The 60948-nt window shown below is 40.6% G+C and overlaps 2 protein-coding genes across 3 annotated transcripts; one reads left to right on the forward strand and one right to left on the reverse strand.

Annotated features, from left to right (window-relative positions):
* Nucleotides 1–15750: 15750 nt before the first annotated feature.
* Nucleotides 15751–22568, forward strand: LOC143124842 (sulfotransferase 6B1-like). Its single transcript, XM_076286531.1, has 7 exons — nt 15751–16152; nt 17344–17456; nt 18053–18142; nt 19013–19139; nt 19627–19721; nt 19818–19974; nt 22097–22568. Exons 1-7 carry the CDS (start codon nt 15963–15965, stop codon nt 22225–22227), a joined length of 903 nt encoding a protein of 300 aa, XP_076142646.1. The 5' UTR covers nt 15751–15962; the 3' UTR covers nt 22228–22568.
* Nucleotides 22569–24067: 1499 nt separating this feature from the next.
* On the reverse strand, nt 24068–59996 carry LOC143124126 (NACHT, LRR and PYD domains-containing protein 3-like). 2 transcript variants are annotated; one of them, XM_076285445.1, is made up of 9 exons: nt 59835–59996; nt 59481–59670; nt 39467–39624; nt 39270–39318; nt 28371–30168; nt 27944–28282; nt 27277–27456; nt 25755–25801; nt 24068–25667 (listed from the first exon to the last, which is right to left on the reverse strand). In XM_076285445.1, the coding sequence occupies exons 2-9, from the start codon at nt 59632–59634 to the stop codon at nt 25126–25128; spliced, it is 3267 nt and encodes a 1088-aa protein (XP_076141560.1). In that variant the 5' UTR covers nt 59635–59670; nt 59835–59996; the 3' UTR covers nt 24068–25125. The 2 variants fall into 2 exon arrangements, with proteins under 2 accessions (XP_076141560.1, XP_076141559.1); XM_076285444.1 differs by having other exon boundaries at nt 59481–59996.
* Between the last annotated feature and the right edge of the window lie 952 nt (nt 59997–60948).

Here is a 60948-nt window from a genome sequence, read left to right on the forward strand (position 1 = left end):
AGGGAAAAAAAACATTGTCCTATATTACGATCGGCCAATATATATAAATATATACATGTAATAAATAAATAAATAAATAAATAATAATAAAAAAAAAAGGGTAACAAATACAAAACAGACAACAGGAGAATGTGACGGAGAACCAAATATGAAGGGAGAGATTTGTGCAGACGGTGTAGGAGAGAAGTTGGAGGGGCAGTGGCAAAAGCAACATAGGGAGGATGTGAAGTGTGCTGGTGGTGATTGGTGACACTGTGACTGTGGGGAAAGGAGCAACCCAAAACATTAAAAAAAGTCCTGGATCACATCACGGCGGGCCTCAAAACCAGCCATGTAGTGCTGAGGCTGGTCGTCCGGATCACGGCCCCCCTCATCAGCCTCAGCCTCCACCTCCTCGTCTGGCCCATCCGGCTGAAGCCCTGCCCGCACTGCAATGTTGTGCAACATTGCAGTGACACAGATCACCGCGCAGGCCTTCGCCGGACTGAAGAGGAGTCCCCCGGCCGATTTGTGGACGCACCGGAAGCGCAACTTCCACCGCCCGATGGTGCGCTCTACCACACTTCTGGCCAGACGATGGGCCTCATTATAGGCACGTTGATGCTCGTCCTCAGGGTTGGCCACAGGTGTAAAGAGGTATGGCCGGAGGGGGTACCCACTGTCGCCGAGAAGTCGCCACTCACCCCTCGACGCAGTTGCCTCCCGACCAACAGCAGACTCCCTGAAAACAAACGAGTCGTGCGTGCTGCCCGGCCATCTCGCCACGACGTCGAGGATGATGCCCCGGTGGTCACACACCAGCTGGCAATTGATGGCCGCGTACCCCTTCCTGCAGATATAGATGTGACCATCATCGTGGGGTGTCAGTATGGGCACTAACGTGCCATCCACCACTCCGGCCACCTGAGGAATCTGATGCTCCCGGATGGTGGGGAAGCCGACGTGTAGAGGCACCAGTCGCAGCAGGCAGTCCGTCACTGCCTGCACAGCCCGTGATACAGACGTCCTGGATAGGCCATGGCCATCGCCGACGACCTGCAGGAAGCTCCCTGTTGCATAGAACCTGAGGGCGGCCAGGAGTTGCGTTTGCGCTGTGAGCGCAAAGTTCCTCCTGGTTGCGCGCCTCAGGTCCTCGCTGGTGGCGTCAAGGAGCTGCTGGATGACCTCCCTTGGCAGCCTGTACCTCTCAATGATCGCCCGATCATTGTACACCTCGAGGGGATCATGATTTACTCGAAGTGCGGCGTTAAGTCGCACAAGGCCACTCCGGGGACGCCTCTGCCTCTGCCTCTGCCTCTGCCTCTGCCTCTGCCTCTGCCTCTGCCTCTGCCTCTGCCTCTGCCTCTGCCTCTGCCTCTGCCTCTGCCTCTGCCTCTGCCTCTGCCTCTGCCTCTGCCTCTCTCTCTCTCTCTCTCTCTCTCTCTCTCTCTCTCTCTCTCTCTCTCTCTCTCTCTCTCTCTCTCTCTCTCTCTCTCTCTCTCTCTCTCTCTCTCTCTCTCTCTCTCTCTCTCTCTCTCTCTCTCTCTCTCTCTCTCTCTCTCTCTCTTGCGCACGGAGCGCGAGCACTCGCTGTCTTCCAGCCATGGTTTGCTCTGCAAGCCTACATTGACTCTAAGTATATATAGGTCCATATAGTAATCTGCAAAACATGTGGCTGATTAACGATGATTGGTGTTGAGGCTGTGATGCATCATGTGGATGTCATCAGATACACGACAATTAGGAGTAATCACACACACTGGCTTATATGTGAGGGTTCATGTCTACAGCAGGTCAAGCACCAGTGCACAGGTGACTGTGATGAGCCATTAGGCTTGTGTGTGGTTCACATCAAGGCACTTCATGATGATTGTATGCAAAGGACTGATTTGCTTAATTCCTCTGGCCACTGGAACATGCCAGGCAATATAATGGATATGTAAGTAGTAAAGGTTGTGTGTTGCATGCAGTGTTTGGCCATGTTCTTTATGCCCTCAGACACATGCAACAAAGAAGACTTCATTAAATGATTACTGGAACTGTATATCGGAAATGTATGCTTTGAGGACTGATGGTTCACATGTGACACAGTGGAAATGGGCAAGCATTTAGCACCCTTTAAGCATTTAGACATTTCAATGTGATTTGCTCATAACATTCCACACTGATGTCCTTACACCTTGTAGGCTCTTAACAACTAGGTAATATTCTGGAATATGGAATGATGACATGGAAGGCACAGCGTGTGGTGCAAGACACAATTTAATAGTGGGGCTCACTGGGACCACCTGGAAAGAGATGAAGAGTATGCATGTGAAATTACATTCACAAAGTAAACACCAATCACTCCAAACAGTTTGCTCATGTCTGATGTGTCCTTCACACATTCCCAATACATTACATAATTACGTATCACCTTGCTGCTCAGGGAGGATGATAGGCACAGAGATAGTGGGCCGAGCCAACTTCTCCTCCTCCAGCGCCACCTGTCGAGCCAGCAGGTCCAACTTGGCCTTCTTTATGTACAGGACCTGCTGCTGGTACTCAGCATCCCTTTTGGATGCCTCCCTGGTCAGGCCACACAGCTCCCTCAGCAGGCCCAGCTTCTCCCTCTCCAGCTGCACCAGGTCGTGGCTGCACTGGCAGCTGGTAGCAGCAGGGGCAGCAGCAGCATCAGGAGCAGCAGCAGGGGCAGGAGCAGGAGCAGCAGCAACAGGAGGAGCAGCAGCAGGAGTGAGGGGGCTCCTGGGTTCCTGGGATGGGGGTGGTGGCTCCGTCGAGGTCCCTGGCTGTGGATGTATGCCCCCCATCACATCGACCCCCCCAGGGATGCCCGACGACGCAGTTGTCCCCAGGATACCCAGGGCCATCTCCTCCTCGGGGGTAAGGGGAGGTGCAGAGCTGCTGCCTCCACCTGTTGCTGCTATTTGTTGCCTATTTGCAGCTGCCTTTTTCTTGGCAAGACTGGCAAAGTCCTGCCACTTTTTGCGGAGATCCGCTCCAGATCTCCTGGTCCCCGACACAGCGGCCATCTTCTCCGCTATTTCTGCCCACACCTTCTGCTTTTGCAGGTTGGTGTGGGCACCTTTGAAGCGGTCAAATATAACACCTTTGTGCGCCTCTATTTCCTCTATTAGGAGGCGCACCTCATCGGGCCTGAAGCTCTGCTTTCGTCTTCTATCCATTTTTCTTATCTCCAACACCGTCCTTGTTGATTGTGGCCATTATATAGACAAGTCATCTCACGTGAGCAATTACAACGAAGGTTAATTAAATCACCTACATTTCATCCCAAAATAATGTTTTACTTTAGCATGCTGTTGTGAAAGGAGATGTGGTAACGGAGATATGCATTAATTTCAGAAAGAAAATTACTGTTTTATTTAGGACACTTCCTTCCGTAGACACGTGTCTTCCGCCTACGAACAGAGTCGCGATATATTCAGCACTGCTTCGGTGGACAGTTCCCCTTAAGAGCGTCTTAAGAGCAGTGCACGCGCGTTCACGCTACGAGCATGTTCGGGGAACAGTCGGAAAAACCTAACGAACGATCGTAAGATGAATCGTAGAAAACCCTCTTAAGAGCGTGTCTCCGTCGTTATCGGGGAAGTGGGCCCTAGTTTGTTACAAGCAGCATGGGCAGTCAGGCAGGTAGTTAACATAAACATGTTTTGCTAGGCTAGCCTTCCTGCTGCAAGTAATTACACCATTTGTACAAGACAAGTAGAGCTATTTTATCCAGTGTAATTTATCACTTACCACTATCTTGTTTTTTCTTGTCATCCTCTTCCTTTCTCTTCTGGCTTCCCGACGCATAACTCCGCTTCATTATGACTGGCGAGGTTTTATATTTTCGCGGCAGCAGCAGAGACCACAAACCTGACTGGCTGGCTGCTCACAGCGACTACTGAAAGGGGCCCCCTTGAGGGGGATCCCGGTATTGCCGGTAACAGTGTCGTTGCACTTTACTGCATTGACTATCAAAGGGGCGCTCAGTTTGTCGTTGCATTTTATTTTTAACCAGTCGTTGTCTTGGGTCCCCTGGCCAGCTCGGGGCCCCAAGCAATTGCTTGGTTTGCTTGCCTTCTAGCGACGGGCCTGGCAGCATGCAGCGCTTCAGCTTTACTTCACTACAAGCATGAAGTGCGTCCAAATTCACCCATTCTTCTCTGTTGAACTCCTCGAGAAGTAGGCTACTCATCACACATGTGTCACATGAAAGAACCTTTTCTCAGCTTTTAAACGGTGCTACTGTTTGCTGTGATAAACAGTTCGACAGAAAAATAACTTCAAGAGATTTAATAATTATTCTCTGCGCCCATCTCCACATCCATTCGTCTCGGTGGAATATCGTAAGCCTACACACTCTTCACGCAACACATGACAAACCATATATCAGAATAAACAGCAGACCTTACCGAACACAAAGGTGTAATGCATTCCCGTGTATAGTTAGCTGTTCCAGAGTAATCCGGTTTTGAAATAAATTATAGCAAAATTCAACATGGTCTTTCGGCTGCATTTCTTAAAACTGAGCTGTGCTTATCCTACATCACCTAGATATCTTTCAGAGAATATACAGGCAGCTCACGGTTAAGAGTTTGTCAATGTAGCCTTACTTTTTACAAAATGCTAAGCATGTAAGTTTCTTAAAACTGAGCTGTGCTTAAATGGGCATGATTTCATAACAGACCAAATAGAAAATAAATGCTAAATATAGCCTACATATCTGTAGCCTACATATTAAAATCAGATTATGTAGGCTACACAGTGTAGTTAGATTAAGTTGAACAGTAGCACATTTTAATCATGGATAGTAGTTGGACAGTAGCACATTTTAATCAGTTTACATATCTATAGTGGCTGGTTAGTGGGTAGTGTCCCCACCAAAGCTCAGACCAAACCTACGCCCTTGGGGAGTGGCCAACACATTTCATGTTCCCTGGTGTTTCAGTAACCTGGAATCATTGATCAAAATTGATGACAGTAAAAGAAAAAACATATTTCACACTGCTCCGACAGAAAAACATAAATCAGCCAGTTTTGGAAAAAAACGCACTTCTTCCTCCACCTAGAGCCCTTTATTTGTTTTGCAAAAATCCACAGCTCACTGTTCTTCTGGTCCAATCAGAGCAGGGCTGTGTGAGATCTGACTGTCAATCACAGTCTGGTGCAGTCTGGTGCGCACTGACGAGCACAAACTTGATGAGAGGGTGCTCGTGGTAGTGGGGTATGGTATAAAATTCTCGCCAAAAGTGTTCTGTACCTGTACCAAAGTTTTGTGCTTGTAAGAATATTTTGTGCTCGTAAAAATGATTTGTGTACATGTAAAAATAATTTGTATCTGTAAAAATATTTTGTGCATGTAAAAATGGTTTGTACATCTTCAAATCCGTTTTCTCACTGTGTAGAATTTTTTTTTGTGAATTTGCGAACGATATTTGTACGCTTGGATTTTCCTTTTGCAAGTGCGCATCTGTTTTCTACAGACATGAAACAGATCTACGGGTACGAAACGAATGTACAAGTACAAAACTTTTTTACAAATTTTCCCAAAACAGCCAATCACAGCACTGCTTACTGAACGGCCAGTCAGCCGATCAGCTTGTTTCTTTAATTCTGAAACGCTGGACATAGAAAATACAGCTCTTGGTACATCCATGTAAACACCACAGTTCAGAAGAGGTGAAACACTTAAAAAAGAAGAGCTATCTTAGCTAACAAGCAAACAGCTCAACTTAACTCTATTCCTTCCCTACTATGAATCTAATATCATTAACTAGAACTAATAAAATTCGGATCATTAGTATTATTATTAATGATATAATTGTTCTGTATAGTTATTGTGTTAGTGTTTTCCGACTAGTCATTCCTCCCTTTGTATTTCCCACATATGTGCTGTGCTTTCACGTAACGTTAGCAGAGACGGTTGATAGTATCTTTGACGTTAGCTTAGCCCAGCCAATACTAGCCCAGTTAGCTGCCATTACCTATTGTTACCTACTAATTACCTATCCAGTGCTCGCGTTTTAAACTATACTGTTTATTAGTTCTAGTTAATGATATTAGATTCATAGTAGGGAAGGAATAGAGTTAAGTTGAGCTGTTTGCTTGTTAGCTAAGTTAGCTTGTTACCTAAGCTAGCTAGAACATAACAGTTACTGCTACATGACCAAAAAAGTTCAGGGTGGCTTTAGGCTGACTCCCTTCCCTCCCTCCCTTTGTATTTCCCATGTTATATGTGCGGTGCTTTCACGTAACGTTAGCAGAGACAGTTGATAAAAGCAGTATCTTTGACGTTAGCTTAGCCCAGCCAATACTTGTTTCACCTCTTCTGACTGTAGTGTTTACATGGATGTACCCAGAGATGTCCAGCGTTTCAGAATTAAAGAAGTGAGCTGATCGGCTGACTGGCCGTTCAGTAAGCAGTGCTGTGATTGGCTGTTTTGGGAAAATTTGTAAAAAAGTTTTGTACTTGTAAATTCGTTTCGTACCCGTAGATCTGTTTCATGTCTGTAGAAAACAGATGCGCACCTGCAAATGGAAAATCTGTGTGTGCAAAAATCGTTCGCAAATTCACAAACATTTTTTCTACACAGTGACAAAACGGATTTGAAGATGTACAAACCATTTTTGCATGCACAAAATATTTTTACAGATACAAATTATTTTTACATGTACACAAATATTTTTTACGAGCACAAAATATTCTTACAAGCACAAAACTTTGGTACAGGTACAGAAAACTTTTGGCGAGAATTTTATACCATAGTGGGGGAGCATGAGAGTTGTAAACATTCAAAATTTTGGCTAAGTCCCCTCAATCTGTCAGACTTGCCAACTGCGGCTTTAAAGGAGAATTCCGGTGTGATATTGACCTAAAGTGTATTGAAACATGATACCGAGTGTGAACGTATGTCTCATAGCCCATCTCGGCTTGTCCCCTGCACTCCAAAATCTGGCGCTAGTTAGCCGATGCTACCAACAGCTTTTTCAATTGTGGTGCTTCGGCATCGGGCTAGCCATGCAAATAAATCACTGTTTTACACCATTTACGAGGCTCAATGTATCTCCACACTTTATTGGTAGACTTCCGAGGGCCCTGACATTTAAAACGAGACATTGAGAACTTTGAAAAAGCACTGGTAGTTTACTTACAAGACGATTTATACAGACAGTATCTTCACGAAGTTTAGCGTTTGCAGCCATCTTGAATTTAGTCACGATAAGTCGAGCGACGAGTAAGAATGAACAGGTATGATAAGGGATCAGATTCCTAAAATAATTCAGTTGAAATGCATGGATTCCAGTTTCTTCCAGTAGCAGCAACTGGAATCCATGCATTTCCACTGAATTATTTTTGGAATCTGATCCCTTATCATACCTGTTCATTCTTACTCGTAGCTCGACTTATCGTGACTAAATTCAAGATGGCTGCAAACGCTAAACTTCGTGAAGATACTGTCTGTATAAATCGTCTTGTAAGTAAACTACCAGTGCTTTTTCAAAGTTCTCAATGTCTCGTTTTAAATGTCAGGGCCCTCGGAAGTCTACCAATTAAGTGTGGAGATACATTGAGCCTCGTAAATGGTGTAAAACAGTTATTTATTTGCATGGCTAGCCCGATGCAGAAGCACCACAATTGAAAAAGCTGTTGGTAGCATCGGCTAACTAGCGCCAGATTTTGGAGTGCAGGGGACAAGCCGAGATGGGCTATGAGACATACGTTCACACTCGGTATCATGTTTCAATACACTTTAGGTCAATATCACACCGGAATTCTCCTTTAAGTATGTGTTTTTATGTAGTTTGTGGAAGACTGGTTCAGACACGTCACATCCATAACGGCAGTTTTTCCAACATAATGCATTACGAAAATGACGCATAGTTTCAAAAACACACTTTTTATGTTCATTCACGTCTCCTTCATGCTACATATCAGGGCCGTGGGAAGTGAGTTTTGGTTGGGGGTGCTGTAGTCGGGGGTGGGGGTTAAAAAAAGTTATTGTATTTTATTTAAACGCCTTTCTCTGTTAATGGACAACAGCATACTGGCATTGCATGACACACAGCACAGGCATACATCACTGTCAAGAACATTATGGCTACACTACAGAAAAAATGTGACAAAATGTCGCAAACCACAGATTGATACTAACGCAAACAAAGTAACCGTCTACTATCTGACGCTACACTAGTAAGGTAACAAAGTTGCTGTAGCCTTGCACCGAAATCGACGGTGAACACGTAAAACTGTTGAACACCAACATTAATAAAACGTAATAATTATTGACGCTTCTGACATGGGTGTCAAAACAGGCTAAAGACCCTATTGCACAGCATATTAGACAGAACACATTGATTTAAAACATATGCATATGTCACGTCCCACTGTCTAGGGGTTTTGTGGGACATGAACAAAAGATAGGAGATGGCCAAAAAACTACTGCGGAGGATCAATGCAAAAATATTTCTTTACAAAAATATAAGAAAAAGTATTATAGAACCAAAACTAAGGCTGCAACTAAAGTCCAAATCGAAAGGCCTCAAGCACAGGCCCAGGCAATCCCCAGCCTATTCCGGGACTCTCACTCCGAGAGCAGGCAGGAGCGACGGAGACAAAACTGCTGGAACGCGTGGCTTGCGCGAAGCAGCGGCAAACCCAACCAAGATCGAGTGAGCGAGCGAACGAACGAGCCCCCGGATGACGTCAGCCGGCACCTTTTATAGGCCGGCCCAGCAATTAAGCCCCCTGCTGGACTGTCTGAAACACAACAGAAACATACAGAGGACAGACCAAAGCAAACAAACACTGATAAAACATACAGGGACGTAACAGCATAACATAGGCCTACACAACGCAATATTCATAGGCTAGCCTACATTAAATTGATCCACATATCACAAATATAGCCTACAACAAATGCTGACATCATAAATGCACAGTGTAGCCAAAGATTGTTAAGGCGGAGCAAGATACTTCATCAGGAGCCACTTCCGGGAACCCGGATCGCACGAGGGGGGGGTCAAAATCCCCCTTTATGCAGAGCAGAGGCAGCGACTGCTCCATTGAAGTCTATGGGCATAGCTCAGAATTTTACCACATATGCTAAGGTCTTAGTTCTATAGAGTTAGGAATGTGAATTTCGGGCACGTTTTCATGATCCTCAAACCCTTGTGAACATTTCAGGTACATTTTTAGCATTTTTGAGCATTCTAGTCTGGAGAAAATCGACTTTATATCAGGTGTGCGCCGGTTATTTATGCCGCTGCTGTTGGCGGTTTGCAACGTACGCTCATCAATACGTCATCGACACGCCTCTTTATGCAGACAGGATTCGATCCCCATTTCGCGCCCATAGACATGAACTACGACGAAGTATCTTGCTCCGCCTTAACAATCTTTGGTGTAGCCTTTAACCTACACTTTCAAAAAGAAGAGAAAGAACGCTCTGAAGAGGCCACTGAAACAGGCACGCAAAGACACAGATGAATAAGTTCATCTACCACGCGGAAGAGAGCTCTTGTTTGTGGATGGAGCTTAGTCAATATCCATGCCACCTTTCACCGTGGTGCACCGAGACTCCCCGATAACACTATGCATCATTTTAAGCTGAAGATTGAGGCGGCCCGTGTTCAGCTCCTTGGGAAACTATGCTACATATATCAAGGTTTTGGCAGTTTCCTTCAAAATTCACAGAGTTTGTAGAAAACCTGTAATCTCTCATAAAAGTGTGTATATTTCATGTCACACCCATAACGCTGATAAAATGCCTTGTATTCTTAGGATTTAAATGATTATATACAATTTGAGAATTTGTCAGTATTCAGAGGACAGAGGTTACATTAAAAGTTATGCAAATTAATTCTCTGATACTAATTTTGCCCCTGCTCTAAGGCATTTTGTTTACCAATATGAGTCCAACTGTCACATCCATAACACTGGAACTGCCCATTTAATTCTGCAATGAGGCTACTAAATGTTGTTTTTAGTGACAGATAGGCTAATAAGGTTAAACTTACAGGATTAGTTTTTTGTTTATTTGGATTTTTTTCTCATGGCTTTTTCAAAATGGAAATAACATGAAGGCCTGTATTTTGCACCCTGGCGCATGGCGTAAAACTCGTTTTCCACCCGGCGCAAAGTTTAATTCCTTATTTTGCACGTTTAATTTTTAAACAATGCGCCCAGGGGTGTGGCAATTAACAACTTAGGGAGTGGCTTAGCGCATTGTCTAAAAATCGCTATTGTACACCTGGGGCCTGTACTACGAAGGGAGCTTAACCTACCCAGATTTTTGTTAAACCGGGGTTGACAAAACCTGGTTATCATAAGTGGTGTTAATCGGTACTACGACGCTGATTAAGAAGTTGATTTGTTGAACCGGGGTTAACCTAATTGGAGTTTGTGCGCGTTCACATAAAAGGGGTGGGTTGCAGCGCAAGTCACCACTTTCAATGATGACGCGATCACCTTATTTTACGGACGAGGAATGCACAATTATTGTGACAAGTTACGAGGAATTAAAACTCACTCTACGACAAAAATCAAATATACGTCGGCAGCAAACAAAGCAAGGCAAGGCTGTTGGCAACGTATTGCAGATCGGGTAGCCTAAATGCCTAAAAGTAAAGTTTTATTTCCACATGTTCTTCAAATATGTTTTACGGAGGATTAATAGCTTGCGGAATGTCTGAAATGAGTTGAAATAATTAAATTGCCTATTTTGAGTTCATAGAAAGGCCTACAAATGCAACACAATTCAGAAGTGGGCATATAGATTACAGTAATAAGGGTAATTGAATGTTTAGCCCCCATTGACTGATTTAGTGTATGCCTAATCCTGTAAACATTTCAAATGCAACACCATTGCCAAACGCACATGGCAGCAGGTGAAAATGAAACACAAAATAATTATTAAGAATAGTAGGTTTATATAGTTATAGCTTGCATTAATATTTCTTAATTATGAAAACATGTAGGCCTAGTATGCTTATAGCCTTCACTTGGCTTCTGTTTTACAGCTAACAAGAAAAAGGTGTCTTTGAACACTACTGTAAGGCACTAGAGTATTTTACAGTAGCAGAGGAGTTGGCCATCGCAAATAATAGTGGAAGGCCGATTATGGAAGGGGTTGAGGGAGGCATTCGGTCGGATTCTGGTGCTGTGGAAATGTGTAGCCTTTATGTGCACTGTGCAGGGTACAGTAATATGACATTCAATTCAACAAGTTTGTTGAAATGGTGATTTTAATTTATTAGGCCTACTGTAGGCTATGTCCGATTTATTTTAGGCTATTCTTGCTCAGATGTTCAGCATACTGTAGGCCTACTGTATGTCCGATTTATTTTCGGACATACAGTATTCTTGCTCAGATGTTCAGCATCACTGATGGAATACATGAATGTCCACGTAATGGCATTGCTATGACGGGTGACATTAGAGACTGCCTAGATCATCTGACAAAGATAACGAATTCCCTCTGCTGACAATCTATATCTTCATAGAGAATATCGTCCGGATATATCTGGCGGTCTCTAAAACGCCTCGCCCTGCGAAGAGAGCCCCTCACGATTTGCGCTCCAATGTCGTATGGATCATCCAGGTACGCCGACATTGTCTCGGGAGAAATTGTTAGTGGAGGGGTGGTACTTACTGTATAAAGGGTGTGGTTAACGGAAACCTCGGGTTAACCAAGAACATAACCTGCTCGGAGCAGGTTTGAGATGCAGCGTAAATTGCCATGGCAGCATACCTCGGTTAAAACCTATCACCTTTCGTAGTACGGGTTAATCGGGAAGTTACGCCACACGTGATCAAGTTACTCTCGAAGTTACCCAGATAAGCCAGTAACCCCGCTTTGTAGTACAGGCCCCTGGTCAGAAGTCTGGCGAGTTATGTATATGTTATTTTAAGGGCCCTATCATGACAGTCAAAAGCGCATCGTCACTCGTCAAAAGCTTATTCAAATTTAGTAGGATGTCCAGTCCACATTGGGAGGGTTTTCATCGAGCGCATGGCGCAACAAGGTGTTCCTAGGTCATGGGTGTGTTTGGGGCGTAACATTTAAACCAATGAGAATGACATCTGTCATTCTCTTTAAAGGGACACCAGGCAACGTTTTCGTGTTAATTAATCATCTTTGTAAGTCGTTATATGGTTAAATTACTCATTACGGGGCGAATGAAGGCTCTCTCGCCCGCCCCTACTGCCTGTAGGAAGAATATCCCACTTGCAAGTTCGGTGTATCCTACCCGCCGACCGAAGCAGGATCAGTTTACAGCACAGAGGCAGGCTAACGAAACGCTAGAGATTGTTGCAAACGTGTGTATAATGGCAGAGCCGGCGAAGAAGCAGCGAAAACCCTTGACGGAAGACGCAAAGTAAAGGAAAAGAGCTTCAGACCGAGCGAGGGGGAGTTTCGTAGAGAAAAAGCATCAGGCTTGCCTGGTGTCCCTTTAACGGCGCAAAGCGCGATGTCAAATAAATGCATCAATATTTTGACATTCAACAGCGCATTTGAAGGAGGCTGCTTGCGAGACCGTATGGAATAGTCATTTTTAAACAATGCGCCACTAAACCATACTTTACTAAAACCTAGCATAGCCTTCACGCATTTGCACTCCTCTATTATTTGAACTCATTGGCAAAGTGGAACTAACTTCACCATGGTGTCAGTCAATGACAAGACAGTTATATGCAGTTACTTTCACTATTGACTGACAATGGGTTACCATCGAAAACATAGGCTGGAAAAAAAGCAACTCTTACCCTTTATATATTTATAATATTGCTCAAATGATTATCCTGCAGAGGGGTTGCTTATATCTGTGACAGTGTGTCTTCAGCTGTGCTCCATACGTGTCTCTCACCTCTCCCCTAATCACTTTTAACCGTCATTACCAATTTGCTAATGATGGTGAATAACTAATCATGAGATGTACAGTATTTCGTAATATCTTTATTCTAATTATGTTTCCTATTGTAATCGTGCAATTTGTAATGTGCGATTTTTAGACAATGCGCTATGCCACTCCCTAAGTTCTTAATTGCCACACCCCTGGGCGCATTGTTTAAAAATTAAACGTGCAAAATAAGGAATTAAACTTTGCCCTTGGTGGAAAACGAGTTTTACGCCATGCACCAGTGTGCAAAATACAGCCCTTGGTGTTAGTCTGTCTTTAGGTCAATACAACATTTTTGTCTGTCTATGCTGTCTATATTGTCTTATGTGCATTTTTATGTTTGTTGATCTAGGCCGCCTAGCCTGTGTGGTCTGAATGACAATAAAGAAACGTTATATGGCCTAATTTAATATTTTCATGATATTAACAATCTAAAATGATGACTTTTCTTCTTTCCATTTGTAATCGATCATCGTCGACGAAGATATAGGCCTAGGTCTTAGCCTGCCACAGCCACCATCCAAATAGTGAACTTCACTTCAAGTGAAACAGCATTGAATTCACATTTCCCGTTGGCCAAGATGATGAAGAATATGCCTAAACCCACGTAGCAAGTAGACATGGACAACATAGCACTGTTAAGCCCTAGATTGGAAAATGATCTATTGTGCTGGCTTGATCAGCCTATCAAGATCTGCTGTAAATGTTTAAATATATGTCATAAAATATGTAGGCCCTATGTTCTTTTAGGGTCTTGTTGACACCAACATTTCAAGATTTTCCTTACAAATCCATTATTAGGGCAATAGAGTAAAATAGCTGTATGCTACCGCAGCACTTTTGCGCTTTCTGCTTGCATGCAAATTCCCCGGGGCGATCACACTAACATGCTTGAATTCAATTGTTTTCCTATGGAGCGATCTAACAGACTATCACGCCTTGCGTTTAAATGAGCGAGCCGCAAGCAGAACAACGACGAGACTCTCAAATAGAAAGTTTAACTTTTGTCTGAGCTTAGTCAGGGACCTAGCTATTTAGCTAAATTTAAAGGAATACGCCACCCCTAGGTGAAATTGGGTCTCTCCCCGCAGTCCCTAGAGTTGGATGAGTGAGTCAAAGCGTTTTATAGCCGACCCAGCCATTGTCCTAATCTAGAAATGGCCCTGTTAGCTTTAGCTTAGCGTAGTCGCTGTAATCCGGCGCTGCCAGCTAGCATGTCGTTGCAAAAGTGAATTCCTTTAACTATGGCGTATTCCTTTAACTATGATTCCTAATAACCTAATATCGCAACATAGTAGCCTACCCTAGTCTACAAAATACATTTTCAGGCCTACTATAGCCTACTTTAAAATAGTGACTTTGAAAAATAGACTATTCGTGCGAACGCTGCCATGGTAGGCTAACTATCATTCTCTTTTTATATACCACAAACAAAAAAATCAACCAGTTCCATGTATATGAGGCTGTTACTGCGGGTGGCATTTGCTGTCTGGCATAGGCTATAGGCCTGGTGTTAAGCTGTGGAGCATAATATGTTACAAAACAAAAAAATGTTTGCCAGTTACAGACTCATGGTCTCTTCTGCTGATTTGATTTGACATCTGTCCATGTTAGTTTGGGTCGGAGGGTCGGTCATCCAACACAAGGCTTTATGTTCATTTGTCTACCACTAAGTATGGGCCACTGCCAGATGCAACCAGAATAAAGAGTATCAGCCTGGATAAATGAGACAGTGAGCAGGATCTGAATAAATCCAGTCAAAACACATCACATCACTTCAACATCTTTCTCAACACACCCTTTCACCTCTAAAGCCTGTTGAAGAGAATTACACACTGACTAAGATAACTTGCCTCCAAATGTGTTATTACTGTCTCTCTATACTCTCCCCCTCCCTTTCTCCCCATCCACCTTATCCTCTGTTTCTGAGTGTGGCTTTGTAATGTGTCCCATTCTATTGCGCCGAAGCATTGTGCTGAAATGATCAATTGCAATTCAAACAATAAATTGTTGTGTTCACTTAAGATTCTTTTATGTCAGTCTGGGCGTGTTTGATTGGATGGAAGAAGGCCAAAAGCAAGGCCAAAATGGATGCCTATTTTCAATTTGTATGGTCATGAATGGTCACATTGTGCAGACACTGTTAATCAAGTGACATTGAGAAAATGGAGATGGAGGGTAACCACACTTGCCTCCTCTGTTGAATGGACAGAGCCTTGGGGCCTCCAAACTCCACACACAATCATGGGTGACTAACTATATCCAGATGGCCCAGGGACTAAAAATGTGAGCGGATATTTCTCAGTTTGAGGATTTTCAGTACGAAGCAATCATGCAAACCCCAGGGGGGGAAAGGTGACCTCCTAGTCAAAACAAAGTAATATCTGGAAGAACAAGAAAAAGGAACAGTGCATATTGTTTTATCAAGATAAAAGAGGGTAAATGGTTTCATTAATTAATGCACTACACCCATATACCTTTCATTCTCCTTCTCAGTTTTTTCTCACTTTGCATTGTTTTTCCTCATAAATTCAACCCATTTATAACCTTTTTGTTCAACAGTGTGAACACTCCCATGTTAGTATTGCACAGACATCTCCACTCCACTAGAAACCCCCCCCCCCCTCTCCACTAGAACCCACCATGGAGCCTAGAGAGCCTTCTGCCCGTAGTCCCTAAAAAAAACACATGTTTCTACCAATCAATCACAGTCACAGAGAAGAAACCAGATCTTCACCAAGTACAGCACCACCAGCAGCCACCAGGAAACTCTCGCTTCTCACGCAAGTTCTATCTGAGTAGGAGGGGCCAGCTTCCCCTCCTACTACTACCAAACACACCCAGACATGCACACACAGACACGAACATTCACACACATATGAACACACTCTCTCTCTCCCACACACACACATACCCACTTACCCATATATGAACACAGGCACACCCACTCTCTCGGACTGAGACAGAGGACAGTGCATGGAGTTGCAGCTGCGTAAATAGACTGGATCTCTAGAAGTGACAGGAACTTGGGCACCATCAGTAGTCACAGATTCCGTGGGACATTCATTCATTCCAAGATGAACTCATTTTCAGCCAAAATACAGTCCAAGATGGAGCTAGCCAGGACAATGAAGGATGAGGATAAACTGTACAGGTACAATGGAATTCTTTACCCTGTCATCATGAGCCCCGTGGAGAATCTGAAGGCACTAGAAGACCTGGATGCCCGGCCAGATGATATCATGTTAATTGCTTATCCTAAATGTGGTAAGTTCCACAGTGAGGTTCAAGATTTTAGATAAAGCAAAAAAAAGTATAAAATGTGGTAAGATATGACTTAATTGCTCAATGTATTACTTGAAAAATGAATAATGATTAACGTTGGGGAAAATAGAATCAATGAGGGATATCACGTGAGGTATGTGAACTATGGCCAACACTAAACCGGTCTTACATTGTTTCCTGTCCTTTGTCATAGAATGAACCGTATGGAATGAAACAGATTCATGTACAACATCATGCTTGCTGAGTTTGAACTTTAAACATGTTCATGTTATGTATAAACTTCTACAAGGCACTTTATGTTGCACACCATATACTGCTGAGATTTTTATCTGAACCTGACAGAAAGTGATAGTGCCAGTGCAGAGTTACAAGGGCAATGGTACTTGGTAGGTGAAGGACAATATTATCTGAGCACAAGAACCTGTGAACACTGTTGTCTGATTGGATGTGTGGCGAAGTATGAAGAAAAAAAGACTATACACACTGCATGTAAATTGATATGCCCCAACCCTGATTAGTTGGTGTGTACATATGGTGAATGTGTACAGTATGTGTGTGTGTGTGTGTATGGGAGTTTTAGGAATGTAATCCACACATGCGCTGAGAGTAGCCGCTCCTTCTGACACTTACTGGAGAGATGACAGATAAGAAGCAGAGGGGGATGTTAAATTAAATATACACCTCTCCTTACAGCAGTGCACAGAGTGGAGTGGGCCCCTTGTGAAAGAGGCCCCAGCCAGGGACATGCTAGAGGGTGCCTGTAGAAAATCTTTAATCTTAAAGTTAGGGTAAGGAATGCTAACACATTTTTTAGGGAAGATACAGATTTTCCCCCTCAAAAAAGCATTGTTTTGCTCCATGATCAAAGCTAACCCAGCAATTAACATGAAGGGAAATGTATTAGATTTCTTTGACAAAAGTCTACAGAATAGAGATACACATAATTTTTTCTCCTTAAGGGGTGACACATTTTCTCTTTTGCACGTTCACTTGCTGGGGATATCATTTGTTTTTCTTTAGGTTTTTATTTGATTCATTCTTTTACAGTGTATGCCTGAATGTGTGTTTGGTCTTTCTAGACATTTTGCTACAGATTCCAGTATAGCAGTAGAATTTCTATCATGCTTTGTTTCTAGTAAATAAAGCTGATTTTTCCTTCCTATTAACCTCTAGGGTTCAACTGGATGGTTGCTGTGCTCCGGAAAATCATCACAGCTGGAACTGGACAGAAAGCAGAGTCAAGGATACCTCCACTTATTGAGTTCTATGGACCGGAAATGATTGAGGTTGTTTGGGTGAAAATTACACATACTGTATTGTCTAGGGTAGGAATAGAGAACTTGGAGAATGCCAGCTGTTTCCATCTTGTTAGGAACTGTGCAGTTTGCCAAAGCAGGTTACATTTTCATTTTCATTACTAGGCTACATTAAAAAGGCCCAAGTGTAAGTATATACCTGTTGCATGGTGTAGCTTTTTAGTCTTTCACTTTTAGTCAATCATTTAGTAAATGTTCAACCCGGAACACTAGAATATGCACACATCTCTACTTTCTCTTCAGAAGTACAGAGTTGTTGTCAGTGGTTCAGTTCTTCATTTCTCTTAACTTTTGTCACCTTAATTGGTTGTGCATGTGCTGGCTGTAGATTATAGGCTACTCTGTGTGGAGAGGCTCTCAAGCATCCATCATCTCTCCTGGAGCGTGTGCTTAGCCAGCCAGCACTGAGCCCCCTGCCTCAAAGACATGTTTGCACCAAAAACATCAAAACACAGCTGTTTGCACACACACGTCTGTGTGCTGCGTGGTGTGCGCTTTATACCAGAGTGCACTGTGCTGCTGAGACCCTTGTTGAATGTTTTTTTTCTTCTTTTTTTCTGATGCAGCCCCTTGCCCAGGTGCCGTCGCCGAGGTTTCTCGGAACCCATATGCACCCTGACAACATTCCAATGTCATTCAGTGTGAATAAAACAAAGGTTGGTAATCTCGCCATGTGCACAGACACAGACAGATACACACACATTCAGAAACAAACATACACACTCGTCTTTGCAACACTATGCTGAAATCTGCTTTGCCAGCTGTCAGGAACTTCCCTATCTTAAGTTCCTCTCCTAAAAAGCATATCCACATACCTCCTCATTACACACCACCAGCAAAATGTCCATGTTACATAAGAGTCCAAGCATTTCCTGTGTAGCCCATGTGCTGCATACTCCATATAACAGCCATGACATGGTTAATGTCAAATTAATGCATCAGACCCCCTGAAAGAAATAAGACATGCAGTGGAAGCAGCGACAACAGCATTTTAGGGACGCACATTCTCAGATCAGAGCTAGGCTAAAGGCCATGTATATGAGAATTCCATGGCCAGACACTGCACAAAAACAAAACAGATAGTCAGAACATGGCAGCGGTGCAACATGAACAAGTCCACTACAAATACTGATATCTACTGTAGCCACGTGTTATAATCTTATATTGGGGTAAATGTATATGTCCATGGTGTAAGTAAATTTACCTTAAGATACATTTATTTACTCCATGGACAGATACATTTACAAGAAAATGTATCTGCCCATGGACAGATAAATGTACTTGTTTTATGTCTTAATTTAAGAAGATTTTGACTTATTGTAAGTCAAATAAGTTTATGAGAAAGTAAGTATCTTTATACTAAAAACAATACCAACTACATTTTTTATGTTAATATAAGATTATAACACTTGAATATATATCAGTTTTTGCAGTGTCCAAGATGAGTGTTAAACTAGATATGTTAATCCAAAACACCTCTAGCTCTCTGAGCTAATGTTCTCTCTCTCTCTTCTCTCTTTTTACAGATGCTGGTGATTTTCCGAAACCCTAAAGACACTGTAGTTTCATTTTATCATTTCTCCAACAAGAATCCTGTTCTGCCATCTGCAGAGTCATGGGACCGTTTCTACTCAGACTTTATGAGTGGTGAAGGTAACCGTAGGAACTTGCATCTAAAACTCTCTAAAGTGTAAACTAAATATGTGTCTTTTCCAACAAAGTATGAACATAACATATAATAAAAAGGGGAATGCAGTGACAGCAGTATGTAGAAAAATATCTCAGAATTCCTGTATCATAGCAGCTCTTTTGCATTTTGATTTTGGTGGAAACTAGGAAGATGCTAGGTTGGTAATGGTCTACAGAGGGCCGCTCAGACAATGGCAGAAGTGCCATTCATCATGTTATGAGGTTATGTGCCATCAAACTGATTTTGGAAGCGTTATTTTAAGGTCAGAAAACTCTTAAGGATGCCTTTAAATAACTAACAACATCTTCACTCTTCCTGGGCTTACATTCTGGACGTTCTTTGAGGGAGAAAACGGCAACATTTGATTTTTATTATTTCAGAGATTGTTAAGAAAATAGAAAATGGCACCAAGAGTCTTTGCCATGACATAACAGCTGTTCTAATCCTTAGTTCCATGGGGCTCATATTTTGACCATGCTTTGGCCTGGGAGAAGCGGATGAATGATCCGAATGTCATGATTGTCACTTATGAAGAGTTGAAGCAGGTACCTTTGCAGTTGTAGTAAACCTCAAGACATTGAATGTTGATATTATTTGGAATGTCATAAGTGATCTTCAAACTATGTTTGTCTCTATACCAGGATCTGAGTGGAGGGGTTCGACGAGTCTCTGAATTCTTTGGCTTTAACCTAGATGATAAAACCATTGAAACAATAGCAGAGGGAAGCACGTTCAGAGCCATGAAGGAGAGTTCAAAAGATTCTCATGGACAGATGGGCAATGTTTTTTTCAGGAAAGGTCAGTCCACATCCATTCTAGTCACGCCCCCCCCCCTCCTTCCACATGCAAGTTTCTTGTCTAACTAACCATGTGATGTACATCTGAACGTACATAGGTCACTCTGCATTATGTGCAGTTCAGTTACTCATTTATAAGCTGTTGTTCTTTACATTGGCTTTACCTCATGGTTAACTTAAATTACTATATATAGTAATATTATAATACAGCAGTTGCTCCTCATGCATGACATTGTCATGTCTTTTTTCATGTAGGCCCTGTAACTTATTTGTGAGGCAGGCCTCTTGCTGATAAAGACTATTTATTTGGTCCAGGTAACATCTGAGTCATGGTTTTACCTTTTCCATCCAAAGTCCATCTGCCATGCCCACTTTTGCGCAAGATAAAAACATGCTGAATAAGTCTTTCAGTTCATTGTTTTCTTTGTCTTCACTACACAATATTTTTCATAGATGCTCATCAGAGGATTACATTTCCTCAGAGGAGGCTCTGCTGATTACTTTATCTGAGTTTAAAGCCCCCATATACATTTTTTTACCTTAAAATCATTTTGATGGCACATAAGGACGAAAGGGACTTTTGCCGCACTCTGAGCAGGCCTTATCGCTTGTAAAATAGTCATAGGAAGTTACTGTTTGGATAGGAATACCCCCCCCCCCCCACAGCTGGCAGGTCCATGGCACAAGTAAATTTCAGGCCTCAAGGGTTTAGACTCTAAGATTATTTATTATCTCAATCATGGAGAATGTAATTGATTTCTTCAGACAATTATTTAAAATGATACGACTTGTGATTGATTTAATTTAACTGGCCGTGGCTGTTTGTGATATTCTCTGCTAGCTGATCCAAATATTTTGGATATAATTAGGATCAACCTTCTAGAGTTGTAGTAGAGTCTGGTCTTGGTCTCGAGTCCGGTCTCGATACCATTTTTTGCTTACTCGGTCTCGTCTCGGAATTGAAAGCAAAAATACTCGGTTTTGACTTACGTTGGAAAGAGGCGGACTCGTAATTTTAGAGCGAGAACACGAATCCCCCCCACCCCATTTTTTTTTGTAATTGTGTATATTAGTATATTCTAAAATATCCACCATTACAAATATTCTTATTTTAATAAAAATTATAATATTGACTGGCAGTATATTATATCCCATCGTGCTATGCTGCGCAGTGCAAAGGTTTTAAAAGATACAATCTTTGTCCAAACGGTAGGCTACAAGTTATTCTGAAAAGGGTTGAAGTAGCCTGACCTACAGTTTTGCCATAATCTGTTATTTTTATGCGTGCCTCTGGTTGTAATAATTGACGAGATGAGTGAGCAATTATTAAATTTGGCAATTAATAAATTTGGTCACTTGAACCACAATTCAACACTTTCAACTTTAATGAAATGTTGACATTATGCCATACATTTTTGACTCCAGCTGAGTTCCTAGTCTAAAATTATTGTTCAGAAAAGAAGTTTGGTGGACAAATGTGTGCTAGACTGCTCCTATAGCCAACAATCCCCACTCTACCCTTTGCAGATTTAACTGTTGAATATGAATATGCGATGTTAAATGTAAGTAAATCATGAATCTACTCTTTTTTTGGACGGACTCGATGCAGTCTCGACTCCTTAAAGACTTGGTCTCGACTCGGTCTTGCCTCCTCAAAGACTCGGTCTCGTCTGTATTTTAAAACCAATGATCTCGGTCTCAACCCTTTAAAGACAGTCTCCACATGTGCGGTCCCGTCCCCATTACTACAATCTTCCCAGCAGAATGCAATAAAAACTAAAATAGTGACGACGAGTATCTGTTTAATGTAATGTGATTGTAGTGTCATTATAAACTTTTGCAGTTATGTTTTTGCCCACCAAGTTGCAGTTCTCATGGAAAGCTTTTTGATGGGTGTAAACTAACTTTTCTCGTAGATATTATCCAAGTCATACAGCTAATGAGTTGCAGTCTACATGTAGATAACATGCAGTGATATCCAAGATATTTAAGGGACACTTAGTCCCATATCAGTCCATCTATGTAAACAAACAGGTATTTCATATTTGTTACGTATAGTATATGTTTATACAACAGAGAGTCTTGAACATAATACACTGACCAGAACAAACTTCCATTTTTAGGAGAGGTTGGAGACTGGAAAAACCATTTCAGCCATGACCAGAGTGAGCAAATGGATACTGTATTTGAGAGACATCTTGGTGGAACAAAACTGGGGGCCCAGCTAAATTATGAGCTGCATTGTAAATGGTAAACAAATGAAGAGAGTACCACTGATCATCAGTACTACCACTTACAGTATCAACAACAAGCCAGGGGAATGGTGATGGCATAGCACAACAGGTGTATTACAGTAATAGGTTGCATAGGATGCATTTGCCTTTGTGTCTGTAATATGAACAGCATCACAGCACTTGAGCATTCATACTAGGGGCATTTCTTAAGACATGGCTTCAGAAGTGAGCATATGAGTAAGAAACTACATGTATATTTTTATTGTCCTGTTTTTTTTTACAGATTGTAGACTTTTGTTTTGTATCTTTATAACATGATTTGTACATTAAATAGACATAATCAATTTCACATATCCAATCAGTCAGTCCCACAGTCTCTTTGTCAACTCACTCATTCACGAGTCTTCTCCATGTCAGGCCAATCGTCCTACACTGACACCCACTGGGCTATTACACAAACTACTGGCTGACCAGTAAACATGTACTGTAATCATGCTTTTTATGAGATTTAAAACAAGCAATAACTTAAAATAAGATGGTTAGATGTATACAGAATAGACCTACAGCAGATACTGTTGTACTGAATTGGAGCTAAATTAATGGACACTGCCATATGGCCCACTAAAGCCAGATTATACATTTCCAACCCAGTTTTGGCAATGTTGATAGTAACAGGAAAATGAGAAGATGCTGAGATTGCATCACTTTATGATTTTCAACCATTCAACAAGCCACAACCATTCACTGGTTCAACAAACCGGTGGCTTATAGATTGGTTCAGCGAGGATACACTTTCATGTGCAATGTGACTACATCATCAACAGAGGATTATATGTAAAAGTGTGAGGCTCTGCATAGAGCAGGCTACTACAGGCTGCTCTTTATTATTATATGTGATCTGAATGATGTCATTACGCTTTCATAGCAAGACAACTCACTCACTCAGAGGTTCCCTTTTGGGTATTCATCTCCGTCAAATAGAAAACAGGCATGTCTCAAACAAGCAGTACATTGATGGTAGCATATATACCACAAAACAACCATTAGAATCTCTGACCATCCAATGATTAGATGGTCAGAGGCCAACAGACAACACAGTAGATGCTTCCATGATCGCATCCATGGACTCTCTAAAGCGAATCTATCTGCAACCTCATATCCATATTGGAGCAATCTTCAAAAGAATGTCAACTACACCAAATATGATAGTGAGGGTTGGGCAGTTTGGATAGGATTTGGATCGCCTCAGGGCCATAGAATGAGCGTTGTCACCATGCGATCAACAGTTCCAAAAAAAACTGTGCTGAATGGCTGCAGGAGGTTGGGTGTATTTCTGGAGGCTGAAGGGCATAATCTAGTAACTCACTGGCTACTGACCATTGGCAGTTTTCAGTTCCAAAACTGTCTCCATAACCCAGAAACTTGCATGGAAAAGCGATACCATCTTTTATCATGGTCTCTTATGGGAGTGTCACCATTGTTTTCTTTACCGCTCTGGCCTCAATCTTAGAGTTTGGAGACACTCTCAACCGGGACGGCTAGTCCAGGGACACATAAAAACTAAAGCAATTAAGGAGATAGCGTGTTGAGAGTAATAGCATATAACAGTTTCCTACTTGGGTAGTTTGGTGAAATGAACAAAGCACAAACACCTAAGATTCAGAGGGAATTCAGGCATTACAAAATAAAGTGAAAGTTAGGGAAAACAGTCCCTAAAACTCACAATCTAGGGAATTTAAGTACAGTAAGAAGGTAGGTAGAGGACCATTATTCTCATATCTAAGTACACTACATATCAATAGCCATAAAATACAGATGTCACAAACATCTGGCAAACAAGGCAAGACAATTTTATTTATATTGCTCATTTCATACCAAGGTACTTCAATGTGCTTTACACAGGCAGCAGTAGACATCAGAAATTTGTATAAAAGCAGACACCAGCAACACGCAACAAATAAAATATAGTAAAAGTAGTGAAATAACAATTAAGAGGAAAAAGGCAGTGTTATATAGCGCTCAAGTTCAATGATATCTAATGATATCTAGACATGGTCAACACTACAAAAGGGTGAAGAGACAACAAATAAAAAAGGCATGAGGTCCTATCTTAATATCCTAATATGCTAATCAAGTTGTCTCAAAATCATTGGTGACTGGCAACCAATTACAAGTGTACTCAAAACAGACTGGAATTTTACTGAACATATACTGTTTATACATTACATACACCCAATTGGGCACATCCATTTACAACAGAGAGCATATAGTATATCAGATTTATATGGACTTCAAACATTCTGGAGGAGACAAAAAGTTCCAGGTTCGTCACTGAAAAACTGTTTTCAGACATGTCCTCCACACTATAAGCAGATCTTTGTCAAACGGATGTACGACCCTTCGGGTGATTCAGATATAATGCTTACATGCGGACATTGTGTGTGAACGACACCGACGCACGTGAACAGAATCTCTGTGTGGTTGAACAAGTTGAATGTGGTTGAACATGCACATGAACAGAATCTCTGCATGTTCTTCGCTTTGTTCAGACATGAGCTCATTTACATAATGTCCGTCCGAAATACTAGGAGGGGAGTAGTGTAAGAGCCGCCTAGTTCAGAGTTCCAAATGTCGAGATATGTGGTTCAGATATATCGCCCAACTGCTTGATGTCCGCAGAACATGCAGACTTACACCTGTCTGAAAGCAGCTAATGTTTGCATATACAAAGCTGAGTCGAAATTCTTAACACCAATGTGTGATACATCTGATGTCTTGGAATGCAGTTTTGCGAGACTGCCGACATAGCTACAACAGTTTACACTTTTAATTTATGTTCAAGATCAGTAAGTGGAATATAATTAGCTTACTAGTAACACAAACAACATCAAACTGCCAAGACAGGGTTAGTATAAAGGTCAGACAAAAATAGTCGTGCCTGGATTTTGGATCCTGAAAGCAGGGTAAACAGACTCTTTGAAAGTACTGTGGAATGTGTATAGATGTTCTGGCTCTTCCAATTCCTTCATGCTTCCTGCAATTCTGTAAAAGGACAGGGTGCCAGCAGGCCAGTCGAGAAATATTCCCATCTTCCACGAGGAAGAGACAGAAATGGGCTCAGTAATGTTATTGTGGCTAACCGTACTCTTCCCTTTCTCATCGGACCAGAAGAAATTCCAGGAGTCACTGTTCTGCCCCAGCAGTACCCCTTTACCCGTTCCTTTTCGTATGATGGAGCTGTACGCCACACCAACATGCACTTCAGAGCCGGACTTCTCTACCTCCCAGTAGTGCCGTTCATTTAGGCCCTCTCTGCACAGAATTTGATTGCACTGGTCAAACCTATTCGGATGATCAGGATATGATTCTTTCTCAGTTTGACGCTTTACTATTTTCTCATTGGTGCTCACATTAAGGTTAACATTTGCTGTTTCCGGATCTAACCTCAGATCAACATCATCTAAAAGGAAAAAAAATAGAAAATTAGAACTAGGTTCAGCATTCAATTATACAGTGTATAACAAATAATGGTAAAATATAAATGTACATTTGTGAAGCCATGGTTTTTCTCTGCACTCTCCTGCGTGGTCCATACTGAGAACAAAAATGCATAAATGATTATTAAGTTACACAAACATAAATATTCAAACCACATGCACATAAAAAAGAGAAACAACAATGGTCCCCTGCAAGTGAGTTAAAGCGGAGTTTTGGTCTAAAGTTTTGGTTAAAAAATTTGGGTGCACCTAAATGTTGTGCTGGTGCCTAAATACATTGTTTCCTGATGCCAATGCGGTTTATTATCAGTTTGAAAAAGTTAGGCAAAGTAGGAAGTAATGTCAGGAATCCCTGATCAATGTGAATAGTTAGGCTGGATCAATGATTTCAAATTTAACACAAAGTCTACACCTGTTACGATGCTAGGGTTGGAAACGTTTGCCAATCCTGAGAGGCCAGACTCTCTTCACAAAGAGGTCTGAAGAGCCTGGTTATATCCAGCTAAGGTTATTCAACATAACATTATGAACTAGATGTACTGCAGAGCGGTACAAAATATGACCGCCGCCCAGTCCAGCACATTTTTTCCACAAAAATAAGTCACGTTTGTCAAATTGTGTTCATCTTCTACTTTGTTCCTTTTTTGTGTTTGTAATTGAGTGTGTGCAGAGTGTGTGGTTGTTTTTGTGTATATGTGTGCTTCTGTGTGTGTTTATTGAGTGTGTGTGCCTGCATGTCAGTTAGTTTTTTTGTGTGTGTGTGTGTATGTGTGTTTGTGTATGTAGGTGTGTTTGTATGTGTGGGTGCATGTGTGTCTGTATGTGTGTTTATGTGTTCGTGTTGTGTGTGTGCATGTATGTGTGTGCGCATGTGTAGCGTGCCATTCAACCACTTTACCAATAACCTAGCCCATCTGTTACAAAAATGCATACAGAACTGGTTCCTTCCTTCAAAATACTGTAGGGGACTAGTGAATCACCATAATTTAATAATGTTAACATCAAATGTAAAGTACTGTATATACCATCTACTCTTTGCGATAAGTGCCATGGGATCTTTAACAACCATGGTGAGTCAGGAACTCAATTTAACATTCATGCACAGGAAAACATCTCCTGCAGTACAGTGTCCCTGTCACTGCAATAGGACATTAGGATTGATATTTGTTTGGTGGCTTTTGGCCACAGGGAAAAGTGCCACCTACTAGACAGCAAACAAACCCCACTTCCAGCAGGAACCTACTCTCCCAAGGAGGTTTCTTATCCAAGTACTAACTAAGCCTGCTTAGCTTCAGTAATTCAGCAAAGTCAGGGTATCTGCTGGTGTGCATGTGCATGCATGCGTACATATGTCTATTGTGTGTGTATGTGTCATACGTATGATTACTGTGAATGTATGCGTGTGCGTGTGACAGTGTGTATCTGTTTATGCACATGTGTGCATGTGGAATGGGTTAACATGGCCCCTGGAGGCAAACATACGCAAAATTGGTCATCCTAGGCCAGGGGTGGGCAAACTTTTTGGCTCAAGGGCCACATTGGGTTTTGAACCTTACACTTTCAGGCACTCACTTCACAATCCTCAGTTTGTCCAGACTGTCTTTTAACTGAAGAAGTAACCCCATTGCAGAGTCTCCTGGATTGTAGCTAAGGTCCAGTTCTTCTAAATTGTTCTTCTGATCTGACTCATCAGACCTCAGAGCTTTGGCTAGAGAATCAAAGCTGGCACTGGAGATGCAACAGCCTGACAACCTGCAAGGAAGAAGAAATGCAAGGAAAGTATGAAATGTTAACTTCCATCGTCAATCCATCACACATTATATCAAGATTAATCTTTTTGTATTGACACTACCTACATTTTCTTTTTCCCCCTATACCAAATATGTGTACGTTCTTTGTCTATGTATTGCTACGTGGAAGAAATGGTTGATTAATTGATGAGCAGAAATAACATTTTCTAATGAGACATCACAAAGAAGAACTGACACTTTATAACAATATTCTCAGTTCTAAATCTATTGATGCAGCTGTGGGGAAAACAGATTATGCAATGCCACCATTTTGATGACCAATGAGTTCTTATACTGTGGGTTTAAAACTCTATGATTTCAAGGTTTATTTCTAGGACTTGGGACTAATCTATGTGGTGAGTATATAAATGTTCTCTTTTACAAAATATACAATTAAATCGATATCATGTTAGTGGCCCATGAGTAGCCCATACCCACATACTATATACCTGAGGACACTCAGACGACAAGAACGCAATCCAGCACAGAGTGCATCCACTTCAGATTTCTGAAAATCATTGTTACTGAGGTCCAGATCCTTGAGTCTGGAGTGTGGACTCATGAGGACATCTCGAATCACTTGCACATCCAGGTAGTTCAGTCTGTTGTGACTGAGGTTCAGCTTCTCAATTCTGCAGTTTGGACTGCACAGACCTCGCGAAAGACACATCATTCCAGATTGTAAATTGTTGTGGCTCAGGTCCAATTCTGTCAACTGAGCATTTGGCATGCAAAGTGCTGAAGCCAATGTCGGAGAGAACTTTTTAGTGATGCCAATGCAGTTTAAGCTATAAAAGCAAACGAGACATTTATATTAGCAGCAAAATAATTTAATGTGGCATGTATAATTTTTTAATTCTTAAAATATTCACTCACTGCACTCTTTTGAAGAACGGGATAGCAGGAGTGAGTCTGCGGTAGCAGTCCTCATCAGTTATTCTGTACTGCTTCAGGTCAAGTTCAGACAGGACTTCCTCTGATGTGACTAACTGGTACGCCAGAGCTGAGCACTGGAACGAAGTGAGGGGCTTCTTGGCGAGACCGGGCTTATGATGTTTCAGTTCCTCCAGAAAGGACTTGTCATGAAGCTCAACCAGACAATGGACAAGGTTAACACACCTATGTGGGCAGAGGTTATTTTTTCTCAGTGCTTTGATGTGTTGGACAACTTTTTTGTGGTACCTGTTGCTGCTTCGCTGGTCAGGCAGAAAACCCTTTAAGAGATCTTTACTGGAGTCAAGTGAGATGCCAAAAATAAATCGTGTAAAAAGATCTAGATGTCCATTTTTATTATTGATGGCCTTGTCAACAACAGCATTCAAAAAGTCAGTCAAATTGCTGAACTTCCCATGCTTTGGTTTAAAGCATCTCAGTGCATCATGGTTGTTGCCTGAAAATTCATGAAAAGCATACAAAGCCGCAAGAAACTCCTGAAAACTTAAATGTATGAAGCAATAAGACTTTTCTGAATACAGCCCCCATTCCATTTTCAAGAGCTCTGCACAAAGACCTGGGCATTTCAACGCATCACTGATGTCAATGTTACAGTTTTTAAAATCGTTTTCATCAAAGTACATATGTGGCATCTCCAAATACTGAAAGGCTAGCTTTCCTAATTTCAGGATGATGTCGTGGTGTTGTTTAAGATTATCTGATCGAGACTGAATTCCCTGATATTTTTTGTGGCTGAAACCTGTCAAAATGATGAGAAAGTGAATGTACATTTCAGTCAGACTTTTGGGGCTTACACCACATTTATTTCCATTTTGACTGCTGGTAAGTACACGAGCTGACATCCAGCAGAAAAGTGGCACATGGCACATGATAAAGAGGCTTCTGGTGGATTTGAGGTACGACATGACTCTTCTAGCCTCATTCTGATCCTGCACTTGCTTCTCGAAATACTTCATCTTCTGCTGATCATTGAAACCTTGTATCTGTGTGACGTATCCATCGGTCAGTATCTCCTCTGGGAGTTGAGCAGCTGCTGCAGGGCGAGTGGTTATCCACAGATGAGCAGAAGGCAGCAGCTTTCCCCTCATGAGATTTGTGAGAAGCACATCCAATGAAGCTGCTTCCTTCACATCAGTTAGGACAGGGTTGGTGGCAGCCAGTGGACAGTCACTTTCATCCAGACCATCAAAGATGAGCAAGAGCTTGCCTTCAAATATGCTTGCACTATCCACTTTCTTAAGGTCAGGGTAGAAGGAATAGAAAAGTTCAAGTAGACTGTACACCCCAAGTTTGTATTTGTTCAAATCTCGGAAAGGAAACAAAAAAACAAAGTCAAAGTCAATGTCATCTTTGTTTCTTCCTTTAACCCAATCACAGAGATATTTCTTCACTGTTATGGTCTTCCCGATACCAGCAATTCCCTTTGTTAACACATTTTTAACACATCCCTTGCCTCCAACTCCGGGTTTGAATATTTCATGGTATTTTATCACATTTCCTTCTGAGGTGTATGACATATGTGCTGTTTCAACTTGCCAAATCTCATGGTTGTTATTGACTTCCGAAAAATCACTTCCTATTATATGAATCTCTGTGTAGAATTCATCAAGATCTACAGCCTCTGTCATTTTCATGCCTTGAAATTCCTTGCGGTTCCTTATACGAGACTTGATGGCATCTTTTACTGCTTGGATACCTTCATTGGAGCATGTCTTGGGCTCTGTTAAAAAAAAAAAAGACAAATTCATTTTTTTTATTAGATATTATATATATTAGATACATTGTACATTATTTACAATCATGTTTGTGTGGTAGGAGTGTGCAATATTGACAAAATCTCAAATATCTGTAGATGATATTTCACATCTTAAAAAAAGTCTCAAATTATAAAAAAGTCTCAAAGTATGTCATTCATGCTAATATGATATTAATTGGTCCTTCTTTGTGATATTAATGGAAACAACTTATCTCAGAAATAAAACTCTTAATACTTTACTTCAACCTGAAGCATTCAAGTAAATAAATAGGAAAACACTTCCCCACCAGTGCAAGTATTAACCAAGGGTCAGAGTGAATTTTAGAGGGTGTACACACGGCACTGTGCACACATGTGACCATAAGTTATAAGAACACTTTGAAAGGTTAATGTAACATGGTCTAGTCCAGGGGTCTCCAACCTTTTTGGGAATGAGGGCTACCTGAAGACCCGAAATCGTATGGAGGGCTACTCATTTTAAACAAAAATACCCTCACCCCTTTTTTGCGAGGGTAGTCCTCCTAAATAATAGGCCTATGTGATTTTTACTTATAAATTATCAATATTGTGTAGGCCTATAAGTCTTTATATATTAAGCAACTGTATTTTCAACTTTAATATCAATAACCTATGCAACACTACCAACATTTTTGTTCAGTTTGTTCATTTCAAAGTTTGCATGAATCTAATCTTTTATTTTATTTTTAACAAAAAAAAAAAACAATCTTTTTGTGCCATTAATAATTTGGGTTACAATTTATACCCACCCACCATTATGAATTCTGTTTAAGTTCTGATTTCAGTGGACAATTCGGTTTTAACATGTCAATAGTAATCGCCCACACCACCCTAACATATGAAAAGTCCTTTTAAAGTTATTGCACACGTGAAATCTCTCCATGATCTGACAAAAAAGGTATTGCACAGTCCTGCTCAGTCATGCATGCCACAACATTTTCAGCGCTATTAAACGGCAGTAGCCTACGGTGGAAGGCCTGTGAGCTAAAGCAATTGTTTTTCAGTCCTTGAACAATCATGCAAGAACCGTATTTGACGAACATGGAATGGCCACAGAACTTTTGCAAAGATATGCTTCCATTGGCTACACCAGACGAGCAAGTTTTTTCCCCTTTACTGTCTATGCGTGCAAGCAGCGTGTGTGCGCTCCGCTTCCGTTGTTGTTTAAAGATTGAATGGGAAATGGATTTGGAGCCAAAGGCTAAAATTTTACGCAGCTACAATTTGTGAGGTATCACCAATATCAATTTAATGTTACAGATGTATGGCTACATACATTCTTAAAATGGTTCTGGTCTAGACTTAAATATCTATTGAAAACTTCACAATGGAGCGTGTTTTTAGAGCGTGATCGATCTGCAGGCGACCTGTTGGCTATTTTTAGAAGGTGCGCTGGGGGCGCCTCATAGCCGTCCCGCGGGCTACCTGGTGCCCGCGGGCACCGTGTTGGAGACCACTGGTCTAGTCCTTCTAACCCAGGGGTCTCAAACTCAAATGAGCTGGGGGCCAATTCTGCCAACGTCATCTGATTGGAGGGCCGGCTATTTCTGAAAATGCAATGTTCTTTTTTTCAAATACCACACAAAACTGCAAACAGAAAGTGCAAGTGTTTTTATCTAGTTTTAGACACCTGTGCTAGCAACCTTAGCTTATAAATAAAATAATGATAAAATAAATATTAATACAAATTATAAAACAAATGAAAAGCATAAAAACAGGTATGTGTGTGTTTCACACCAAATAAAAATATTTTCCTCTCATAACTTTTTTAAACCTGGCAAACTATAGGCGTCAGGGTTAAGAAAGCAACACCATTGGATTTTTATATAAAAATTTCAAAAGGCCATGGCTTGAAAGTGGTCAGAGATAAAGTCCTACTGTAAATGTAAAAATCTTTGAGTAAAACAAAAGTTTATGAAGGGGGTAAATTTACCCATCTAATTTGCCACTGGATGGCAAGCACCTCAAATTATGCACCTTTCAATAAATAATGGATGAACATATTTGAGCAGGTTTACTTTCCTTTTTTCATATTACCCACATAACAAATTAACAGGAAAACACCTAAGATGTATACCAACACCTAAGATGTATATGGTTTCTAAACCACAAGGCCTACAATAAAGTATTCTGGTCAAATCAGTTCCTATCGCGGGTAAACTGAGTACCCAGAAGTTCGCATCATATTGCGGGTGACTTTGTAGTTTAGAGCCCTATTTCTACTAGCCCTGCTGTCTGTACCACGTCCATTACGGACACTATCATCACGATTACCACTGCAACCTCCAAGCTATGTTGGGCAGAGGGTCGAAATAAGCATGGTATGCTTAGTGGACACCGTCGTATACACGCAGACGCACCTCCATTCAATAGACGATCGATCATAATCTCCAAAAGGATATTCTCCTTCAGATTTAGAATAGGTGAATAACATAGCCTACCAGGTGAACTGGTCTACTATTTAGCCTCAGATCCGCCATAGTGTCTACGCTCTCCGAACGTTCGCCTGCCCCCTTGCACACGCCACATGATTAACATCGTGCAACATTGCAGGAACGTCTGTCTGTCAGTGTGTCTGTTACCCGCATATCTGTCGAAACGTTTGTCTCGTTTGATTTCAAACTTGACAGGTGTCTTGCTACGGGCACGAGTAAGTGAAGTGCCAAGTTTGGCGTTGTTTGGAGAAGTAGGCTAATGCAAAAGATATCGTTAAATATATGGTAAAAGAAGCACACGTTGGCTTTCTACGCTCTACTGTAGCCACTCCCCCTCTCACACAGCACAGCGCAGGACCAGAGGCAGAGATGATTGAGTTTTAGCAGCACTATATCATGGGTTAAGATGCAAGATGTTTGGATGATTATCATGTCTGACCTCAACAATAAAGACTCCCTGTATGCAGTTTGCTTGCATAAAATGATTCCGCAGATTTTGCAACAACATGCCAACAAACACAGGTATGTAGTGCATACCTGTCAACACTCCCGTTTTTCCCGGGTTTCTCCCATATTTCAAGGTCATCTCCCAGCACCCTCCCGTTTTGTTATTTCTCCCGGAAAACTCCCGTAATTTGCATGGCCATCAAACTTCATTTTAAAATCATTGATCAATTCAGGTTGCCAGATTGTGTATGAAATACACCCTACACATACACGATCACTTAGTTTCAATTTCAACCGTTTTGTCATAGGCCTAGGCTAAACCTGGCAACCCAAAATCCAAATTAGGAAGCGGGTGCCGACTGCGCAGCCTGAGTCTCGTCGTAAGCAAGCGGGCTAGTTCGAATGGCCTACTCCAGAACTAGCTGAAATTGTTGGGAATTTAATTGATTAACACATCACATAAACTGTTGTTGATACACTGAACTTGTGCCCTCGGAACCAAATCTGACAGCAAGCAGCTTTGGAGTTTTGGAAGTAGGCTGCAGGCAGGCAGCTGGTGGATACATAACTGGCATGTGTAAGGTAATGGTAAGGTAAAAGCAACGACCAAAATGCAGTGTTGAAACAAGTGTATGAAACGTATTAAATATGCAAACACAGATCCGGTATAGACACTGACACCCCCCCGTTTTTGGAAAGCTAAATGTTGACAGGTATGATGTAGTGGCTATTCTTTCACACAAACATACAGGTATTTGTGGGCGTTTTTGCCAAGGGGGCAGGCGAATTCCCGGAAGTAGAAGCATCGATGTAGCGGTGGTTATCAACTCTCTGCTAACCCCATAGAACGCCCATTCATTTAGGATTTTTTTGAACTCCCACAACTTCATATAACATATATCATGTGCCGATATTTTAGCTTCTGTGTTATCTACATAAACAATAAAAGGCAAAACAAGACTCGACTACCTCGTACGTAATGTTAGGTTCCCGTAAGAAGAATGTTTAGCATGTCCGGTTGAAGGTAAGCTAACGCACTGAAGGGAGATAACTGTATTGTTTGGATAAGAAGCGTAGTCCAGCCAGCACGGAAACTCGTGAACAAAGCTATGTAGCCTACAATAGCATTGTAGCCTATGTTAAGGTAAAGCATAGAGGCAAGTAAACCTAATGGAAAAACAGTAGTTTTACCGTTAGGTAGTCTAACGATAATCATTTCAGAGGTTTTCGATGGATTGACGTAGGTCAGAAAAGTGGAAAGAAGATTAGCCTCAAGGCTATAACTTTTTTGTTTTACCATGACTGTTTTTGAAGATGACCATGTGTGGTAGTTTCAACATTAACACGACTTGATATCACTTGTGAGGATGATATTAATAATAATACATAAATAAATGTTTAACTTTGATGACTTTGAAGGCGAAGGAAGTGTGATAAGAATTTCTGTGTAGCCTATCTATCATATGAGTTACAAGATTCAGTTCGATGGCTAACGTCACGAAGTTAAGTGCGAGTCTGCGCAGTACTGGGGGGACCAACTGAAAAATGACTCAGTACCCTCCCATTGAGAACGACGGAGTCTGTTCGTCCATTTCTTTTACTGTCTATGGTTTTTGCGAGGTAACCAGGTACGCCATGTTTTTGGAGGTGCAAACAAACGCTGCATTGCCATTGAGATCACATAGTAAGGAGCTGGCTCAATGGTTATAAATGTATTGTCGTGTTTAGTTGTATAATGAAAGCACAGCTTTTATAGCCATCCATGCGTCTTTCCTTCTGGCTCTTTGGCTATGAATTTAGTAACTATAGCGGACTATTCAACATCTTTAGAACACTAAACAGGTGGAGGTGTCAAATGTTGAGTTTCTCCAGTCTAGATTTTTTGACGTTAATCACTCCTATGATGTATTGCTATTGTCTAGTAAAATCTGTTTTGAAGTTAACTGATGGTCAAATCAACCAAAACTCTGATTGTTTGCACCTCTAAGTGGTGTGTGACGTAGGTCTGTGACGCAAGTTTGTGTGAAAGAATTCGAGATTACATTAAAAGCATGTGCAATAAACTGATGCTTCGAATAGCCCAGGCTACTTTGGACTTGAGACGACAATTCCGACTGCAAGGTCCCAAATTAAACGAGCGATAGGCTAATGGTCCCGATTTAACTCCGTTTCAGAAGACGTGCCACACAGCTAGACAACAAGTGGCATACAGAGTGACGTCACTTATGCTACCAAAGACTGTTTTTGAGTCACATCATTGCAAATCTCATATGAGTGTATCTATATGTTTTTTCTTCTATATCGTTAAGCTATTCAATAGGCTAAACATATATGTAGCATTGTCTTAAACACAGACTCCAGAATGATCAGCATTTATAGGTGGCCACAGAACAAGGGGTGAAGGGTGACACATAACCACCCACACAATGACAAGGAATAACATTCTTTGATACATGTTATTCATAACCGACAGAGGCGGACAGAGTACACAGCTTCATTCCTTGTGTAAAAGTACAGATACCCTGTGCTAAATTTTACTCAAGTACAAGTAAAAGTACAACAGGCAGATGTCTACTTAAGTAAAAGTACTGAAGTACTTGTTTTAAAAAGTTCTTGAGTATCAAGAGTACAAGAGTAGCCTACATTTTCTAAATATTGCATTATTACTGCCACAGTGCTTACATTTATGTACAGACACGTCCTACATGGAGTTACGAAAAATTTTAATGTTAATACCTTGGAGAATTTAAAAGGAATTGAAAGTAAAATCAAGTCATTTTCATCTTTTTACCATGCCAGGGATGGGCAGTATTTCTAACACATGTATTTAAAATACGCATTTCAAATATAAAATACTATTTTGTAATTGAAACACTAGAAGCGAAAAACTATCATTAACTTGTTCAGAAAATTGAAATAGTCGGCGAGGTGGGGCAACAGGTTGGCACATTCCCGGGATGGACCTGCTGCGTCTTCATCCATTGTTTTGTCTATATGGTTTCATCTCTTATCTAAATCTGACCATGGAGTTGACTTTGGCGGAAAGCTAAAGGTGATTTCTGATAGGCTGTCCCAATCAGTGGCGCCTGCACAATCCAATCACGTTTGAAAGGGAAACAACAAATTGAGGGTTTCCGAGATTTTTCTTTCTTCCTTTTTTTTAGAAAGTAATGGGTACTCACGATTATGGATAGAAATGTAGTGGAGTACAGAGTACAATATTTGCCTCTCAAATGTACTTGAGTAAAGTCATAAGTATTCCCCAAAAATTATACTCAAGTAAAGTACAGATCCCTCAAAATTGTACTCAAGTACTGTACTCAAGTAAATGTACTCCGTTACTGTCCGGCTCTGATAACCGACACCTCTGAAACATGAACACACGGTATACTCGTGAGCAAAACACATGCCAGCCGTATGCATCTTACAATATAGCCTTACATCAAAGCTTTAGGCTTATGTCAGAAACTTCTCAGAAATAAAACTCTTAATACTTTACTTCAACCTGAAGCATTCAAGTAAATAAATAGGAAATGTAATAAACAGCTAGACAACGAGTGGCAGACAGAGTGTGATGTCACTTACAGGCCTAGGCCAGAGTGATAGAGAAAACTCTCTGTCTATGGCTCTGGCCTATAGGCTAGCCTAGGCTACCAGAGATTGAGTCACATCGTTGCAAATTTCAAATGATGATGCATCATTCTACAAAATGATTTGTCCTCAGTATCAGGAAGTTATTCAATAAGCCAATATTCAATAATAACCTATAGCCTTAACTCAAAACAGCTGTTAGGCTTATATCATTCTGATCTGTAGAAATGTCACATGCAGCCATGCCGTGCCATGCATTCAGTATTCATTATTGGATGCTTAGCTGGAATGATGTTTTTCCCTATCATCCTATTTTCAAAGCAGACATACCTGCGGGCATGTAATTGGGCTACGGGGTTTCTACAGGAATGGCATGTTTGAACGGGCACTGCACTACTCTGAAATGGCGGAGTACCTAATCAATCGCTATTAGCACTTCTCCTTCCCTGTATTTGCGCGATACTCCCACATCCCACCCAAATGTATAATGCATCAATGCATATGAAACTATGTTCCGTGGTAGCAGGTTCAAATGTATCATGATTTTTTTGTGTGTTTTTAGATGGATATTGGATGTGAGAAGAAGACAATGATTGTTCCATAACACAGTGAATATAGTAGAGTGTGAATGTCCCACACTGGGAAGCATTATAGTTTGATACTGCAGCTGAAGTTAGACTTGAAGAAAAATCTTTTTTAACAGCCATTCCATTATTGAAAAGTTGATTACTTTTCTATGTAAAAATGAAATTAAATAAAAGATAGAAAATAAATCTTTGTGTGTGCTGTAAAGTGGTTAGAAAAAATGAAATCGGAATCGGCCAAAATTGGTATCGGCAGGTCAAACTCTATGAAAAATCAGAAATCGGGATTGGCCCAGAAAATTACAATCAGTGCATCTCTAGTGGGAATACGTCCTAGCTAAGATTTCTAGCCTATTCACCTGTAATATATCCCTGCATAGACATACACTACCAGTCAAAAGTTTGGAGACACTTAGAAATTTCCATTCTACTCCATTATAGACAGAATACCAGCTGAGATCAGTTGCATTGTTTTTTAATCAGGGCGGCAGTTTTACATTATGTGCTTACATAATTGCAAAAGGGTTCTCGACTGTTGTAGAAAGATATGGCTGATCTTTAATGCAATATCTACATTGCTCCTTATCAGCAACCACTCATCCAATGTTGCAAAGGTACATTCTGTTTACTAATCTGATATCATTTTAAAAGGCTAACTGAGAAAACATTGGAGAACCCTTTTGCAATTATGTAAGCACATAATGTAATCTGAAAACTGCTGCCCTGAGTAAAAAACCAATGATCTAAGCTGGTATTCTGTTTATAATGGAGTGGAATGGAAATTTCTAAGTGTCTCCAAACTTTTGACTGGTAGTGTATAATAGACATAATAAAACTGATAAAAACATAATAAGCTACCACAAATAATCTTAATTAAGTATGATTACAGTAATATTTAACAGTAATATTATTTACAGCAATAGTAATATTGACATGCAATATTTGTCCCCAATCCTCCATGTTTTTGTTGGTTGCCATTTCCCGTAGACAATAATATGCCTTAGCTAAGGCTATTTTTAGCCTATTCACCTGTAAAATATGTTTCTCATTACTCATTATAGAACCTTGTGGTAAACGTATGGTCCCTTCACCCAATTAGGGTTGCAAAATTCCGGGAATTTTCGAAGTTGGAAACTTTCCATGGGAATTAACGGGAATATATGGGAATTAACGGGAATAAACGGGAATTAATGGGAATAAACTGGGAATTTTTTATATGGCAAGTTAGTCTACAACAGGGAACTTAAATGTAGTGGACAAAACCCTATCTTGCAGTCTAATATTAGTTAAAACAACCTGATTTAATGCAATTTCAGTCGAATTTCTACCCTGCACATATGTCAATCACATGCACACAGCAATCGGCATAGGCTGCTAGACATAAAGGAAACCTATGGTGTGTTTATATGTATGGGGGAAAAATGTTCCAACCAATCAGATTTTGTTGTTGAGTGGTGTGGTGTATCTTGGGCAGTTCAGTGTTGCTAGTTTAGCACGCTAGTAAACCATAGGCAGAGAATGGGATTCCCGCTAGCATGCTAGCTGGCTTTGTATGCTAAGCTAAGCAAGAATACGAACATACAAATCATACTGCTTATTACGAAACAAAATGTTAATGTTTGTATATGAAACAGTTTGTATGAATTACCCAAAATTCCCATTAAATTCCCGTAAATTCCCATTAATTCCCATAATTTCCTTTAATTCCATGATAGTTTCCAATTTTGAATATTTCCAAAATTCCCCAGCTTAACTTCCCATGGTAAGTTTCCAGAAAGTTTCCGGAAATTTACCGGAAATTTTCCGCCCCTTTGCAACCCTACTCCCAATACATGGTTTATTAGGGGGAAATTCTGTTCAACAATTTGATGTTCCATCTGTTTCATAAACTAGTTTTCAGTCTATGGGTTGTTCCATTATTATTACAGGTATAGCAAATAAAGACTGAGTAGGGAGAAAGCCTTTAACAACAACCATTAAAAACACTTACCATTTGACACCGCATCAGATGGGTTATCGGACAATACAGATGGTCTGCTCTAGAAACCAGATGAAAAGTCAGTTTAGCATGCACTAACTGGATTTTAAAATATCCTTTGACGTATTTTTTACTTTGATTATTTTGAGTAACCAAAATCTATAATTGTACAACTGTAGGCCTACACCAAGGGAGCTATTTTGACTTACCATACTTGCCAGCCCATTCACGCCCGCATTAATATTGCCAGTATTCCCAGCAAAGGATGGGGCGAAGACAATGGAGTTCTGAGCATCAATAGAGATGTTCCCAATCACTGGATGCGGGATATGTGGGATGAGTGGCATCTTCTTTGCTCTGGTATGCTCTGCACAAAAATAGATGATTCGTTATACTTACAACCCCAATTCCAAAAAAGTTGGGACATTAAAGAATAAGTTCGGTATTTTACACTTAAAGTTTTCAGATCGTTTCTGATGAAATAGAATGGTTAAAGGAGAAGTTCAGTGTGATATTGAGCTAAAGTGTGTTGAAACATGATACCGAGTGTGAACTTTTGTCTCATAGCTCATCTCGGCTTGTCCCCTGCATTCCGAAATCTGGCGCTAGTTAGACGATGCTACCAACAGGTTTTCAATGAGGGTGCCTCGGGCATCGGCCTACCCATGCAAATAAATCACCATTTTACACCATTTACAAGGCTCAAAGTAGCTCCACACTTCATCGGTAGACTTCCGAGGGCCCTGACATTTAAAACAAGACATTGACAACTGAAAAAGCACTGGTACAGAGCGGTAGATAAAACAGAGTGGCGACACTCCCATAGACTTCCATAATGCATTTCCTATACCAACTGCACTAGTAGATACTGGTATTGTTCTTTGAGGTTTTTGTGCTGCTTGTTTAACTGATATTTATAGCTTAAATGTTGACCGACATTTCAAAGCCAAAAGTTAGCCTGCAAACCTTAATGTGGAGAGAGGCCAGCTTAAAAATTTGGTTAGACTATTGTAGTAGGGTAACTTGAGATGATAGGTTGGTTGTCAACAGGTGTTTATTGGGGGCCTAGCAGCGAAGCTGCGAAGGCACCCATTGAGTTACTAGCTTTTCCTATTATTATTCCTCTGCCATTGGAGTCTATGGCAGCCCATAGAACGCCTGGCTAAAAAGTGCTGAAATTTGGCAGAAAGTTTAAAATTGGTACAGGGACATGGTAGCTGATTCTGAGAACGCACAAGGACATTGGTGTAATTTGGCCTCTAGGAGGGGCATTGTAACAAAGTAAATGAGCTTATATGTCAGCCATTCTTTATCCAATTGCCACGCAAGTTGCTTTGAGTCCTTGCTCATGCCATGGCAACGCCATTCCTGCTAGTACTGCTAGGCCCCCACATTGCTGCTTGCAGCTATATTTGGGGGCCTAGCAGCGAAGCTGCAAAGACACCCATTGAGTTACTAGCTTTTCCTATTATTATTCCTCTGCCATTGGAGTCTATAACAGCCCATAGAACGCCTGGCTAAAAAGTGCTGAAATTTGGCAGAAAGTTTCGGGACACTGCACTGACCACTCACACTAATTCTAACGCCACCAACAGGTCAAAATTTGGCCGAAAATTGAACTTCGGCGCACTGATTCAGGACCGTCCTATGATAACTCTCACCAATTTACAGAACTCTATGCCCAACACTCTAGCGCCACCAAAGGGTCGAAACTGGACTCACATTCACGTATGTGACCATTGAGCGTGTATCCGATTTTAACAAATCAGGTACTGTTGGAATCCCTGGACCGACCTGAATTCAATGACGTCACTTTTCCCAAATTCCGTAGGGAGTAGGGCCACGACATCTTTGCCCGAAATAAAATGTGTTAAACACTCCTTTTGTTCGGACTTCAATTCCTGAATATTTGGAAGCGTAGCCAGCACGGACTGAATTGCTTCATTAACTTCCGCCATTGCCAACTCCTCGAGGACTACAATTCAAACACAGCGCAGAATCTCGACGTCGTCTCTCACAACTCCCGCCTCCTGCTCGCTGATTGGCTCGGGGTCGAATTGCTCGTTGCGAGTGAGGCCAATGGCCGGAATCCCAGACGGAGTCATGGAGGGAGATGAAAATCGAGTGGAAGTACGTAGGAAGGCAAGGCCAGGCTAGAGGTAACCAGGTACGCCATGCTTTTGGAGGTGCAAACAAACGCTGCATTGCTATTGAGATCACATAGTAAGGAGCTGGCTCAAGGGTAAAAATACCGTCATATACCGTGAAACCGTAAGAATTTTGAAAAATACCATCATATACATTTTTGGTCATAGCGCCCAGCACTAATATAGGCTACCCTCTCTGTCCTCAAAAATCAATTAATTAAAATAGGTTTCTTTAGACTTACTTGACAACATGTTTTCAGGTAGTGTCATAAAGCCCTTCCCCCCTTCTCTTTGAGCACAGAAAGCTACTGAGTGAAGTTGCCGCGGTAATGTACTTGAACAGCCCCCTTGACCCCTTACCCCAGTAACAGGCTTATCTGATTGGGAGGTAAGGAGGTAGTCTCCATCCTCCACCCATTGTCCCCAACCCCCAAGTCCAAAAACACCTCAGAGAGAAGTGACAAGAAAAGTGAGAGTGGTGTCAAGACAATTTGGAGGTTAATTTAAAGAAGTTTCTGAACATGAGCACCAGAAAGATGAACAATGTGTGGATGCACTTCGACCAGGAGAGCAAAACTCTAAAGGTTAAATGCAAGTACTGCAAAAACCTGGTTTCAAATCATGGAGGATCCACATCCAACATGAGAAGGCACTTAAAAATGAAGCACCCCACTGCACTACTTGAAGTAGGACTGAATTTCCTTGTGATTTAGCAATACTGACTCAAATGACTCAAGTGACTTGTACAACCCGGATCAGTTTAGTGAGTGACTCAGAATAACCCGGATCCTAAAAGGAATCGAGTTTGCCAGGCCTAGTCTGTTCACCTCTTCAAGAATGAATGGAGGTCTGAACCAGAATGAATGGAGGTCTATGGAGCTGTACTCCTCAAAATCCACTTTTCTCGGGATATCATTTTTTTTCAAGTAATTTGAATATTGTATTCGAAAGGGGAGGCAAATGTAACCTGCGTTGTGTTGAACCTGAAGAGCTGTAGCTGCTAAACAGTGTTGTAACTTAAATCTGCGTGTACAAAACCGCTTGGAGCTCCAGTGGAATTTTGATTTCATAACGAGAATTCTCGGTCTAGCCGTTGATGTGCCGACGGAATAGGCATCAGCACCAACCTCTGATCAAGGTAAACAAAATCTGACTCAGTGTCCGTCATGTTTGAAAGTTTGTAGTGCTGCGAGGGAGAACGTGCACACGCAAGGGGCGCAGTTAAGCAGAGCTGCGGCTATCTGAATGGTCTGAACACAGAAGAGCAAGTGGCTTTGATAAAATGGCCCATTATTTGACATAATACCGGTATTACGATATTGTCTCAACTACATATCGTTTTCAAAAATATATCGGTCGTAGTCGTAATACCGATATATCGCCCAGCCCTACTTGGTTGAGTATTGTCTTTTTAAAGTCACTTTATTATTCTAAAAAGCCTTTCAAACGTGTCAATGACATCATTCATTAGCATGATCATAGCATAGCATAGCATCAATGTTAGCGTGTTATGGGCAACGACCCAACCTGTAAGAAAACGAAAGGACATGACTCTCGGATTATTTCACTTTTGATTGATAATCCATATCCATTTTGTGAAAAATAAAATAAAATCTGAGGGTTGTTTTGGACTCGCCCGCGATCACCATCTAGGTGAACTCTGGTGAACTGCAGCCAAATTTGGTTTGTATGGGATTAATAGAGAGTGGGAAGGCTCTCCATAGACAGGCTCTGTCTCTACTCTTCTCGCGCTGTCGTCGTCATCCCCTCTATATGCGCATGCGCAAATAAAGTCCTTTGATCAATGTATAAATTCAGGTCGACGGTCAAGTTGACATTTTACATTGTATCCAACTAGATAAAATAGGTTAATTATACACATAAATTAGAAAGTTTAATTCAAGTAAACTATCTAATATTTTTTGTATACCCCTGTTGTCTCAATGATAATAACATCTCATTTCAGACTATATTTCAAAGTTTGCCGTTGATTTGCATTATTAATATAACATCGTATTTTGTCATTTTTGGCGAAGACATGCATTCCGTTAGGGATATTGAACATATTTAACATTCTCTAACCATCGTGATTTCGAATTGGTGCAGTTTTCAGCACAAAAACTACTTTTATTCTTTTGCTCTTTTGCATTGCCATAGAGTGCTTTCTGCCTCTTGTTTGTTTTCGTTTTGCATGTTTTCGTGACGTTCCATAGAAATCCATGTATAGAGCATCACAGTCCCGCCCACAGCAGTTTCCGGAAGTAAGAATTCAATGCAATTTCTCCATTGACAATTCGGGTATAAGCCATAAAAACTTAACTGCACATGGTAGACTCAAAACCAGCTACGGCTGTACTAAGCGATTGTGTATGCTCATATAGACGCCAAAAGTTCACGGGGCACTAACCTCTAACCTTTTGAGATAAATGTCTTTTATTCGCAATGTCTTGGATAAGTACTTCATTACCCACAATCCCACCGTGATGCCTCTGATTGGTGGAAAGGCCGTTAAGGTCATAGTTTCAAAACTTTATCAGCGAAAATTATTGACAAAGATGGCGAAAATCTTAATGTGAATAAAAACGTTCTAGACGAACATTGGTACTTGTATCAACAAGGATTGTGGTTTATACATCACACGAACTTAGTCAGGGCCAATACACCATCAAATAGAACACTGTAAATGCTAGTTTAAACACTTAACTTTTCAGGTAGCCGATAGGCTAATCATTAGCCGTTCAGACATTAGAATGTCATTATAATGCTGCTAACATTAGCCTACATGCTGCAACACAGGTATGAAATATATTATGTTTTAGTGACCTTGTTGTTTCTATGAACATGAATTGTTGTTTATAGGAAACATCAACTTAGTCGAGGCATAAAAAGCCCGCTATATCCCCATTAAGTACTTAAACCTTTGAGCTAGCTAGCTAGCTGATAGCACATGCTGGATGCTACCACCGGCTAGACACTGCAGTAAAATGGTTAGCAAACCGTCCATGCCCCCGTGAATATTTCACTGTTTCAAGGACGAAATTAAGAGTGTCCAAAGGGGTGAAAACCACTTTAAATCGGGTCACATTATTGACTGTTGTGTGTCGAGGGTCAGCTTGTGGGTTTTGTAAGGGCCAGCATGAGGACAAGACCTATCAAACCTACGAAGTTGTGTGGTGAGTTTTGCAGGGAGGTTGGTAATGCTAGTTAACATTAGCTAGGCTACTGTAGCCTTCATACTGTACGAGTCATATCATCAATCATTAACCTAGAAATACTTCTTCGTTAGGGCTGTAACGATACACCAACCTCCCGATTCGGTTTGTATCACGATTTTTGACCCACGGTTCGATATGAATCTCGATTTTTCTTTTTTCTTTTTTTTTTTTTGGGGGGGGGGGCTAGACATTTTATTAAATAACATTTTAACAGCCTCCCTTAGAACACCAGAGGATTACAATATAATATATCTATATCTATCCTGATATAAAAATATTTTTCTGAATGACTGATATTTATGACAGCACACTTTATGCAGATTAGCCTATAGCCTAGGCCTACTATTTTTTATTACAACTCTACCTCTTTAATTCAGCTGTCTGGTTGAAGCCTGGAAACATTGTAAACAAAGTAGCATATAGCTTAGCCTATCATAGTCTACTGATTGAACTGTTCAGTTTCCCCATGTGTGTTTAAGTTTCAAGGTAGTACTTGTTCTCCTTGGGACAGGCCCTTTTGGGAAACGTTGGTATTGAGATGATCAGTCAACTTCAATGCAAGAGTTTTAAACAAATATGTGCAGTAGTGTTGTCACGATACCAAAATTATGACTTCGATACGATACCTGCCATAAATATCACGATGCTCGATACTAAAACGATACTACGGCGAAATCCTAAGATATCTGGAGAAGAAAGGACTCATACCTCCTCCAAGTGTATTGAGTCATTTGTGTTAAATTTGGTGCACTTTTGTAGGTCTATTCTGGGTTCTAAACTTCCTACATAATTATTTTTTTTTTATAGTCAGTAAAATAGTAGGCCTACTTTGTGTGATTAAGTCCTTTATTGTTTGTTATAGTTCATTTACATTGTGTTGTGTTTTGGCAATAAAGTAGCTTTAAATAGCCAAACTAGGCTAGATCAAGGTCAGTGTTAAAATTACTGCATGCAAATCACTGAATGCTATGCAGAGGGGCCTAATCTTTAGGCCATCTGATGTACAGTATAGCCTAGGCTACCCTAGGCCTTCCCGTGTTCATGGGATTTCTTTGACAGTTGCAAAGGGGAAAATGTGAGGATAGTCTTCTTTGCGCCCAGTGTACAAGTACGACGTTCCAACCACTCAGGTCTTCGTCAGATAGGCCTACACCATTACCTGTTGCAATATATCTGTGTGCATTCCTACATTACGTCTATTCCTTTGATAACATGATTTGCTACCACGTATAAGCCGCTATTATTAGGACTCAACACGCTTTGGTGGTATTATGCTGTGGGCTTTAATTAGCGCATTTGGGTAGCCTATCCTACATCTGGGCAATAATTATAGAACAAATTGCAGTCTACATGCTATGACAAATATTACCAGTAGTAGGCTACTGACCGAACATGAAATAGATCGTTTACAAGTTATGGTAATGTTATTCTGGCGTGAACATTGCGCTTTCATCCGTTAGCACCCTATGATTACAGCTCGTTATGTCTCGTCAAAATGATTACAGCTCGTTATGTCTCGTCAAAATTCATGGATGAAGGAATTTATCCCGCTTTATCCCAGATAACCATACTCGTTTTCGCTAGACTAAAACATAAGAAAAGAACTTGGCACTAACCATGTAGTCGTGTTCTCTATAGCATATTCGTTAACCTGTCGTTCTTTGAACTCTTCAAACTCCATGCGTAGCCTACTGCTTTTAAATGACTTTGTGTACCTGATGGCTTGCCTTCACTATTCGCGATGTATCCGAAATAGTTGCAGATTTCACTGCACCTTTTGTTTTATCCTCAAGGCCTAGAACTGTCGGCAAAGAACTATGTTGACGTTGGCTGCGCACTCACTCAGAGCTGCCTGCTTGACACGCCCACGTGCCTAGATGCGTGCAAGGAGCATTGAGAGCAGCAGTCCACACAGACACAGAACGTTATTATGTTAATAAAGTATCGATTCTAAAAACGTCTGAAATCGTATCGTTTTTTGCGTGAAGGCATCGCGATACCTTTTTAGTATCGATACACCGTGCAACACTAATGTGCAGCATGCTAATGATGCTAAGCGGATTTAATAGTAATTTAGCTAGTCGTCTATGCGTCCTTGCTTTCACGATTGTGAATGTTTTATTTAAGTCGCGCGTGTTCATTGAGCAGGAGAGGGAGGGAGAGTGAGAGGGAGGGAGGGAGAGTGAGAGGGAGGGAGCGCGAGTGAGAGCGGGGCAAGGAGAGGGGGTTTACTTCTATACTGTTTGGTAAAGTTGCACACATAGTCTACAATGAAAGCAAGGAGAGGTATGAAATTATTATTTATTTATTTGTTTTTGGACAACGTAGGCTACCGATAAGTAAAGCGGGAGTTGTGGGTTGCTTTTGCGGCCGCATAAGCTGCAAAGCACTGCGTGAAACACTAGAAAGTGTGTGTCGCGATTCTGCCTTTTCACACCGCGACACAGTATCGTGGATATGAATGTCGCGATTTCGGTTTCGAATCGTAAATCGTTACAGCCCTATTCTTCGTACATTTAATGAACATTTTGTGTAATAATTCACAGCAAGTTAATAAACTGAATATGGTGGTCCAAGAGCAGACCATGCACCGGTCCATGCATCAGGATGGCAGTCAGATAGGCTACGAAGCACTGCACAATGTTGCTAACGTTAACGTTAACCGCTTTCACACACACACACACACACACACACACACACACACACACACACAATATAAAATACACGAAGGTAAATATAACATTCAATACCAAAATACTATTATTTACTCCTGAAATAACTGCTATTAACTATATAAAAATCACTGTTTGGAGGAAAGGATTCGCGTGCTGTCGCCGGTTGGAAATGATTTCGCGCTGGTTCGTGCTGCTTATATATTTTTCAGTGAGGCGTGGTGGTTTATGGGATGAGTAGTTCCTTCGCTCGGAAATGAAAATATGTACACAGCAGGGTTTCCGTTGTCCGGTAATTACCGGACATTGCCTGGAAAAAAAATGAAATGTCCGACAAAATTAAATCTCTCCGGTCAAATTGTTCGATTGAAATTGGCTAATAATCCCATCCCCTAACGCAATCTGAATTTGAGAATAAGCCTTAATACGTAAGCCTATATTATACGTCCTCTGTCTATGTTTTTAAATGAACAGGCTCTACCGTTTGAAAAGTAAGCTATTAAACAACACGCATAGCTATATGCTACATTTGAAATAGGAAGCGCACGCTTAAATCGTCCATGTTAAACAACGAACAAATGAGTGAGGGGGTTCAAACATGGCCAGGCCCAGGCAGACTAGCCTTTAAAGTTTTTTCAGAGACCAGACGCGATGAATGATGATAAATTGGTAACGTCTGGAGCCTCAGATGTTCGGTCAACTCCACCACCACCAGATAAAAAGCAGAAGTGTCGGGCGTATCTGTCGGAATCAGTGACATTGGAAGTGGAGTTGCGGGGGATGCGGCCGCTCCAAGACACTGTCATTCTCCGTGTAGCCTACACTGGACATGCAAAGTGTTCTTTACCCAAAGCATACAGTAGGCCTATGCATTCTCTGTCTATGATCTGCAGGGTTAGGGCCTCCTCAACGAGGAGATTACTGGTCCGCGGATAATTTCTGGTACAATTAAACAGTTTGAACCGCGGCCGAAAGAAAAAGAAACTAAACATTTCCCAGAATAGGAAACATTTCTTAATTTATTGTTATCAAATAAAGAGGCATAGTATTAGGGGGTAGTAGGGGTGGGCGATATGGACAAAAAATAATATCTCGATATTTTTTGTGATTTTGACGATAACGATAATTAGTCGATATCCTTTTTAAAAAAAAATTGTAAAAAGTCTGAGTCGCTTTACAGCTCATTATTTATAAGTAGCATCAATACAATACTAATAACCTAACCTGTGACTTTTTAACCAAATCAACCAATGCATTGTCACTCTGACACATTCCAATTCTGCCCCCACTAGAGTGTGTAGCAATGACATGAGAAAGTCAGAAGCTGAAGTTCCTTTCAAAAACCTTTACTTAGGATTCACTGTAAAATGAAGCAGACCAACAGAGTGCATCTCAGTTATTTCCTTCGATGTTTTGTTTAAGAGCAATCATGTAGGTTAGCATTCCAAGTTACAGAATAGAAACTAATGCGTTAGCTTATGGCTAATGTATATGAGAAATCCCATAGAGATGCTAACGGTTAGCATAATCGATAAACGTAAATATTTAGACCAAACTTCAGTCCATTTACAAAAGGGTTACATGAGAAGAGTTCTTTGCTTACAACTGACTATTAAAGTACTCAAAGGCCTCCATATAATACCATATAGGAAAAAACGTGACTGTCTCATCAATGCTACTTTAACAGAAGTAGCCGCACAAAATCCCAAGTAGTCTAGCTGCACAAAATAAACATTAGGCGTGCGTGTGACAACGTGGACCCACTAGTGATCATGTGACACTTGCTCTGCAGCAGCCAGGGGCTTCTCTCATACACCTCCTGGATTTAGTGAATGTATGAGGTTTCAATGCCTGATTTCGGGTGTTATTTCCCCATAAGTAATTTAAATACTCGATAATGTAAATTTGCACATCGTTAAAACAACAATCACGATATTATCGCAGACGATATATATCGCCCACCCCTAGAGGGTAGTGGTGTGAGCCCTCATTCTTGTATTTGCGCATCTGTGTAAGTTAAACAGTCACCACTGGAGATGTGGAGAACGTGGCTAGCAGCAACAAACAACGTAGCCTTTTTAAAACAACGAACGAATTAAGCGGACTCTTGCTGTCCATGAAAAGATACTGGCTAGATCTTGTTAGGCATGTTTAAGTTAGGCTAATGAACATGTTGCATTCTAGCTTGATTATGTCATTCTTTAAGTAGCCTGTCTCCAGTTTTCCTCAATTTGACTAATTAAGAAGCGATAATATATTTGACCGGCATATCATAAAAATGTCCGGAAAACAAAACCTCTGCCGGTCACTTTGACTGGCGCCATTTTTCTCTAGCGGAAACTCTGGTACACAGTCTTGTACCTTGGACTTTTTTTGGACTTTCTCTTCGTTTTTTCACTCGAAATGATATGTTGTATGCTTATGAGTTACGCCGTAGCTGATTAGCCTAAGACATGCTCTAAAACTCTTTAGATACGGATTTTTCCAAAACGTCAATGGGAGAAATGAATAGGAAATTTACTTCTGGAAACTAAGCTCTCTCAGAGGAGGGGCGGGACTGTGATGCTCTATTGTGTGTTTTCTGAAGAAGCAGCCTTGTAGTGGGGCTGTTAAGCTCAACGATCTTGCTTTTTATGAAAGAAGCATGAAACTTTCAGGGTTTGTTCTTGATGACCTAAGCTTTAATTTTAGAGTTTCATGGTGATATCTATTATTTAATTTTTTTACCCCATTCACCTGTAGTGTCACAACATATTACAGAGGTCAGTGACCTCTATCTGACCTCAGAGGTCAAACTGAGAATGCCTCCAGATCTTAAATTAAAGCTTATGTCATCAAGAACAAACCCTGAAAGTTTCATGCTTCTTTCATAAAAAGTAGGGCTGTCAAAATAACTGATTAATTTCGATTAATTCATTTGAGAAAAAATAACTGATTAAAAAAATTAGTGCAGATTAATCGATTCCGTATGACCTTTGACCCCGAGCTGTTCTAGTCAGTAAAAATTAGACTGTAAAATGAAGGAGAGAGAAGAAAACGTGCTGCCTGGATCATTGATTGGAACATTTACTTTTAAAAAATGGCCTGATGGTGTTGATAAAAATAAAGTGTTGAAAATAAAGTCCTTTGCAATGTCTGCTGCAAGGAATTTGCATATCACCGGAGGTCATCAACTCTATAGTCGCACATCAATGCAATGAAATAAGTGTTTACATTGAGGGGAGTGTTAATTTATTTTCATTGTGTCCCCTAGGTAATATCTGTGGCCTGAAATGCCTTGTATGTGGAAAAAAAAACTTCTTCCCGAAGCCCTTTTGAATTTATTTCCTCAGCATATTAGGTCATATCATAGATTATTATGGCCATTATTTGAACAATGAAAATAATAATAAAAGAGTTTTTGAACTTCTATGTCACTAATGCTGATTATTCAATGATTCATTTGAATTTAAATATTTAAAATATGTTCACAGCAAAAATAATATATGTGATTAATTTAGATTACAGGGATTAAAGTGAAAAAAAATCGTTTGACTGAACTTTTTTCAGGCTATAAATCATACGTTGTTCATATCTACCTATAGAGATAGCACCCCTTTTGCGGTCGCGACCTATTGGTTTTTAATGTACAAAAAGATGCAAACAGCAAAGTAAAGGGAGTATTCGCCTTATTCACACGCCGGCCATTGTTTAAACCAAAACGAGGCTACAGGGTACACTTACTATATAATTAATGCCACCCAGGGCATGAAATTGGCACCCGCCCACACGCCAAATGCGGGTAACTTTTGTGATTGGCGGGTGAAACTGTCAATCTACCTGCCACGTTGGCGGGTAGCCAATAAGACAACACAACACTGAGCAAGGAGATGCACTGTCGGGATTGCCGTAGGAAATGTACTCTTCACTCCGCTACATTTTCAAATGCCTTTTGTTACGAGAGCAAGTTTATTATTGGAGAAAGTATCTCAAGGGAGAAAAGAGCACCTCTCCCCCAGTACACAACGGCGTGGGAGAAAAGAAACAGGGCTTCAGAAAGTTACTTTTCCCCGCGATTATAAAAGTAATGGCTGGCCTATGTAGCATACTACACAGAAGTAGATGTTCTATATAGCTAACAACTCAGTTAACGCAATGACGTCCTGCCAGTTGCTGCATCTTCTGGTGAGGCTGCCAGAGTGCCAACGAGACTAGAGGTATGACATGACACGGAAACTTCCACATATATTCATTTCTGGCCAGCATCGTTCAACAATCACATTGGACAAGGAAAGTAGGCCTACAACTTAATTTACAAGCAAAGCAAATGCACTGGAAATCGAGCATACAAGTTAGAAAAAGCCTAGCATTCATTTATGTAGCCTCAATGTTGCAGGACATGACATGAGACGGTCGGCTGAGAAAACAGATAGCCTGCTCTGTCGCTCTGCCCGAGTGGATATGCCTAGGCTATTATAGCCTAAATATAGGTCTACCCATAATATAGCCATTGTTTTTAGGTTACATTGTCTGTATGGTGAAGTTATAACCAGACTTCTAGCAATGCAAAGCAGAAGAATCAGCTGCAATGTATTGGAAGACATTAGCCACGTAATGCTTATTCTGGCTATGACAAAGTATATTAAATAAAATATATTTGAATTGGGCTTTTAAAATATGTTTGACTATATGAATAACCTACAGAGGAGGAGAAAAGCAAATAGGCATAAAGGATACTTTTGTATCCCTTTAAAGGTCCATCAAAAATATAAAAAAAATATAGGCCTACAAAAAAGTAACTTGTTAGGGCCTACTTGAGTAATTTATTAACAAAGTACTTTTTAACTTTTACTTGTGTACTGTAATGTGTATTCTGTACAAGTTCAAGAACCATTCTTATGCATTTTCTGAGTCGTTCACCTTTATTTTGGGCACAAAATAATTTTGGCTGGTAAAAAACCACTGTGGCAGGTGGATTTCAAAATTCACCTGCCACAGTGGCTGGTGGCCAAAAAAGTTAACTTCAGGCCCTGATGCCACCTACAGGTGAATGCATAGAACATAACAATCCTATAGTTTGTGTACCCTGTAGCCTCGTTTTAGCCGCCAATGGCCACCATGTGAATAAGGCGAATTGAGTGTTCTTGATTGAGATTGAGTTTTCCTGATGAACAAAAATATATTTTAGTACCATCCCTGACCATTGCTGATTAGCCATTGCTGTTCTTTTCTACTGCAGCAATATTGTAGAAAGGCTTTAACACACTCTTATTTAATTACTTCAGGCCAAAAGTGTTTAAAGGGGAGATTTTTTTCTTGTTAATATGCAATTCAACACTAAGTAAAATCTATAAAATCAAGTTTGCAAGACTTCCCATTTCCTCATCAAAGTAACGAATCAGAACATTCTAGATATTGTTCATATTTCCATTTGTTGCCTCATCCGCATTTAATGAAAACATGGTAATTTTGAGTTTTACAGACAACTCAGTTTTCCAATGAGCAGCAATACTGTGTGTGCTCATGCAGGAGGTCTGCGCATTTGATAACGACAATCTGGAGACGGCGCTTTTGTCTTCAGCAACAGATTGTATAAGGTTGACAAGAGGTTGCGATATGGTGAAGGACAGGTGGTGTTGCACTATGAAAGAACATGCGTAGCCTACTTTCTAAACGTAAAAACGGTCAGCCATAGATAAACGTAGCCTACCTCTGTCGTGGTGGCTAGTTGCACCAGGTGGGGAAGATGTCCTGAAGTGCACGAACGTTAACCTATGGCGGTCTTCTGATTGGTGGCGTGCTAAAACGTTTTCCTATTGCATCCATAAACAATTTTCTTGCAGCGAACCGCGCAAAAGCAAACCCCTGGCACTTTAATTTCTTTACACCATGGCTTGTTAGTTCTCCCCCGTTTCCAACAGCTGCCCATCTCCATTTATTTTATTTTTTTTGACACCTGCCTTCCTTTAGCAACAACGCATCCATGACAGCTAGTGGCCTTGCCAAATAGACGCACACAAATCATGACGCTAATATGCGAGGTTCTGGTAGGCCTACTGGTTATGGTTTTGTGCTATAAATTAATAATATTTTATAGCAACGTTTAAAGTTGACTATTTTAATTGCATGATTATTTTTTGTGAACATACACTCAGAACCTACTGTCGTTCAAAGTGAGGCCCAAAATAGGCTACAAGGCTGTCTGTGCGTCACAAACACGACTGACCCCCTTACTCGACAGTTCGCGATGATGACAATATTATTATTATTTTATGTTCAGACAAAACCTTCCGTCGCAAATTGTGAAAAACATTGTTGTCATAATAGACGGGATAATAAATGGCATAGGCTACGGTTTATATTGCGTCGCTTTACACATACTGTTAGTTGCATCAAAAACTGTAACAATAATAGTAGGCTACATCGGGTGGCATAGCAGGCTATCTGTTCAAGTCATAGGTGACACCCAAAATGAATGACCTCCCCTGACAAGAGTTCGCGATAGTAAGAAATTGTCTACATTGATGCACGGAAAGAACACAGCCTACAGTAGGCTATGTTCTTGAGCGGTCACTGATTGAGACACAGAAAGTTCTCAAGAACACTATTAGGTCTTAAACATTTACCTAATATTTGTAGTTGCCTTAAAAAAGGAAAAGCAAAGGTGACAGTCCCCCCCCCCATTTTTTTTCTCATCGGATCTGCATCGATCTCAAATATGACATTTCTAAAATCAAATTGAAGGAAATCCGTCCTACGACGGAGAACTTTAATCCTTGAGATTAATTAATCACAGAGTATGTAATTAATTAGATTTTTTTTTTTTAATCGATTGACAGCCCTAATAAAAAGCAAGAACCTCCCTATTTTAAGAGCTTAACAGCCCCACTATTGTCTCGTCTTTGAAGGATTTGACTAGGCAGGGCTCGTTCTACAGTACACGAATCCTTGACTTTGAGAAACAGCCATTCTCTGGTAGCCTAATACCTTTTTGCATGGCCCTAATACTCTTCCGTAGGGCTGTAACGATTTACGATTCGAAACCGAAATCGCGACATTCATATCCACGATACTGTGTCGCGGTGTGAAAAGGCAGAATCGCGACACACACTTTCTAGTGTTTCAGGCAGTGCTTTGCAGCTTATGCGGCCGCAAAAGCAACCCACAACTCCCGCTTTACTTATCGGTAGCCTACGTTGTCCAAAAACAAATAAATAAATAATAATTTCATACCTCTCCTTGCTTTCATTGTAGACTATGTGTGCAACTTTACCAAACAGTATAGAAGTAAACCCCCTCTCCTTGCCCCGCTCTCACTCGCGCTCCCTCCCTCTCACTCTCCCTCCCTCCCTCTCCTGCTCAATGAACACGCGCGACTTAAATAAAACATTCACAATCGTGAAAGCAAGGACGCATAGACGACTAGCTAAATTACTATTAAATCCGCTTAGCATCATTAGCATGCTGCACATATTTGTTTAAAACTCTTGCATTGAAGTTGACTGATCATCTCAATACCAACGTTTCCCAAAAGGGCCTGTCCCAAGGAGAACAAGTATTACCTTGAAACTTAAACACACATGGGGAAACTGAACAGTCCAATCAGTAGACTATGATAGGCTAAGCTATATGCTACTTTGTTTACAATGTTTCCAGGCTTCAACCAGACAGCTGAATTAAAGAGGTAGAGTTGTAATAAAAAATAGTAGGCCTAGGCTATAGGCTAATCTGCATAAAGTGTGCTGTCATAAATATCAGTCATTCAGAAAAATATTTTTATATCAGGATAGATATAGATATATTATATTGTAATCCTCTGGTGTTCTAAGGGAGGCTGTTAAAATGTTATTTAATAAAATGTCTAGCCCCCCCCCCCCCCAAAAAAGAATCGAGATTCATATCGAACCGTGGGTCAAAAATCGTGATACAAACCGAATTGGGAGGTTGGTGTATCGTTACAGCCCTACTCTTCCGTAAACTCTCTGACATTTTGGCGGGGGAAAAACTGATATAAAATCTAACGGAACGTAGAACTAGCATAGTAGTCAGGGGGCCTATATGGTTTCTGTGGGTTTGAAATGTTAATTTTTGGAGAGTGGTTGGACTGTCTTTAGAGGTCATTGAACATGGAGAAAAATGATGTCTCAATTTTTTTTACCTGTTTCAACCCTATTTCTTTTAAATTGTATATTTCACTGTAATTAACACCATACATTTCGCCTAAATCACTGGCTATGTTGAATAAAGTTCACAAAACAGTTATTTTCAACAGTATGATTGTATGTCAGTATTATGATTGTATGTCAAACAATTAGAGATTAATAACCAATCAGTTTCACCAAATACACATACTCCATTGCTGAAAGATAGCAAAAACGTAACAGAATCACAGATGAGACCTCAAACAACATTAAATTCATTTACATATACACAACATATTAAATCTTACTTCCACAATTTCCTCTAGTCTACTAGTCTACTAGACCCTATTCCTACACACCTTCTTAAGACTTCTCTCCCCTTCCTGGATAATGTTTTGCTCTTTATTATAAATAATTCAATGCTATCGGGACATGTACTGCAGTCGTTTAAGACATCTGTTATTAAGCCCTCCCTCAAAAAACCTATCCTTGTATCAATACTGGTCCTCCTGGACCTCAGCGCTGCCTTTGACACCATAGACCATGACATACTACTTAGGCTTGAAAATTTGATAGGCATCAGACTCAGCACTCGCTTGGTTTAGATCATACCTTCCTAACCATCAACAATTTGTACAGGTCCATAATAAACCATCTACCCAGATTATGGTAAAATATGGAGTGCCTCAAGGCTCAGTACTGGGGCCCCTGTTGTTTAGCTATACCTCTCCATAAAACCTGATGAATTAACCCCGTTAGCACATGTATAAGAGATATAAAGACATGGATGACGAATAATTTCCTGCTTTTGAACTCAGATAAAACAGAAGTCAAGGTTTTAGGTTCTAAAAATATGAGGGATATCCTATCCACATCACAGGCTACATATAGTGATCTTCCACTGACCTCATCCACAAGTGTTAAAAACCTTGGAGTTAAATTGACCAGGACCTAGCACTAAATAATCACATAAAACAGATCACCAAAACTTAATTTTACCATTTAAGGAACATTTTGTCAGGACTCTCGTATGGACTGTTGTTTTTGTCTCCCCCTACCTGTTGTAGGGTGATAATTCTAGACTTTATTTTTGTAGCCATGTGTTGGGTCATGTGCCCAGAGTCACACCCATGTCCTTATTTGGGCAACTTCCTGCCTTTGTTGAATTCCCTCCAATTTCTCTGTTCACCTGTCTCTCATTTTGTGTTGATTTGTGGAGTATTTAAACACTGCCCTTTTAGTTCACTTTTGTCAGATCGTCATGGTATGTACGGTTTGCTACCTGCCACGTGAGTGAGACTAGCGTGAAGCTCTTTAAAGAGAGATATTAGTTACTGTTCTTCCCGGTTTGAACCCTGCCTGTTTTTGACGAAGTCTTCTGCCTGTCGGTTTTGGTTTACCTGCCTGTACCTGTCCGTCTGTTTCTGTCTGCCTGCCTGCCTGTTTACGAAACCTGCCTGTACCTGGACTCTGATTTGCCTGCTGGACTGTTTGTAAATAAATCATTTTGATCTGCAACTGATTCCCGTTCTGAGTCGTGACACATTTCAAAGATAAGGAAGTCCTTATCCTTACCAGATGCCGAGAAATTAATCCATGCTTTTGTCACCTCAAGGATAGACTATTGCAATGCTGTTACGCTGTAATTGCAATGCTATTTTGTCACCTCAAGGATCGACTATTGCAATGCTGTTACGCAGTGTCGTGGCAGATATTCAGACTCAGGCCAGAAATTAAGTCCAAACATCTTGCCCACAACGTAACAAAAATACACCATTATAAGTCAAAAACTTGTCCCAAAAAGAAGGCTCAAAAGTCCGGCAGAGTTCCGTGCAAAAATTCCTTTAATGACTACATAGCGCAAAGCCTGAGTGGATCGCACGATCGCACTCCCGAACAAAGGTAGAACTCTCTTACTTATACCCCTCCAAAATGCTGACACAACACTACCCCGAACAAACTTTTCACCTTAAGTTTATGGAAAGTTCAGGGGTGTACAGTATAGAGTGATCACAGGTCATACATTGTGCATGGGTCAAATATCGTTCACCCCCTGCACTCTCCTACTGGTTGTTATGAGTAGAGCTCGTCCTGTGTAAGCGTTATCTTGCAGCTTCAAGGCCGACTTTGGTTTCTTCAAAAGGCCTAGGCTAAGGCAGCATGAGACACAGTGCAACAAAATGAGACACAGGGCAGCAAACAGAGACATAGGGATACAGAGCGCACGTAGGGGGAATTCTGGTAGAATAGCTTCAGTATGTTAATAGTATTAGTTAAACTTGTTATTTAAAATGTTATAAGAGTATTATGGTTAGGAATAACTTCAGTGTATTACTTGATTATGATTAAGGTTATATGAATACATGCTTTACAGTTTCAAACTCGTTCTCTCATCATGATGTCTACAACCCATAGGATAATTTTATACAACAGCAGTTACGATGTAATTAATACCTGTCTAAAGAGCTTACAGCTTATACAAAATGCAGCTGCTCACACACTCAAAAAATATGAACATATTTCCCCCATCCTAGCATCTCTACACTGGCTACCTGTTAAAAGTCATTGACTTCAAAATATTACTTATATCTCTTGGTTGGTTGCCTGCATTGAAAGAGGACACCTCATGAAGATGCTCTTTTGTCTGCTTCTGACAGAAGAAGCACTTATCTATGCTGGCAGCAGCTGCTGTTGAACAAGTGTACAAAGTCCCTCTAGATAGACTTGATGCAGTTGGAGGTGTTGCTGCAGGTTCAGAAGATGGTCTACCACGTCTTTTCTGAAGACACTGAGTCCTGCCTGCTTCACATGATTTCTAGTAGCGAATCTTAGCATGCTGCAGATGCTCACTGTTCCAGGTGGATTTGTAGCAGTTCCTGTGCCAAACTGCTTTGTTCTGTTGTAAAATAACTGCACTGTAACATTGTAATCGTTGGCTGATCTGTGATCACCAATCTCCATACTCTCATGGACAAAAACAAGATATTTGGCATATGTCTGATGGGTCATTCACCAGTCCACACATATCTGCCACTGGATACATAGCCCAAAATCTGTTTCTTTTAGAATATGTGTGCCATCACCTGACTAACAGAAAATACACACCTAAGAATATAACCTAACTAGACTGTGCCACCATGAACTATGAAAATGTGCTTGCTCAAATGTAGAAGGCTAGAAGGTCACTATCACCAACCATGAAGAAGAGAGCACTATGTGCTTCAGGTTATTCTATATTCTAAATTCTATAACTGCCAGCTATCAACAGCCAACTGTCACTGCTAGTGTCTCTATTTCTCTCTCTTACACACACACACACACACACTAACACTCACCTGTCTGTTTGTCTATCTAATCCTTTTACCCTTTCTTTTCTTCACACTTACATAGGCTACGGAAGGCCTTACAGACTTCAGCTGATACTAGCTATGTAAAAGTCTATTCAACTTGAGATCTCTGCACTTTGTGCTCTGAATGGGTGTAGACAAGAACTGGCAGAGCAGGCTAGGCCTACACTCAAGCACACTAATAGGCATGAATTGATATTGAAGTATTTTTTTTTTAAGCGGACAATTTCGAGAATTTTAGGCACAATTTCTTGTTAAAAAGATCAATAATCAGCTTAAAAATGTTTTATAATGTTGTATTGTTTATGTGGTCCACTTTTGCACACTACCTTGTAGAATATCTTTGTTTTTTGGCACCAAACCCTAATACCAGCAATGTGAGGTTTATGGACAAAACACCAAATTTGACCTTCTCTGAATTTGACCTTTGATTTGGGTCCTTCAAAATCTTTAAAAAAAATGGAGACATGTTTTTTTTTACTCTTAAGAACCCCTAGAACAAAGATATAATAGGCTACTCTCCCAAAATTAACATGCGAATCCCACAAGCCCCCAGGCCCCACTATAGGCTTATTGTAGAAATGTGGTGGAGTAGAAAGTAGCCTAGGCCTATAGATAATTGTTGCAACATGTAACAGTCAACAGTCATGCAAAAGTCAAAAGTATGCACGACTGATTCTACATAAGTAGCCTCAGAAAAGTGGGTGTTGTGCAAAGCCTACCTTGTCGTTTTTTCAAATCTTCCAGTTTTGACGTCGCAATATTTGTTGTATTTTCTTCTCCGATTGTTTCCATCATTATCTCAAGTATTTGTTTGATATGCCTTCCCTGTTTGGATGATCTGTTCTTCCTTAGTTCTTTGTAGATGCTCTTCATTTTCTCGTTAATTTCGCTGGCAAAACCTCTGCATTCCTGCAACAACTTCTTTGCTAAATGAACTTTATCTTCTCCTTTTAATCCATGCTTTTTGATGGTTTTGTAAATACTAGACATTCTAAATCTTGTTTCGATCAAGACAATCAACTTTATGCTCGCTTAATGTTAGCCTTAGCTTATTTAACTTGAACATGAAATACCTGACCAAAAGTGAAACCACCAGGTGATTGCAAATCTTTGGTGAAATGGAAATTCGAATTGAACACAGTGCTATAACATTTGAAAATAAAGGTCAGCACAAACAATGCAGACTGAAGCCGTAAAGGCACTATAAGATAGGCCCTTTAGGCTTGCCAGAGAGTTTCTATAATGTTGAAATGAAAGAAAAAATGCAAATTGAATATATTAGATTCCCGCGTTTCTTTAACTACGGTTCATAATGTAGAAGCAGCGAACTGGGCAAAATTTCACTTGATCGCCCTCATATGGTCTGGAGTGTTCCTGTGGATTTGACGATCGGCTTTTTTTATTGCACTGGACATTGACTTGTCTTGACATTTGATTTTACATTCAATCATGGTAGCATGGGTTCAACGCGCAGGCGTTCAGCTCAAATTGAATTAAATAAATTAGTAGGCCTAGTCCTACAGTTAATAAAGGAGTAGTCCAATCAATGAGGTCCTCCCAGATTGGTGTCAGCACTGGATTTTTCAGGCTAGCACCACAAATCGTTCCATTAAGATATGCCTGGTTTTCAAGGGGAAAACAGATGTTTCAATTTAATTTTCACAAAATACAACCTTGTTAGTTGGATAAAAGGCTATTCTTTTTTAACATTTGATGTTCACCTCTTTCACTTGAGGAGGGAGAGGAAATTAAATATAGCCTAATTTCTTTTTTTTTTAACCTTAACCTCAACCTCTGATATTATTTCTTCAAATTCCCTTCAACAAACTATTAATCACTCTGTTGTAGACCTACATTTACTAGCCTATCAAAAACGTCAATTCCTGCAATGTGGAGCTCATCTCGGGTGATATCTTGCAATACAAAACATCTTTCACTGGTATAGCCTAAACATAATACTGTATGCTGTAATTGTATTGTATGTTGTAGGCTACATCTAAGTTGAAAGTAGGCCTATTGCTGTATTGTATGTCGTATAGCCTAGGCCTATATCTAAGTTAAAACTCGATCCTTATGCTGTAACACATTTCCAATATCATCCATGAAATGGGCTATGGCCCAAATCCCTTTGGATCTCCAATCATCAGTAGGCTATACACACATTTTTTTACAAAGCCTGATCTATTA

This window comes from Alosa pseudoharengus, unplaced genomic scaffold (genome assembly GCF_046254945.1).
Source record: "Alosa pseudoharengus isolate Yale_2024_CS ecotype anadromous, Long Island Sound unplaced genomic scaffold, YU_APseudo_1.1 YU_APseudo_1.1_scf_15, whole genome shotgun sequence".
Lineage (NCBI taxonomy): Eukaryota > Metazoa > Chordata > Actinopteri > Clupeiformes > Clupeidae > Alosa > Alosa pseudoharengus.

Excerpts from the sequence above, each read along its gene's own strand:
- LOC143124842 (XM_076286531.1), top strand. The coding sequence starts at position 15,963 with ATGAACTCATTTTCAGCCAAAATACAGTCCAAGATGGAGCTAGCCAGG. Across the intron at positions 17,457-18,052 it reads ATGGACCGGAAATGATTGAG|CCCCTTGCCCAGGTGCCGTC; the intron begins GTTGTTTGGGTG and ends TTTCTGATGCAG. Across the intron at positions 18,143-19,012 it reads TCAGTGTGAATAAAACAAAG|ATGCTGGTGATTTTCCGAAA; the intron begins GTTGGTAATCTC and ends CTCTTTTTACAG.
- LOC143124126 (XM_076285444.1), bottom strand. The coding sequence starts at position 59,751 with ATGTCTAGTATTTACAAAACCATCAAAAAGCATGGATTAAAAGGAGAA. Across the intron at positions 39,625-59,480 it reads AGATTTGAAAAAACGACAAG|AGCATACCAGAGCAAAGAAG; the intron begins GTAGGCTTTGCA and ends ATTTTTGTGCAG. Across the intron at positions 30,169-39,269 it reads ATCTGATGCGGTGTCAAATG|AGCCCAAGACATGCTCCAAT; the intron begins GTAAGTGTTTTT and ends TTTTTTTAACAG.